The following is a 72,089-nucleotide window of genomic DNA, read 5'->3' on the forward strand; positions in this document are numbered from 1 at the left end:
CAGAATTGAAAGCCAGAAGATCCTGGACAGATGTCATGCAGACCATAAGAGACCACAGATGCCAGCCCAGGCTATTATACCTAGCAAAACTCTCAATTAACCCAGATGGAGAAACCAAGATATTCCATGACAAAACCAAATTTAAACAATGTCATTATACTAATCCAACACTAAAGAGGATTCTAGAAGCAAAACTCCAACACAAGATGGGTAAGTACATCCAAGAAAACACAAGAAGTTAATCAGCTCACAACAAACTCTAAGAACAGAAAAGAATCACACAAAGTCATAATACCTCTTCCAACAACAAAAATAGCAGGAAGTAAAAATCATTGGTCTTTAATATCTCTTACCATCAATGGACTCAATTCTGAAATAAAGACATAGGATAAAGGACTGGATATGAAAACAGGATACAACATTTTGCTGCATACAAGAAACACACTTCCATGACAAAGAGAGACATTACCTCAGAGTAAAAGGCTGGAAAAAAGTTTTCCAAGAAAATAGTCCCAGGAAACAAGCTAGAATAGCCATTGTAATATCCAGGAACATAGAGTTTAAACTGAAATTAATCAAAAGAGATTGGAAAGGAAAATTCATAATTATCAAAGGAAAAATCCACCAATATGAAGCCTGATCATCAATGTGAAAAATGAAAGGTCCCTATATTTGTTAAAAAAAAAACAAAACAAAACTTTACTAAGGCTCAAAAAACATTTTGAACCTCACCCAATAATAGTGGGAGACTTCAACAGCGCCATCTCTCCAATAGACAGGTCATTGAAACAGAAACTAAACAGAGACACAGTAAAATTAATAGAGATTATGCACCAAATGGATTTAACAGATACATACAGAACAATTCACCCTAAAACAAAAGAATATACCTTCTTCTCAACACCTTATGTTACCTTCTCAAAAATTGACCATATAACTGGACACAAAACAAACCTCAACAAATACAAGAATGGGTAAGAGCACTGACTGCTCTTCTGAAGGTCCTGAGTTCAAATCCTAGCAACCATATAGTGGCTTACAAACACCCATAACGAGATCTGACTCCCTCTTCTGGTGTGTAAGAAGACAGCTACAGTGTACTTATGTATAATAATAAATAAATCTTTGGGCCAGAGTGAGCAGTGCTGACCTGAGCGAGCAGGGTTGACTGGAGAGAGCAGAGGTCCTAAACTTCAATTCACAACAACCACATGAAGGTTCACAACTATATGTACAGCTACAGTGTACACACATACATAAACTAAACACACTACTCAATGATAACTTGGTCAGAAAAGAAATAAAGAAAGAAATTAGAGACTTTTTAGAATTTAATGAAAATTAAGGCACAACATATCCAAACTTATGGGACACAATGAAAGCAGTGGAAAACCCATAGCTCTGAATGCCTCCAAAAAGAAACGGGAAAGATCATACACTAGTAGCTTAACAGCACATTTGAAAGCTTTACAAGGAAAAGAAGCAAATACAGGCAAGAGGAGTAGATGGCAGGAAATAATCAAACTCAGGGCTGAAATTAACCAAATAGCTGAAATCAACCAAATAGAATAATAGAAACAAAGAGAACTATACAAAGAATCAACAAAACAAGGAGCTGCTTCTTTGAGAAAGTCAATAATATAGATAAACCCTTAGCTAAACTAACTAGAAGGCACAGAGACAATATCCAAATTAGCAAAATTAAGAATGAAAAGAGAGATGTAACAACAGACTGAGGAAATCCAAAAATAATCAGATCCTACTACAAAAGTCTATATTCAACAAAGCTGGAAAATCTAGACGAAATGGAAGATTTTCTAGAGAGATACCAGGTACCAAAGTTAAATCAGGATCAGATAAACCATCTAAACAGTCCCATAACCCCTAAAGAAATAGAAGCAGTCATTAGAAGTCTCCAACCAATAAAAGCCCAGGACAACATTGGTTTAGTGCAGAATTCTATCAGACCTTCAAAGAAGACCTAATACCAATACTCCTTAAACTATTTCACAAAATTGAAACAGAAGAAACACTACCCAATTCGTTCTATGAAGCCACAGTTACTCTGATACATAAACCAGAAAAAGACCCACCAAAGAAAGACAACTTCAAACCAATTTCCCTTCTGAATATCATATAAAAATACTCAATAAAATTCTTGCCCAATGAATCCAAGAACACATCAAAACAATCAATCACCATTATCAAGTAGGCTTCATCCCAAGAATGCACAATATAGGAAAACCCATCAATGTAGTTCACTATATAAACAAAGTTCAAAGAAAAAAAAAACCACACATGATCATCTCATTAGATGCCTTTGACAAAACACAACACCCCTTCATGTTAAAAGTATTGGAGAGATCAGGAATTCAAGGTCCATACCCAAATAAAACAAAATCAGTATACAGCAAACCAATAGCTAACATAAAACTAAGTGGAGAGAAACTCAAAGCAATCCCATTAAAACCAGGGACAAGACAAGGCTGCCCACTCTCTCCCTGACTATTCAATATAGCACTCCAATCCTAGTAAAAGGATAAATAGGCTGAGAAAGAAATTAGGGAAACAACACCCTCCACAATATTCACAAATAATATAAAATATCTTAATGTGACTCTAACCAAGCAACTGAAAGATCTGTATGACAAGAACTTTAAGTCCCTGAAGAAATAAGTCATAGAAGACCTCAGAAGATGGAAATATTTCCCATACTCATGGATTGGCAGGATTAATATAGTAAAAATGGTTCTCTTGTGAAAGCAATCTCCATCAAAATTCCAACCCAATCCTCTATAGAGTTAGAAAGAGCACTTCTCAAATTCATTTGGAATGACAAAAACCCAGGATAGTGAAATATATTCTCAACAATAAAAGTACATCTGGGAGAATCACCATCTCTGACCTTAAGCTGTATTACATGGAAATAGTGATAAAAACTGTAGTATTGGTACAGACAGGCAGGTAGATCAATGGAATAGAATTGAAGACCTAGAAATGTAGCCACACACCTTGTGGGGTGTCACACAGGGTGAAGTAAAGGAGGTGGGAGAGATGACCTGAGTCCAGCCAGAACTCCTCGGCTCTAGACTGGTGGACAAGGGGGATTGCTACACACTCTCTACATCCCCCAGGTGGGCATCTGGTTGTGGGAAGCCACAGAACCCCAGTCTGCAGGGGTAGAGAGGGAACAGTCTGGGATCCCTGGGCCTCGGGGAGTCCAGAGATGACAGGTTCTAGCTCTTGGGCATTGCAGGATGTCGCTGGACACTGCAGAAGAGCTGAGAATGGGTGGGGGCCTTGGGAGCAGTTTGGTCTGCCCCAGGCCAAAGGGAAAAGGGGCAGGAGGAGAAGGCACTGGGTGGTTCCCACACTCCCAGCAGGAGGTTAGACATGAGGCTTGTTAAAGGGAAGCCTGATCCATTGCTCCTGCATGGTGGATCTCGATGAGCAGAGATGGGTCATGGTTTTAGAGCTTTACTGTAGAAAGGGAGAGGGAGAGGGAGAGGGGAGGGGGAGGGAGAGGAGAGGGAGAGAGAGGGGGAAGGAGAGGGATAGGGAGAGAGAAAGGGAGAGAGATGGGGAGGGAGAGGGACAGGGAGAGAGAGGGAAAGCAGTAGAGAGTAGAGGCCAGCCATGGGCATGTGGAGAAAAGAGCGAAGGGAGGGGGAGAATGGGGAGCAAAAGGTGAGAGTAGGAGAACAAGTGCTTAAGAGAGAGAGAGGAGAGGCTGAGCAAACCCTTTTATAGTGGGCTGGGCTACCCTGCTGTTGCCAGGTAACTGTGGGGAGGAGCATACCTGGCTATTGCCAGGTTTACTGTAGGGATGGAGTCTAGCCAGAATACCAGGAGCTTGGAACAATATCTACCAAACTTGCAGCTGCCCCTGCTTCAAGTCTCAACAAAGAGGGGCTGGTGGGCAGGTATGAGTAGTTACCACTGCTTTTACTCAGTCTTCATGTTCTTATCTATTTAATTAGGATAGTTTTGGATACAGCCTCCCTGAGCTCTCTAACAGTGCCTCTGTAAAAGTAGAAACCTCATGAAGTTACTTTTACACAGGACCTATAGTCAAGGGTTCAAGTCTAAGGTTGTGTGGCATTAGGCTATGCACAGACCGTCTGGTTTCCAGTTGAATTGAGAGCTGAACCCCAGGACCCAGTGGTGATAATTCACCTACGTGGCATGGTAGGCATTCCCTCATATCTCCTGGACTCAAGACTCCTGTAGAAGTTACCACCCTCACAGCCCCCACAGGAGAAGCGTGGTTAGTAGTCATGTAGACAATGTCCCAAGCTTTTGACCTTCAGGCTAGACTCCTCCCAGTAACCTAGCAACAGTAAAGATAACAGCCCACCATAAGAGGGGCTGCTTGGCCTCACCTCACTTTCTCCTTACTCTCTTACTCTCTTCTCACTCTCTTCCTCTCTCTTCCTCTTCCTCTCTCCCTCTTACTCTAGCCTTTCTTCTCTCTCTCCTTTTCTCCCTTCTCACCTCTTGGCTATGGCCAGTCTCTCTCTCTCTCTTTTACCTTCTCTTTTTCTCCCTGCTTTTCTAAAATAAAGCTCTAAAGCCATAAGCTGTCTCTGTTCATCAAGGCCCACTGTGCTTGGACAATGGGATAGGCTTTCTCCTAATGAGCCATTTCTAATCTCCCGATGGAAGGCCTTCATGTTCTCCAGTCAAGGCCCAGACTAAGGACTCTTGCCTTTGTGGGAACCTCTCTCCTTAAGCCCTCTCTCCCATAACCCTAGAGCCGAGGGTGTTGCTCTGGGGACCCTGGTATCTACGGCTGCCCCTTGTCCACCGCCCATCGAGTAGGGTCAGTGGCTTAGATGCTCACCCAGGGCTGAGTGGAAAGTGTCTGGCAGCTCTCCCGTGTCCGTGTGCCCAGAGCATAGGAGGAACTCTGGCCGGACATGGGCTATCTTCCCTTCCCCCTCCTTTTCCCACCCTCTTAGTTCCCACATAAGGTTGCAAATTTTCAGAGAACTAAAAAGCCTGCCAGACTTCAAGGGTAAAGAATTCCTAAATAGCATGCTATCTGTAACACTCATTCCTTGCCACCCAATTTGCTTTTTTTTTTTTTTTAATAATTTTAATTCTGTAACTTTTATTTTATTTTATTGAAAATATTGTTTTTGTTTGTTTTTTCCCTGGATATTTTCTTTATTTACATTTCAAATGCTTTCCCCTTTCCAGGTCTCCCCTTTGGAAACCTCCTATACCATCCCCCCTCCCTCTGCCTCTATGAGGGTGCTCCACCACCCAGCCAGGCATTCCCCTACACTGGGGCACTGAACACCCTCAGGTCCTAGGACCTCTTCTCCCACTGATGCCCAGCAAGGCCATCCTCTGCCACATATGTGGCCAGCACCATGGGTCGCTCCATGTGTATTATTTTGGTGGTGGTCCAGTCTATGGGAGCTCCAGGGAGTCTGGCCTGTTGACACTGTTGCTCCCTCCATGGAGCTGCAAACCCTCTCAGCTTCTTTAGTCCCTTCTCCAACTCCTCCATGGGGGACCCCTGAGCTCAGTCCAATGGTTGGCTGAGAGCTTCCTCCTCTGTATTTGTTTCTCCTCTGAATTTGTCTGTATCTGTCAGGCTCTGGCAGAGCCTCTCAAGAGACAACCATATCAGGCTTCTATCAGCAAGCACTTCCCAACATCCACAATAATGTCTGGTTTGGTGGCTGTATATGGGATGGATCCTCAGGTGGGGCAGTCTCTGGATGGCCTTTCCTTCACCCTCTGCTCCACATTTTGTCTCCATATTTCCTCCTGTGAGTATTTGGTTCACCCTTCTAAAAAGCTCTGAAGCATCCACATTTTGGTCTTCCTTCTTCTAAGGCTTCATATGGTCTGTGAATTGTATCTTGGGTATTCCCAACTTTTGGGCTAATATCCACTTATCAGTGAGTATATACCATGTTTGTTCCATTGTGACTGAGTCACCTCACTCAGGATGATATTCTCAAGTTCCACCCATTTGCCTGTGAATTTCATGAAGTCATTGTTTTTGATGGCGGGGTATAACTTGTGTGAATCTAACCAAACAAGTGAAAGGTCTGTATGACAAGAACTTCAAGTCTCTGAAGAAAGAAATCTAAAAAGACCTCAGAAGATGGAAAGAATCCCATGCTCCTGGATTAGCAGGATTAATATAGCAAAAATGTCCATCTTGCTGAAAGCGATCTACAGATTCAATGCAATCCCCATCAAAATTCCAACTCAATTCTTTATAAGAGTTAGAAAGAGTAATTCTCAAATTAATCTGTAATAATAATAATAATAAAAACAAAAGCAAAAACAGGGTAGCAACAGTGATAAAAACTGCATGGCATTGGTATAGTGACAGACAGGTAGATCAATGGAATTGAACTGAAGATCCAAAAATGAACTCACACACCTATGGTCACTTGATCTTTGACAAAGGAGCTAAAACCACCCAGTGCAAAAAAAGAAAGCATTTTCAACAAATGGTGCTGGCTCAACTGGTGGTCAACATGTAGGAGAATGCAAATTGATCCATTCTTATCTCTCTGTACAAAGCTCAAGTCCAAGTGGATCAGTGACCTCCACATAAAACCAGATACACTGAATCCAATAGAAGAGAAAGTGGGGAAGAGCCTCGAGCACATGGGCACAGGGGAAAATTTCCTGAACAGAACACCAATGGCTTATGCTCTAAGATCAAGAATCGACAAATGGGACCTCATAAAATTGCAAAGCTTCTGTAAGGCAAAGGACACTGCTAATAGGACAAAATGGCAACCAAAAGATTGGGAAAAGATCTTTACCAATCCTACATCCAATAGAGGACTAATATCCAATATATGCAAAAAAACTCTAGAAGGTAGACTCCAGAGAATCTAATAACCCTATTAAAAAACAAAAAACAAAAAAAATGAGGACTAGGGTTAAACAGAATTCTCAAGTGAGGAAACTCGAAGGGCTCAGAAACACATAAAGAAATGTTTAATGTCCTTAGTCATCTGGGAAATGCAAATCAAAACGACCCTGAGATTCCATCTCATATCAGTCAGAATGGCTAAAATCAAAAACTCAGGTGACAGCAGATGCTGATGAGGATGTGGAGAAAGAGGAGCACTCCTTCATTGCTGGTGGGATTGCAAGCTGGTACAACCACTCTGGAAATCAGTTTCGTGGTTCCTCAGAAAATTGGACATAGTATTACCTGAGGACCCAGCTATTCCACTCGTGGGCATACATCAAGAAGGTATTCCGAGCCAGAAGCTGGAAAGAACCCAGATGCCCCTCAACAGAGGAATGGATACAGAAAATGTGGTACATCTACACAATGGAGTACTACTCAGCTATTAAAAAGAATGAATTTATGAAATTCCTAGCCAAATGGATGAACCTGGAGGGCATCATCCTGAGTGAGGTAACACATTCACAAAGGAACTCACACAATATGTACTCACTGATAAGTGGATATTAGCCCTAAACCTAGGATACCGAAGATATAAGATACAATTTGCTAAACACATGAAAATCAAGAAGAATGAAGACTGAAGTGTGGACACTATGCCCCTCCTTAGAATTGGGAACAAAACACTCATGGAAGGAGTTACAGAGACAAAGTTTGGAGCTGAGATGAAAGGATGGACCATGTAGAGACTGCCATATCCAGGGATCCACCCCATAATCAGCATCCAAATGCTGACACCATTGCATACACTAGCAAGATTTTATTGAAAGGACCCAGATGTAGCTGTCTCTTGTGAGACTATGCCGGGGCCTAGCAAACACAGAAGTGGATGCTCACAGTCAGCTAATGGATGGATCACAGGGCTCCCAATGGAGGAGCTAGAGAAAGTAGCCAAGGAGCTAAAGGGATCTGCAACCCTATAGGTGGAACAACATTATGAACTAACCAGTACCCCGGAGCTCTTGACTCTAGCTGCATATGTATCAAAAGATGGCCTAGTCGGCCATCACTGGAAAGAGAGGCCCATTGGACATGCAAACTTTATATGCCCCAGTACAGGGGAACACCAGGGCCAAAAAGGGGGAGTGGGTGGGTAGGGGAGTGGGGGTGGGTGGGTATGGGGGACTTTTGGTATAGCATTGGAAATGTAAATGAGCGAAATACCTAATAAAAAATGGAAAAAAAGAAAGTATTCCAAAATGTAATAAAGACACATGCTCCATTGTGTTCATATCAGCCATACTTATAATAACGTGAAGGTAGAAACAATGCAGAGTTCCCTCTACAGAGGAATGGATACAGAAAACGTGGTACATTTACACAATGGAATACTACTCAGCTATTAAAAACAGTGACTTCATGAAATTGGCAGGCAAATGGATGGAACCTGAAAATATCATCCTGAGTGAGGTAACTCACATGGTATGTATTCACTGTAAGTGGATATTAGCCCAAAAGCTCAGACTACCCAAGATTCAATTCACAGACCATATGAAGCCCAAAAAGAAGAAAGACCAAAATGTAGATGCTTCAGTGCTTCTTAGAAGGTGCAACATTATTCTCACAGGATGACATATGGAGACAAAGTATGGAGCAGAGACTGAATGAAAGGCCATCCAAAGACTGCCCCACCTGAGGATCTATCCCATATATAATTGCCAAACCTGGTTGCTATTGTGGCTGCAAGGAAGTACTTGCTGACAGGAGCCTGTTAATGGCTGTCTCCTGAGACACTCTGCTAAAGCCTGACAAATATAGAGGTGGATGCTCGCAGCCAACCATTGGAGTGAGAATGGGGTCCCCACTGGAGGAGTTAGAAAAAGGGCTGAAGCAGCTGAGGGGATGTGCAGCCCCATGTGTGGAGCAACAGTGTCAACCAGCCAGATCCCCCTGTAGCACCCAGGGACTGGATCACCAACCAAAGAGCACACATGGAGGGACCCATGACTCCAGCCACTTATGTGGTAGAAGATGGCCTTGTTGGACATCAGTGGGTTCTGTGGGGGTTCATTGCCCCAGTGTAGGGGAATGCCATGGTGAGAAGGCGGGAGTGGTTGTGTGGGTTGGGGAGCACCCTCATAGAGACAGGGGAAAGGAGTCTGGGATAGAGGGTTTCTGGAGGGGAGACCTGGAAAAGGGATAACATTTGAAATGTAAATAAGAAAAACAGCTAATAAAAAAATTAAGAGAGGTTGGTATGCTGGGGAGTTGCTCAATGGTAAAAAGAACTGTCATACAAATATTAGAACCTGTGTTCTCTAATACCTACATTTAAAAACGAAAAAGACTGTCATGGTTGCACATGCTTGTAATGCCAGAACTGGGAGGTAGAAACAAGTGGACATCCTGGCCTAACTGCTGAGACATTCTGAAAAAACAAAAACAAAAACAAAAATGAAACAAAACAAAACAAGGCAAAAAACCAGGAGTGAGGGATGACACCCTAGGTTTACCTTTGCCTTCGATGCACACACATTCACATGTGCACACACAAACACACATATTCACATGTGCACACACAAACACACACATTCACACACACACACACACACACACACACACACACACACACAAATGTGTACACATGCAAAACCAAGATCCCTCAGATTCCCTGTTCAGTTCTTCCTATCTACACTTGTGTATTCAACCTTGGATCAAAAATATGTAGGGAAAAAGTTGAGTCTGTATTGAACATGTAGAGACTAAAGAAAAAAAATCTTGATTTCTTGGGTAATACAGTATAACAAATACTTATAGCATCTATAAGGTGGTGGATGTCACAAGTAATAGAGAAATCATTTAAAACATAGTAGACAGTGTAAATAGGTTCTATGCAAATACACCACTTTATAACATGGACTTAAAGCTTGAGTTGATGGCATAAATGTCATCCCAACACTTGAGAGCGTGAGGCAGAATTGCTAGCCTAGATTATATATTAAGTTCTCAAAAAGGTATGAGGATGTAGTTGAGTGTTACAATTCTTGCTTTAAAGTGGAGGAGGAAAAGGAAGAATAGCAAGAAGGAAGCAAAATGGAAAGACATTTGAGTATCTGCAAAATATGACATTGAGGAAATTTCTAGAACCAGTTGAGAGGTCCAGGGATGATTGTGTTCTATTGGTTTTGTCTGGAGGAAGCCAATTCAGACTTAGAAGGTTCCCATCGGTTCTTAGTCTTAAGAAAACATAACCTCAAGAGTCAACATGCCATGAACACATGTAGAGGAGTCCCGGATCTGGGCAAGCAGAATGGCCACAGCAGCTAGGCCAGATGTGTAGCGGTTGTGAATTATAGGGAGATTCTCCTCTGTAGCCTGGTCTTGCAGCTTGCAGAAACCAGATCATTCCTCTTCCTCAGCCACTGGGTGTGTGTGTGTGTTTCTGAATACAATTGGCGTCTGGAATGTTCTAAAGTTGCCATATACCCAGGACACTATTCTCTACAAAGAATTATAGTCAGGCATTGTCTATTGTTGGGAGTGGGTGGTGGTGGCAGGGGGAACTTGCTCAAGACATTTGTCTACAGATGAGTTCATCACAGTGTAAGTTATACAAACCCAACAATAAAGTTCAATCATCCCACATGGCTTCTCTCAATCAGATATGTATGAAGCTGTTGTATATTGTATATTTACTGTGAACCTCTAAGAAAAAACACATACTCTCAAGTAGTTATAAAAGTGTTTCTTTCACTTTTATTAGTTATTTTGCCCTTGCTGTGATAAAGACCCTGTTAAAGGCAACTTAAGGAAGGAAGGCTTTATTCTGGCTGAAAGGAGTGGCGAAGTTGATCACAGGCATCTGCAGTCAGGAAGCAGGGAGGGATCGATGCTAGTTCTCAGCTAGCTTTCTCCTTTTCATTCAATCTGAGACCCCAGCCCACTGACAGGTACCATACACTGCCACAAGTTCCACAGACTGAGGTAAAAACTTCAAAGGAAGGAGGCCTCCTGGAGCTGGTTGTGGAACTCTTGGCCAGAAAAAAATATTGAGCTGTAGTTCTCATGGCAACTTATCTGTTTTATCTTCTTCTATTCTTTTTCTTATTTATGAGATATTCCTCATAGCCTAGGCTAAGATTTTAAGTGACAAGAATGGTTAAGAAACCATCCCTTGAGATGGGATCGCTTGCCATGACATGATCTCTGGGAAAACCAGTGCTTTACTTCATAAATCATTTACAAAACCACAAAATAGTATTATAATAGATAAAATCTTTCCCAGCAATCAAATTTCATATGGCTACACGTGTGTCATCAGAAGTGGGCTTTGGTATATGGTAAAGAAAGCCTTAACTAAAAAAGAATTAAAATAGTTTAAATTTATACCTTGAAGATTCACAAAAAAATCAGGTACTAGGTGTTATATAATAATTGACCATAAAAAATATATTAACCTGCTCTTGGAAATATGCCACTAGCCTTGGATGATTTTTGAGCTTTACTGTGCCAAATGACAATGATGATATCTGTCCTATCCATGATTGCTTCACTAAACACATTTTCTAAGAGTTGTATTACTTGTTTCTTTATGTATAAAAACCCTTGCTTGAGAGCTGCAAAATACACTCAGATTCAAACTGCCTCTGTGTTTGTTTTTGTTTGTCACTGCCAAATCCTTACCCACTTAGCCTTCAAGGACCCTCATCCCAGGGATCCCCATATCTGGCTGGGGTAGCCCATGGCAATACACATTCAAGGTCTATCCTCCCATCTCTCAACTTCTAGGTAATTACACACTTATCAAGTTAACATTAACGATTGGCCAATATCACAGGTAAAACAGGTATTAGGGACCATACGTAATTCTGTATATATACTTTCATATACCAAAACCACACCAGTACCATGTCATACTACATCATTACATTACTAGGTGATAAAGCTTTTTCAGCCCCATTATAGTTCTATAAGACTTTTATTGGACGTGTGGTCCAGTAGTGACCAAACATTATTAATATGGAGCATGACAGTATCCAGTCTAGTTTGTCAGCATGCCACAGCTGAGAAACATACTAGTGGAAAGGAAAAGCTTTAGTTCACAACAGTTAAGAGGCTTCTCCAAGGTCTTTTGTCAAGGCAGCTCTGGGTTCTAACCTACTTCTGTATGATCCCAGAGTATCTCTGTCTTCTTCATTATCACCCCTGTTACAGATCCTTTGTGAAGGAAGCCAAGGTAGGAGCTAAATCAGTGGGGGAATCTGGAAGCAAGCAGTGAAACAGACTATAGGGGAATCATTCTTAAATATTTCCTCTCTACAACTGAATCTGCTCTGACATGATGTAGATCCTGGGTTCTGATCTCAGATCCTATGAAAAAGCTTTATGTTCGATTTCCTCAGAATCCTCAGCACCCTTTGTTTTTTAATTATTTTATTTAATTAAATCCCAAATGTTGCTGCTCCTCCAGGTACCCCCTCCCAGACTTCTTGCCCCCTTCCCCCTTCCCTTCACCTCTATGATGGTGCACCCCCTTCGGACTTGCCCCTTCCCAGGGGCATCAAGTCTCTACAGGCTTAGGTACATCTCCCACAGAAACTAGACAAGGCAGTCCTCTACTACATATGTGGTGGTGGTCTTGGACCAGTCCATGTATGTACGTTCTTTGGATGTTGGCTTAGACTCTGAGAGCCCAGGGGTATGGATTAGTTGACACTATTGGTCTTCCTATGGGGCTGCCATCCCCTTCAGCTCCTTCAATCCTTTCCCTAACTCTTCTATGGGGGTCCCTAACCTCAGTCCAATGATTGACTGTGAGTATCAGCATCTGTCTCAGTCAGCTGCTAGTAGAACCTCTCAGAGGACAACCATGATAGGCTCCTATCTGCCAGCACAATGCATCAATAATAGTGTCAGAGTTTGACGCCCTCCCATGAGATGTATTGGATTTGTTACTGGCTGTCCATTCCTTCAGTCTTTGCTTCATTTTTGTCCCTGCATTTCTTTTAGAGAGGAACAATTCTGAGTTAAAAGTTTTAAAGGTAGGTTGGTGTTCTAACTACTGAAGGTGGTCTCTTCAGGTTCCATCTAGTCACTGGGTACTGAACTCAGATTCTATGGGAAAGCAATGTGTTCAACTGTCTCAGACTCCTCAGCATCCTTTCTTATGTCTCTCAAAATTATCAGCCCAGTGGTGTCACTGTACACAATGGGCTGATTCCATTCACATCCACCATTACTGAAGAAAATGATCCCACGGATTTAGATAAACACAAATCTGGTGGGGGCACTTTCTCAAAGAAAGTTCTCTTCCTATGTGATTCTAGCTTGAGTTAAGAAAATAACCAATCTCCTGCACCATTTTGGGTGCGATCTCGGCAGAGGGTCCCAAGGTCCCAAGAGGACTCTCCACGCTGCAGGCACCCTAGCACACCTGGGACCTTGAGATCACTGGTGAGTGAAACTTAAAATCACTTCCAAAAAACCCAGAGGGTCTTGTGCTAGCAGCAATGGGGTCAAAAAACCAAAGGCAGGCCCTATCACACCCAGAATCTTGGGATCACTGAGACCAGTCTATGCAGGAGAGTACGTGGGCGGCAGAAGCAACAAAGCTTCTTGGACAGGGTCCCTTCCGGTCTTCATCCTCAGCCAGGAGACAAAGCTGACACCCAGACCCCTGGACACCTTCCCTGCCAAAGGAGAGATAGCCTCCAGGGAGGGCTCTGACCCCAGGAATCAGGAGGTGGATCTGAACTCCAGACTTCTGTGCACCTTCCCTGCAAGAGAGCTTGCCTGCAGAGAGTGCTCTGACCACTGGGACTCAAGTGAGAGTTGGTCTTCCAGGAGTGCTGATAGAGGCTAAAGAATCATAAGAGGAACAAGCTCCAGCAAGAGACAGCTAGAACTTCTAACACCACAGATTACCAGATGGCAAAAGGCAAACGAAAGAATTTTACTAACAGAAACGAGGACCACTGGGCATCATCAGAACCCAGAACGCTCATCACAGCGAGTCCTGGATACCCCAACACACCTGAAAAGCAAGATTCAGATTTAAAATCATATCTCATGATGCTGGTAGAGGATTTTAAGAGGGCATTAATAACACACGTAAAGAAATACAGGAGAACACTGCTAAACAGGTAGAAGCCCTTAAAGAGGAAGCATAAAAATCCCTCAAGGAATTATAGGAAAACACTGCTAAACACGTGGAAGACCTTAAAGAGGAAACACAAAAATCCCTTAAAGAATTACAGGAAAACACAACCAAAAAGGTGATGGAATTGAAAAAAACCATCTAAGATCTAAAAATGGAAGTAGAAGCAATGAAGAAAACCCAAAGGGAGACAACTCTGGAGATAGAAACCTTAGGAAAGAAATCAGGAACCATAGATGCTAGCATCAGCAACAGAATGCAACAGATGGAAGAGAGAATCTGAGGTGCAGAAGATTCCATAGAGAACATCGGCACAATAATCAATAAAAATGCAAAATGCAAAAAGATCCTAACCTAAAATATCCAGAAAATCCAAGACACAATGAGAAGACCAAACTTAAGGATAATAGGTATAGATGAGAAAGAAGATTTTCAACTTAAAGCGCCAGTAAAAATCTTCAACAAAATTATAGAAGAAAGCTCCCCTAGCCTAAAGAAAGAGATGCCCATGAACATACAAGAAGCCTACATAACTCCAAATAGACTGGACCAGAAAAGAAATTCCTCCCGAAACATACTAATTAACAATAATAATCAATACATATATAATCAATACATAACATAACAATCAATAATAAACAACAAATGCAATAAGTAAAGATAGAATATTAAAATCAGTAAGGGGAAAATGTCAAGTAACATATAAAGAAAGACCTATTAGAATTACACCAGACTTCTCACCAGAGACTATGAAAGCCAGAAGATCCTGCACAGATGTTATACAGACCCTAAGAGAAGACAAATGCCAGGCTAGACTACTATAACCAGCAAAACTCTCAATTACCATAGATGGAGAAACCAAAGTATTCCATGACAAAAACAAATTCACACAATATCTTCCCAGGAATCCAGCCCTTCAAAGGATAATAAAGAGAAAACACCAACACAAGGACAGAAATTACACCCTAGAAAAAGCAAGAAAGTAATCCTTCAACAAACCTAAAAGAAGACAGCCACAAGAACAGAACCCCAACTCTAACAATAAAAATAACAGGAAGCAACAATTACTTTCCCTTAATATCTCTTAATATCAATGGACTCAATTCCCAAATAAAAAGACCTAGACTAACAGACTGGATAAATAAACTGGACCTAACTTTTAGCTGTTTACAGGAAACCCATCTCAGGGAAAAAGACAGACAATACCTCAGAATGAAAGGCTGGGAAATTATAAATTTCCAAGCAAACGGTCCAAAGAAAAAAGCTGGAGTAGCCATTCTAATATCTAATAAAATCGACTTCCAACCCAAAGTCATCAAAAAAGACAAGGAGGGGCACTTCATACTCATCAAAGGGAAAATCTTCTAAGATGAACTCTCAATTCAGAATATCTATGGTCCAAATGAAAGGCCATCAACATTCATTAAAGAAACTATAGTAAAGCTCAAAGCACATATTGCACCTCACACAATAATACTGGGAGACTTCAACATCCCACTCTCATCAATGGACAGATCCTGGAAACAGACTAAACAGAGACTCATTGAAACTAACAGAAGTTATGAAAGAAATAGATTTAACAGATATCTACAGAACATTTTATCCTAAAACAAAAGGATATACCTTTTTCTCAGCACCTCATGACACCTTCTCCAAAATCGACCATATAATTGGTCAAAAAACAGGCCTCAACAGATATAAAAATATTGAAATTATCCCATGCATTCTATCAGATCACAACAGACAAAGGCTGGTCTTCAATAGCAACATAAATAATCGAAAGCCAACATTAATGTGGAAGCTAAGGAACACTTTATTCAATATACTTTGGTCAAGGAAGAATTAAAGAAATTAAAGACTTTTTAGAGTTTAATGAAAAAGAAGTCACAACATACCCAAACTTATGGGACACAATGAAAGCATTCCTCAGAGGAAAACTCATAGCTCTGAGTGCCTTAAAAAAACACAAACAAACAAACAAAAAACCTAGAGAGAGAAAACACTAGCAGCTTGACAGTACACCTAAAAGCTCTAGAACAAAAGGAAGCAAATTCACCCAAGAGGAGTAGACAGCAGGAAATAAATAAACTCAGGGCTGAAATCAACCAAGAGGAAACAAAAAGAACTATTCAAAGAATCAACCAAACTAGGAGCTGGATCTAAGTCAGAAATGAAAAGGGAGACATAACAACAGAACCTGAGGAAATCCAAAACATCATCAGATCCTACTACAAAAGGCTATACTCATCAAAGCTGGAAAACCTAGATGAAATGGACAAATTTCTAGACAGATACCAGGTACCAAAGTTTAATCAGGATCAGAATAATGACTTAACAGTCCCATATCCCCTAAAGAAATAGATGCAGTCATTAATAGTCCCCCAACCAAGAAAATCACAGGACAATATGGGTTTAGTGCAGAGTTCTATCAGACCTTCAAAGAAGACCTAATTCCAATTCTCCTCAAAGTATTCCACAAAATAGAAGCAGAGGGTACTCTGTCTAATTCACTCTATGAAGTCACAATTACTCTGATACCTAAACCACAGAAAGACCCAACAAAGGTAGAGAATTCAGACCAATTTCCCTTATGAATATCGATGCAAATATACTCAATAAAATTCTTGCTAACCGAATCCAAGAACACATCAAAACAATCATCTATCATGATCAAGGAGGCGTCATTCCAGGGATGCAGGGATGGTTTAATATATGGAAATCCATCAATGTAGTCCACTATATAAACAAACTCAAAGACAAAAAACACATGATCATCTCATTAGATGCTGAGAAAGCATTTGACAAAATCCAACATCCCTTCATGATAAAAATCTTGGAAAGATCAAGAATTCAAGGTCTATACCTAAACACGATAAAAGCAATATACAGCAAACCAATAGCCAACATCAAAGTAAATGGTGAGAAGCTGGTAGCAATCCCACTAGGATCAGGGACTAGACAAGGCTGCCCACTTTCTCCCTACCTATTCAATATAGTACTTGGACTCCTAGCCAGAGCAATTAGACAACAAAAGGAGGTCAAGGTGATACAAATTGGAAAGGAAGAAGTCAAAATATCACTATTTGCAGATATGATAGTATATATAAGTGAAAAAAATTCCACCAGAGAACTCCTAAACCTGATAACCAACTTCAGTGAAGTAGCTGGATATAAAATTAACTCAAACAAATCAGTGGCCTTTCTTTACACAAAGGATAAACAGGCTGAGAAAGAAATTAGGGAAACAACACCCTTCACAATAGGCACAAATAATATAAAGCACCTTGGTGTGACTCTAACTAAGGAAGTGAAAGATCTGTATGATAAGAACTTCAAGTCTCTGAAGAAAGAAATCAAGAAAGATCTCAGAAGATGGAAAGATCTCCCATGCTTATGGATTGGCAGGGTTAATAGAGTCAAAATGGCTATCCTGCCGAAAGCAATCTACAGATTCAATGAAATCCCCATAAAAATTCCAACTCAATTCTTCAACGAATTATTACGGGCAATTTGCAAATTCATCTGGAATAAAAAAAAAAACCTAGGATAGCAAAAACTCTTCTGAATGTTAAAAGAACCTCTAGTGGAATCACCATGTCTGACCTAAAGCTGTACTACAGAGCAATTGTGATAAAAACTGCATGGCACTGGTACAATGACAGACAGGTAGACCAATGGAATAGAATTAAAGACCCAGAAATGAATCCACACACCTTACAGAAGCTTTGCAATTTTATGAGGTCCCATTGCCGATTCTTGATCTTACAGCACAAGCCATTGCTGTTCTGTTTTGGAATTTTTTCCCCTGTGCCCATATCTTCGAGGTTTTTCCCCACTTTCTCCTATATAAGTTTCGGTGTCTCTGGTTTTATGTGCAGTTCCTTGATCCAGGTAGACGTAAGGCAAAAGACACTGTCAATAAGACAAAAAAAACCACCAACTGACTGGGAAAGGATCTTTACCAATCCTAAATCAGATAGGGGACTAATATCCAATACATATAAAGAACTCAAGAAGATGGACTCCAGAAATATCAAATAACCCTATTGAAAAATGGGGTACAGAGCTAAACAAAGAATTCTCAACTGAGGAATACCAAATGGCTAAGAAGCACCTGAAAAAATGTTCAACATCCTTAATCATCAGGGAAATGCAAATCAAAACAACCCTGAGATTCTACCTCACACCAGTCAGAATGGCTAAGATCAAAAATTCAGGTGACTGCAGATGCTGGCGAGGATGTGAAGAAAGAGGAACACTCTTCCATTGTTGGTGGGATTGCAAGCTGGTACAACCACTCTGGAAATCATTCTGGCGGTTCCTCAGAAAATTGGACATTGTACTATTGGAGGATCCAGCAATACCATTCCTGGGCATATACCTAGATGTTCCGAGTGGTAATAAGGACACATGCTCGACTATGTTCATAGTAGTCTTATTTATAATAGCCAGAAGCTGGAAACAACCGAGATGTCCCTCAACAGAAGAATGGATAACAGAAAATGTGGTGCATTTACACAATGGAGTACTACTCAGCTATTAAAAACAATGAATTCATGAAATTCTTTGACAAATGGATGCATCTGGAGGATATCATCCTGAGTGAATACACACACACACACACACACACACACACACACACACACACACACACACACACACACACACAGTGGATCCCTGGCTGCTAAAAGGCAAAGCAGTACCTTGTAATCACTTTACAACTTCTGAACTCATTTTATATGTTAGAACTGTATGGATGCTTAGGTCTTCTAGTTCAGACAAGCAAAGGTAAGACACTCAATTTTACGTGATTCCAGGTGACCTGAAAAGGCTGCTCCAAATGAAATGGTAGCAGTTTTCACAGAATGATAAAGACATACGGGGACACAGCACCAAGTTGTGGTTGAAATGTGTTAGAGAATATTGTAGACTCCATAGAATTCTCAGGGATACTCTCAGAGAATCTTTTTTTGTTTGTTTGTTTGTTTTTATTAGGTATTTATTTCATTTACATTTCCAATGCTATACCAAAAGTCCCCCACCTGCTCCCCCACCCACCCACTCCAACTTCTTGGCCCTGTCGTTCCCCTGTACTGAGGCAGATGAAGTTAGCACGACCAATGGGCCTCTCTTTCCACTGATGGCTGACTAGGCCATCTTTTGATACATATGCAGTTAGAGACATGAGCTCTGGGGGGTACTGGGTAGTTCATATTGTTGTTCCTCTTATAGGGTCGGAGATCCCTTTAGCTCCTTGGCTACTTTCTCTAGCTCCTCCATTGGGGGCCCTGTGATCCATCCAATAGCTGACTGTGAGCATCCACTTCTGTGTTTACTAGGCCCCAGCATACTCTCACAAGAGACAGCTATATCTGGGTCCTTTCAGCAAAATCTTGCTAGTGTATGCAATGGTGTCAGCGTTTGAATCCTGATTATGGGATGGTTCCCCGATACGGCAGTCTCTAGATGGGCCATCCTTTTTTCTCAGCTCCAAACTGTGTCTCTGTAACTCCTTCCATGGGTGCTTTGTTCCCAATTCTAAGAAGGGGCAAAGTGTCCACACTTTGGTCTTCATTCTTCTTGAGTTTCATGTGTTTAGCAAATTGTATCTTATATCTTGGGTATTCTAAGTTTCTGGGCTAATATCCACTTATCAGTGAGTACATATTGTGTGAGTTCTTTTGTGATTGTGTTACCTCACTCAGGATGATGCCCTCCAGGTTCATCCATTTGCCTAGGAATTTCATAAATTCATTCTTATTAATAGCTGAGTAGTACTCCATTGTGTAAATGTACCACATTTTCTGTATCCATTCCTCTGTTGAGGGGCATCTGGGTTCTTCCCAGCTTCTGGCTATTATAAATAAGGCTTCTATGAACATAGTGGAACATGTGTCCTTCTTACCGGTTGGAACATCTTCTGGATATATGCCCAGGAGAGGTATTGCGGGATCCTCCGGTAGTACTATGTCCAATTTTCTGAGGAACCGCCAGAATGATTTCCAGAGTGGTTGTATGAGCTTGCAATCCCACCAACAATGGAGGATTGTTCCTCTTTCTCCACATCCTCGCCAGCATCTGCAGTCACCTGAATTTTTGATCTTAGCCATTCTGACTGGTGTGAGGTGGAATCTCAGGGTTGTTTTGATTTGCATTTCCCTGATGATTAAGGATGTTGAATATTTTTTCAGGTGCTTCTCAGCCATTTGGTATTCCTCAGGTGAGCATTCTTTGTTCAGTTCTGAGCCCCATTTTTTAATGGGGTTATTTGAATTTCTGGAGTCCACCTTCTTGAGTTCTTTATATATATTGGATATTAGTCGTTTATCTGATTTAGGAGAGGTAAAGATCCTTTGCCTATGTGTTGGTAGCCTTTTTGTCTTATTGACAGTGTCTTTTTTTTTCGTTTCCATTTTTTATTAGGTATTTAGCTCATTTACATTTCCAATGCTATACCAAAAGTCCCCCATAGCCACCCACCCCTACTCCCCTACCCACCCACTCCCCTTTTTGGCCCTGGCGTTCCCCTGTACTGGGGCATATAAAGTTTGCATGTCCAATGGGCCTCTCTTTCCAGTGATGGCCGACTAGGCCATCTTTTGATACATATTCAGCTAGAGTCAAGAGCTCTTGACGGTGTCTTTTGCCTTGCAGAAACATTGCAATTTTATGAGGTCCCATTTGTCGATTCTCGATCTTACAACACAAGCCATTGCTGTTCTATTCTGGAATTTTTCCCCTGTACCCACATATTCGAGGCTTTTCCCTACTTTCTCCTCTATAAGTTTCAGTGTCTCTGGTTTTATGTGGAGTTTCTTGATCCACTTAGATTTGACCTTAGTACAAGGAGATAGGAATGGATCAATTCGAATTCTTCTACATGATAACTGCCAGTTGTGCGAGCACCATTTGTTGAAAATGCTGTCTTTTTTCCACTGGATGGTTTTTGCTCCCTTGTCAAAGATCAAGTGACCATAGGTGTGTGGGTTCATTTCTGGGTCTTCAATTCTATTCCATTGGTCTACTTGTCTGTTGCTATACCAGTACTATGCAGTTTTTTTAATCATATTCTCTCAAATAGTCTTTTATGTAAGCCATATTTGCAAAAGTAGTTTTAGGAACTACTAACACTGTGGTATGGTGGCATGTGCTAGGTATGCATAGGTAAAGTAGAATTTCCAAGCATTGATTCTTTGACATTTGATCTATTGGACTATAATAAGAAGTTTTTTTTCCATTTTTATTAGGTATTTAGCTCATTTACATTTCCAATGCTATACCAAAAGTCCCCCATACCCACCCACCCCCACTCCCCTACCCACCCACTCCCCCTTTTTGGCCCTGGCGTTCCCCTGTACTGGGGCATATAAAGTTTGCATGTCCAATGGGCCTCTCTTTCCAGTGATGGCCGACTAGGCCATCTTTTGATACATATGCAGCTAGAGTCAAGAGCTCCGGGGTACTGGTGAGTTCATAATGTTGTTCCACCTATAGGGTTGCAGATCCCTTTAGCTCCTTGGGTTCTTTCTCTAGCTCCTCCATTGGGAGCCCTGTGATCCATCCATTAGCTGACTGTGAGCATCCACTTCTGTGTTTGCTAAGCCCCGGTATAGTCTCACAAGAGACAGCTACATCTGGGTCCTTTCAATAAAATCTTGCTAGGGTATGCAATGGTGTCAGCGTTTGGATGCTGATTATGGGGTGGATCCCTGGATATGGCAGTCTCTACATGGTCCATCCTTTCATCTCAGCTCCAAACTTTGTCTCTGTAACTCCTTCCATGGGTGTTTTGTTCCCAATTCTAAGGAGGGGCATAGTGTCCACACTTCAGTCTTCATTCTTCTTGAGTTTCATGTGTTTAGCATACTATGCAGTTTTTATGACAATTGCTCAGTAGTAAATCTTTAGGTCAAGCATGGTGATTACACCAGAGGTTCTTTTATCCTTGAGAAGAGCTTTTGCTATCCTAGGTTTTTTGTTATTCCAGATGAATTTGTAGATTGCCCTTTCTAATTCGTTGAAGAATTGAGTTAGAATTTTGATGGGGATTGCATTGAATCTGTATATTGATTTTGGCAATATAGCCACTTTTACTATATTGATCCTGCCAATCCATGAGCATGAGAGATCTTTCCATCTTCTGAGATCTTCTTTCTTTCTTCAGAGACTTGAAGTTCTTATCATACAGATCTTTTACTTCCTTAGTTAGAGTCACGCCAAGGTATTTTATATTATTTGTGACTATTGAGAAGGGTGTTTCCCTAATTTCATTCTCAGCCTGTTTATTCTTTGTGTACAGAAAGGCCATTGACTTGTTTGAGTTAATTTTATATCCAGCTACTTCATTGAAGCTGTTTATCAGGCTTAGCAGTTCTCTGGTAGAATTTTTAGGCTCACTTATATATACTATCATATCATCTGCAAAAAGTGATATTTTTACTTCTTCCTTTCCAATTTGTATTCCCTTGATCTCCTTTTGTTGTCAAATTGCTCTGGCTAGGACTTCAAGTACAATGTTGAATCGGTAGGGAGAAAGTGGGCTGCCTTGTCTATTCCCTGATTTTAGTGGGATTGCTTCCAGCTTCTTGCCATTTACTTTGATGTTGGCTACTGGTTTGCTGTAGATTGCTCTTATTATGTTAGGTATGGGCCTTGAATTCCTGATCTTTCCAAGACTTTTATCATGAATGGGTGTTGGGTTTTGTCAAATGTTTTCTCAGCATCTAACGAGATGATCATGTGGTTTTTGTCTTTGAGTTTGTTTATATACTAGATTATATTGATGGATTTCCGTATATTGAACCATCCCTGCATCCCTGGGATGAAACCTACTTGGTCTGGATGGATGATTGTTTTGATGTGTTCTTGGTTTCGGTTAGTGCGAACTTTATTGAGGATTTTTGCATCGATATTCATAAGAGAAATTGGTCTGAAGTTCTCTATCTTTGTTGGGTCTTTTTGTGGTTTAGGTATCAGAGTAATTGTGGCTTCATAGAATGAGCTGGGTAGAGTACCTTCTGCTTCTATTTTGTGGAATAGTTTGTGAATAACTGGGATTAGATCTTCTTTGAAGGTCTGATAGAACTCTGCACTAAACCCATCTGGTCCTGGGCTTTTTTTGGTTGGGAGACTATTAATGACTGCTTCTATTTCTTTAGGAGATATGGGAGTGTTTAGATAATTAACCTGATCTTGATTTAACTTTGGTACCTGGTATCTGTCTAGAAACTTGTCCATTTCATCCAGGTTTTCCAGTTTTGTTGAGTATAGCCTTTTGTAGGAGGATCTGATGGTGTTTTGGATTTCCTCAGGATCTGTTGTTATGTCTCTCTTTTCATTTCTGATTTTTGTTTTTAATTAGAATGCTTTTCCTGTGCCCTCTAGTGAGTCTGGCTAAGGGTTTATCTATCTTTTTGATTTTCTCAAAGATCCAGCTCCTGGTTTGCTTGATTCTTTGAATAGTTCTTGTTTCCACTTGGTTGATTTCGCCCGTGAGTTTGATTATTTCCTGCTGTCTACTCCTCTTGGATGAATTTGCTTCCTTTTTTTCTAGAACTTTTAAGTGTGTTGTCAAGCTGCTAATGTGTGCTTTCTCTAGTTTCTTTTTGGAGGCACTTAGAGCTATGAGTTTTCCTCTTAGAAATGCTTTCATTGTGTCCCATAAGTTTGGGTATGTTGTGGCTTCATTTTCATTAAACTCTAAAGTCCTTAATTTCTTTCTGTATTCCTTCCTTGACCAAGGTATCATTGAGAAGTGTGTTGTTCAGTTCCCACGTGAATGTTGGCTTTCTATTATATATGTTGTTATTGAAGATCAGCCTTAATCCATGGTGATCTGATAGGATGCATAGGACAATTTCAATAGTTTTGTATCTGTTGAGGCTTGTTTTGTGACTAATTATGTGGTCAATTTTGGAGGAGGTACTATGAGGTGCTGAGAAGGTATATCCTTTTGTTTTAGGATAAAATGTTTTGTAGATATCTGTTAGATCCATTTGTTTCATAACTTCTGTTATTTCACTGTGTCCTTGTTTAGTTTCTGTTTCCATGATCTGTCCATTGGTGAAAGTGGTGTGTTGAAGTCTCCCACTATTATTGTGTGAGGTGCAATGTGTGCTTTGAGCTTTACTAAAGGTTCTTTAATGAATGTGGCTGCCCTTGTGTTTGGAGCATAGATATTTAGAATTGACATTTCCTCTTGGAAGATTTTTACCGTTGATGATTATGAAGTGCCCCTCTTTGTCTTTTTTGATGACTTTGGGTTGGAAGTCAATTTTATTAGATATTAAAATGGCTACTCCAGCTTGTTTCTTCAGACCATTTGCTTGGAAAATTGTTTTTTAGCCTTTCATTCTGAGGTAGTGTCTTGTCTTTTTCCCTGACATGGGTTTCTTGTAAGCAGCAAAATGTTGGGTTCTGTTTGTGTAGTCTGTTAGTCTATGTCTTTTTATTGGGGAGTTGAGTCCATTGATATTAAAGAAAAGTAATTGTTGCTTCCTATTATTTTTGTTGTTAGAGTTGGCATTCTGTTCTTGTGACTGTCTTCTTTTAGGTTAGTTGAAGGATTACTTTCTTGTCTTCTCTAGGATGTGGTTTTCGACCTTGTATTGGTTTTTTCTGTTATTATCCTTTGGAGGGCTGGGTTCCTGGAAAGATAATGTGTGAATTTGGTTCGGGTGTGGAATACTTTGGTTTCTCCACCTACAGTAATTGAAAGTTTGGGTGGGTATAATAGCCTGGGCTGGCATTTGTGTTCTCTTAGTGTCTGTATAACATGTGTCCAGGATCTTCTGGCTTTCATAGTCTCTGGTGAAAAATCTGGTTAATTCTGATAGGCTTGCTTTTATGTTACTTGACCTTTTCCCCTTACTGCTTTTAATATGCTATCTTTATTTAGTTCCTTTGTTGTTCTGATTATTATGTGTTGGGAGGAATTTCTTTTCTGGTCCAGTCTATTTGGGATTCTGTAGGCTTCTTGTATGTTCATGGGCATCTTTTTCTTTAGGTTTGGTAAGTTTTCTTCTATAATTTTGTTGAAGATATTTGTTGGCCCTTTGAGTTGAAAATATTCATTCTCACCTACTCCTATTATCCATAGGTTTGGTTTTCTCATTGTGTCCTAGATTTTCTGGATGTTTTGAGTTAGGATTTTTTTTGCATTTTGTATTTTCTTTGATTGTTGTGCCGATGTTCTCTATGGGATCTTCTGCACCTGAGATTCTCTCTCCCATCTCTTGTATTCTGTTGCTAATGCTCGTATCTATGGTTCCAGATTTCTTTCCTATGGTTTCTATCTCCAGCATTTCCTCACTTTGAGTTTTCTTTATTGTGTCTACTTCCCTTTTTAGGTCTAGTATGGTTTTATTTCCATCATCTGTTTCAATGTGTTTTCCTGTTTTCCTATAAGGGCTTGCAACTCTTTAGCAGTGTTCTCCTCTATTTCTTTAAGTGAGTTATTAAAGACCTTCTTGATGTCTTCTACCATCATCATGAGATATGCCTTTAAATCCGGGTCTAGGTTTTCGGATGTGTTGGGGTGCCCTGGACTAGCTGAGGTGGGAGTACTGGGTTCTGATGATGGTGAGTGGTCTTGGATTTTGTTAGTAAGATTCTTACGTCTGCCTTTCACCATTTGGTAAACTCTGGAGTCAGTTGTTATAGTTGTTTCTGGTTAGAGCTTGTTCCTATTGTGATTCTTTTGTTCTCTACCAGCAGACCTGGGAGACTAGCTCTCTCCTGAGTTTCAGTGGTCAGAGCACTCTCTGCAGGCAGGCTCTCCTCTTTCAGGGAAGGTGCACAGATATCTGGCGTTCAGACTTGCTTCCTGGCAGATGATGAAGGCCTGAAACAGGACGTGTCCCAGAAGCTGTTAGCTTCTGTAGTCTACAGTCTCACCTGTGCAGAACAGTCTTGGTGGAGTCCGGGAGCCAAGATGTCTCCTGCAGATGCTCAGGCAAAGCCCTCCGGGGCCGGGCAAACACCTATCCTCTGGCAGGGAAGGTGCCCGGATGTCTGGAGCCCAAAAAGGGGGCTGCCTTAGAAGCACTGTGGCTCCTGCCTGTCCCAGAAGCTGTTAGCTTCTGTAGTCCACACTCTCGCCTGTGCAGAGTAGTCTTGGTGGGGTCCGGGAACCAAGATGTCTCCCGCAGATGGTCAGCAAAAGCCCTCCCCGGCCGGGTGGACACCTATCTGTTAAATTTTTTCTTTCAGATTTCCATGAGAACACCCCTTTAGATTTGAAAAAAAAAAAAAAGTGCAAACCAAAACAACAACAAAAAACTCCTCTACTGGCTGTAACTTTAACAATCGAAAACAATCTGACTTAAATAACCTAAATGGTATCTTCCTCTCATATAAAACATTCTGGCCACCATATAAGGGCAGCAAGAAACATTTATGGCCAGTGATGAATGATATCCTAATTACAAAATCATAATTTAATTTTGTGAAAAGGCAAGACAAATGATTCAAGTCTGACTAGGGTAGAGCTTCTTGGCACAGTCACAAGACCTTTCCATTTATAAATGAACCAAGGGAATGATGAACTCAGCTCTGATAGTGTAATTTCTTCCTGAGGGCCATATACCATATAAGCAAATCACAATCTCCCACTACCAAGTACCTCAAAGTTCACATGTGGAATGCCTGGATAGACTGCCATTTTTATGAAGTCCTATCTAAAGTCAATAGAGATTTTTCTCACTTTGATGTAACACACCTATGTGATTCTTCAAGCAATGTACTTTTAATACCCAGATTCATAGCATTCTTTGTTCTGTTATTGCCGAAGAAAAAGGAAACTTCCTGAGAAAGAGGAACATGAAGTTTGGGATAATCTAGTCAGTTATAAAATTATGTTCACATATACTGGATTCTGTAACTAACTGTTGTGTTTTATATTTGAAATATCATCCTGAATTTTAGGTGTTAAATATTGGATCCCAAGCTGCTGGTGCTGTTTTGCAGTTTGTAATACCTTTAGGAAATGGAGTCTCCTTGGAGGAAATGGTTTACTGTGAAGTGCTTGAGGTTTTATAGCTGTTGGAACTTTCCATTTGCTTTGATTCTTGACCTCAGAGCAAATTATCAAGCTAGACTCTTAACACTGTTCCCAGTTCTTTCCCACCAAGATATAATAAAAATCCCTGCAAATCAAATGATGAGGTAAGCGAAGTTTGCTAAAAAAAATTTTTTTTTTCATTTTGCCATTTTAGAAACCAACCTGTGATAAAGAAATTTGAAGTCAAAGTTATGGTCAGACAATAAGAGTGAAATTGTCAGCTACATAAAGGCATTATTTAAATAAAACATGCTTTCTGCTTAGAACAGTTAACAATAGTAAATATTACAAAGCTTTCTATAAGTCAGGCTTTCTGGGTTAGAAAAGGCATAATTTACCATATATATCCTTTGATAAGTACCTATATGCCAAAGGATATAGGATACAGAAACCACAAACATAATGGAGAAAGAAATGACCTTAGAATGCTCTTTTTGCATACACGTTCATGTCACATCAACTAGAAGATGAAAGCAAAAGTATAGATTTGGAGAGTCTGCTGGGGCATCATGGGAGTGGACAGTGAACTGGACCAAAGGAGTCCAAGGTATCTTAAAGAAAAAGGAATGTAGAAGATACCTTGTGGAGTATGATGATGAGCCAGCACATTAAATCTCATCAGAGCGTCATCCATAGCCTCCAGATGCAATAGATTTGAGTGCAACATCATCTCTAAAACTTAGCAATGTATTACTTTGGTTCCATCTGCATTTGTGCTTGCATATAGCAAGGCTTCTTTGTCAATGTCCTTAAGTATGGTGCATTTATCCTGGATTTTCAATTAAATTCCATTGATCAACACATCAGTTTTTATGCCAGTATCATGCTGTCTTTATTCCTATAGCTCTGTAATAACAAATCTTTGAACAAACATAATTTTTACTCTTGATTGTTTTACTGACTTAAGGCTTCATTTCTGTAACCCAGATATTGAAGCACCCAAAGGCTTAATTACAGGGATTTTCCTTCCTCATAAATTAGTTCACCTAACAAAAGGAAGCATGTAGGCTTCAAAGTATCAACCCTTTTCAATCGGTGGTATCATTTGGATACCACCAATTGGATATTGAGTAAATGCTACCCTGCCGGAGGAAATGTTACTGGGTGATGAGGAAACCTTTGGCCCTTCTACCTGGGAACAATTCCTGAACAACTTAGAGGCTTATTACTTATTAATAAATGCTTAGGCCTTAAGCTAGGCTTGTTCCCACTAGCTCAAAATATATAATCTCATTTGCAGTGATCTAAGTTTTGCCACATGGCTGATTACTTCTCCTCAGCATCATACCTCCAGGTTCCCCTGTTTCTTGGTGGATGTACCTGTGCCCAACTCTATCCCAGAATTGTTCTCTCCCTTCTATTCTACCCCTTGCTATATGCTGTTTATTGTAACCAAGCAGAAAGTGCCTTGGGCATACAAGGAAGGACAGAGACACATCTCTATGCAGGACAAATAAAGATTATCCCTACATCTCCCCCTTTTAGTCCAATAAAGGGTCTTTCTCTACCATCAATAAGCTATATACAATAAGAACAATTATGAAAACCATCAAGTGAGAATTGTATTCACAAGATACAGTCAATATGTATTTGGCAACCTTGGAGAAAGTACTCTACTTTCTATCTACTATCAATTATCTCGGTGAATCCAATCTTCTGTGCCTATTTCGCTTTCAATCAAAACTTGCATTTGCCAACTTTTACCTTTAGACCTTAAAATATTTTTTAAACCTTAAACAACTTAAGCTGAGTTATGAGACTATAACTATCTAGTCTTCAACCCCATAAGAGACCTGAGAAGGAATGAACATTCCCTGAGGATACAGGAAGTGCAGAGCAAGCAGCTTCCAAAATTATAGAAATGCTAGAGAGAGGTTGACCCGGACAGTCATCCAAGGTTCCTCTGCAACTTTGAGACATTATCTTCAGCCTTCTGCCCCAAATATCTGATAGACTTTTCCATGAGGCAGCAATACTAAAGCACTGCCTACTTGTTTTGGTAAAGTTTAGCACTTGACTTCTCTGTATCCTATTTGTCCAGTTTGGACAGTATACTGTCAGCAGTTGAAGCAAGGAGAGTTTTTACCCCAGGAGCAGCTTGCCACACAGGAGCAAATGCCATATGAAGGTTTTTCAATGCTAATCATATTCTTTGAAGTGGAAAAGGGATGCTGCCAAGACATGACATTTCTCCCTGTCAACAATTCTTCCCTTCAGAAATGCTAGTATTTCTTGTTGACTCTATATTCAGTTTCTTTCTTTGGCATGTAGCATGAAGAAGCCAAAGGCTTGAAGAGATTGTTGACAATTGTAGGATTTTTTTTTTAACAGTATAGAATAGAGTTTTTTCAGGGCTTGGGGAGTTAAAGGAATAGAGACAGAGAAAGGCAGAGAGAGAGAGAGAGAGAGCTGCCCATGAGCATGTGGAGAGGGGGGAGGGAATAGGGAAGAGAGGGGGAGCAGGAGCAAGGGAACAGAGCAAGAGAGCATCAGATTTTTTTTAAAATCTGCAATAACTCTTGTGTAATTTGAATTTAAGTGTGTAGCCTAAAGATCTTACCAAATACTTTATAGTCTACTCCAGCTAGACACACATACACACACAAATTTTAGGAAGTGAACGGAGACATGATGAGGTTATTTTAATAGCATACTGTACTGAATGCTGAAGACCTGCAGCAGATGTAAATCCCAAGTCTTGTTATAGTTTTCAAGATTGTGAAATTATCAAAATGCATATGAATCAAGTTTTAATACACTGGGTGGATGAGGCTGTCCATTGCACCATTTCTTTCTTTGGGTTCTCAGGCATGGTTCCGACAGTGTATGAACTCTGTAACATTTAACCCTGAATAAACAGTAAACCTATGGGAAAAAAAACACTTTATATTCATAGGTTCATTTCCTGAGTACTTTCATGTCCTCAAAGACAACTGTGATATGCAAAGGCTTTAACAGGCTGAGTACATTCATAACGTTACTCTCCAGTATGTGTTCCTTTGTATTTGAAGATAACTGTGATGTTGAAAGGCTTTATACTACATTGATTACATTTGTATCATTTTCCTTCAGTGTGTTCTTTTGTATATTTGCAGATAATTGTGATATGCAATGCTTTACCACATTGATTATATCATAGTGTTTCTCTCCAATATGAATTCTTTCAAGAATGTAAAGACTACTATGACATGCAAAGGCTTTACCACGTTAACTACATTAGTGTTTCTCTGAAGTATGAATCTGAAGACTACTGTGATATGAAAAGGGTTTTCTACATTGACTATGTTCATAGGGTTTCTCTTCAGTATGAATTCTTTCATGATGCTGAAGATTATTGTTATGTGCAAAGGTTTTACCACACTGATTAGATTCATAGGGTTTCTCTTCAGTATGTGTTCTTTCATGTTTTCGAAGATATCTGAGATGTGCAAAGGCTTTACCACACTGATTACATTCATAGGGTTTCTCTCCAGTATGGACTATTTCATGCTTTTTAAGACTACTGCTATATGCAAAGGCTCTACCACACTGATTACATTCATAGGGTTTCTCTCCAGTATGGATTCTTCCATGAACTTGAAGATGAATCTGTTGTGCAAAGGCTTTACCACACTGATTACATTTATAGGGTTTCTCTCCAGTATGTGTTCTTTCATGTTTCTGGAGATAACTCTGATGTGCAAAGGCTCTACCACATTGCTTACATTCATAGGGTTTCTCTGCAGTATGGACTATCTCATGTATTTGAAGACTACTGTTATATGCAAAGGCTCTGCCGCACTGATTACATTCATAGGGTTTCTCTCCAGTATGAGCTCTTCCATGAACTTTAAGATGACTGTGATATGCAAAGGCTTTACCACATTGATTACACACATACGGTTTCTCTCCAGTATGTGTTCTTTTATGTAGTTGGAGAAGAGTCTGCTTTGAAAAAGCTTTACCACATTGATTACATTCATAGGGTTTCTCTCCAGTGTGTGTTCTTTCATGGTTTTGGAAGTTACTGTGATGTGCAAAGGCTTTACCACATTGATTACATTCATAGGGTTTCTCTCCAGTATGAATTCTTTCATGTTTCTGGAGATAACTGTGATGTGCAAAGGCTTTACCACATTGATTACATTCATAGGGTTTCTCTCCAGTATGTGTTCTTTCATGTTTCTGAAGATATCTGGGATATGCAAAGGCTTTACCACATTGATTACATTCATAGGGTTTCTCTCCAGTATGGACTATTTCATGTTTTTTAAGACTACTGCTATATGCAAAGGCTCTACCACACTGATTACATTCATAGGGTTTCTCTCCAGTATGGATTCTTCCATGAACTTGAAGATGAATCTGTTGTACAAAGGCTTTACCACATTGTTTACATTTATAGGGTTTCTCTCCAGTATGTGTTCTTTCATGTTTCTGGAGATAACTCTGATGTGCAAAGGCTCTACCACATTGCTTACATTCATAGGGTTTCTCTGCAGTATGGATTATTTCATGTATCTGAAGACTACTGCTATAAGCAAAGGCTCTGCCACACTGATTACATTCATAGGGTTTCTCTCCAGTATGAGCTCTTCCATGAACTTTAAGATGACTGTGATATGCAAAGGCTTTACCACATTGATTACATACATACGGTTTCTCTCCAGTATGGATTCTTTCATGAATTTGAAGGTAAATTTGTTGTTCAAAGGCTTTACCACATTGATTACATTCATAGGGTTTCTCTCCAGTATGAGTTTTTTCATGTTTCTGGAGAGAACTATGATGTGCAAAGGCTTTACCACATTGATTACATTCATAGGGTTTCTCTCCAGTATGAATTCTTTCATGATTTTGAAGACCACTGCTCTGTGTAAAGGCTTTACCACACTGATTACATTCATAGGGTTTCTCTCCAATATGTGTTCTTCTATGTTTTCTGAGATATCTGGGCAGTGCAAAGCCTTTACCACATTGGTTACATTCATAGGGTTTCTCTCCTGTATGTAGTCTTTTATGTCTTTGGAAATTACTACGTTTTGAAAACACTTTATCACATTGAGTGCATTTGTAGTGTTTCTGTACAATATATGTTCTTTTATGCTTATAGAGATAACTCTGATGTGAAAAGTCTATACCACTTTGCTTAGACTCATAGGTTGTATCTCTAGTATGATCTTTTTCATGTTTTTGAAGACTGCTGCAACAGGCAAAGGCTTTACAACATTGCTTACATTCATAGAGTTTCTGTCCATGATGTGTCCTTGTATGTATTTGGAGATGACTCTGTTGTGAAAAAGCTTTACCACATTCATTACATTCATATAGTCTCTCTTCAGTATGATTTTTTTCAGGATTTTGAAGAGTACTGTGATTATTACATTGATTACATTCACAGGATTCCTCTCCAGCACGAATTCTTTCATGACTTTGAAGATGACTGTGACATGCAAAAACTTTACCACATTGTCTATATTCATAGAGTTTATCTTCAGGATGACTTCTTTCTTGCCTGCAAAGATAAATGGCATGTGCAAACATTTTATGACATTGATTATACTGCTGAATCTTTTTATCTCTATGATTTAATTTTACAATTTAGTTTAATTACAGAAAAGAATTAGATCTTAAGGTTTTATCACATTGTTTACAGTCATAGGGTCCCTCTTCATTATGTATACATTTATGTTTTTGAGGATATCTGGGATGGTTAGAGTCTTTAGTACATGGTTCACACTTATAGCAAGCATCTTTTTTCCATTTGAGTGCTTTCCTATCTTTGAAGACAACTGGAAGAACTCAGATTTACTACTGTCATGGCATTCATAACAATTTCCTATACTGAGAGCCAAACTACATTTGCAAAGTGAACCAGGAAAAATAAATGAATGTCTATATTCCTCCTCACAGAACATTTATGCACTGTGAATTTGGGAAAGAATTCCCAATGAAGTTGGAAACGCAATGGTAAACTTACATCATAGTCAAAGTCTACTCGAAGTGGTTACTACTAAGTATCTCCTAATAGTTCTGGGAGTAAAAGGGGCACATTGCATCTTTCCATGTCCATTATGCTGCCATGGCTTATATCTAATGCAACATATGATATGTATATTAAAGCAAAAATAACAAAAGGCTTTCACATTGGATTCATACAAGTTTAAATTTATTGCTTATCATAATGAAGTAATGTAAGGATAGAGTTTTCTTCACAAGAACCTTCTTGATTTTCATAAACTGCCCTTCTCACTAAACTTTGGTAAATAACTATAAGTATATAAGTAATGTGAGCTTCACTATAAACTATTTGCTTATTAGATGGTTTTGGATCATCTAGTCTATGTGTATGCCCTTTGTGAAACCTGAGTGGTATCAAACAAAATGAATTTGGCAGTTCTACAAAGTAATTCTTGTGGGGCTATTATTCAAAAGGTGATAGCTTTTTAGGCATGCTTCCTTGTCTTGTTTCTCAAAGAAATGCCTTAAAAACATGGATTAGCTACCTGACACTAAGGCATATGATACTATGAGAATCTTTTATTCATAAATATACAAAAACCTGTGCTTTATGCTGTTCTTTACCTTAAAATTTCCAGGGCACATTAAAATTTCTTCAGAGGTACATACAAATGTTTAAGTTTCAGTTAACACGCGAAACTCACCTTCCATGTATTCTAGAATTTTGACAATATTCTTCAATATTGTATTCTTCCCATTTGTATCCTAAAACATATTATCAGAAAATATATCATATATTTGAAATTATACAAAAGTTAAGTTACTGTCATCAGTGAACCTTAAGACACACCAGAAATATTTACCATATTCTCCACTTTCACAATCAAAAACTACAGAAGATAAGGAAAACTTTTCCTCATATTTTAATAAGTGACAGAAAATTTAGTCTTACCTATAGCAGTGAGGTTCCTGTAGGTCTCCAGGATAACATCTTTGTAGAGCCTCTTTTGAGAAAGATCCAACAAGACCCATTCTTCCTGAGTGAAGTTTATGTGCACATCATCATAGGTCACTGCATCCTAAAATATCCCACACATGTACAACAGAAAGCATAATACTGAAAACATTAATTGTATACTAATTAACATAATTATATACTGCTTTAACAACATATTGATCTAATTATGGTGTTTTTCACACTCAATCTATGACATGGACATTCTACTGTAATCACCAAGTCATTTTAGAAGGAAACTGAAGAGAAGCTTCACCCCTGTCATTAAACAAAGAGATTAGTAATACTGAGTACATTTTAGAGAAATTGCATGAATGATTAATAAGTACAAAAGAAAATGGGCAAGCAGGCCTGTCTCATGCATTTAACTATAGTACTCAGAAAGCAGAGACAGATGGATCTCACTGAGTGGAAGGCCTGATCTATAGAATGAGATCCAAGATCTCTTGGTCAGACTCTTTCCCTGGCAAAAAAGCCCAACAAAATAAACAAACAAGAGATACAAAAACTCTGAAGGTCTCACTATTCATTTCACAGAAATGTGAAGTGTCACAACTCAAACTATGAGATTATTAAGATCTTAGTAAAGGAGAATGCACAGATATGGATGGATGATGAAATTTTAAGCACTGTATACTTAGATCATACATAAAAAAAAACTGAGCAAGATAGATGGCTCAGGAGTTAAGATTACTTGCTGGTCTTATAAAGGAAATCAGTTCAATTGTCAGTATTTATATTGGGCTCACAGATATCAATACTCCAAGGTCAGAGGTTATGAGGCCGTCTTCTGAGTACTGTAAATGCCAGACACACAACATGTTGTGTCTATGCATACAAGCCAAACACTCATACTCATTAATACAATCAAAACACATAAAAGGTAAGAAAAATGTCATGCACCTTCAATCCAATGACTTAGGAGGCTCAGATGATATTAATACCACAAATATATCACTCTGTGAGAGAGAATATACCCTCTGTCCAAGTTCAAATTTTAAGATGTAGATGAAGCTCAACACAATAGCATATGCTTGACACCTACAAAAACCTCCACTCCAGGGCTATCAGCCAATAATACAAAAACAGAAAGTCAGTTATATTGGATGGACCTTACCTTTAATCCCAGAACATGAGAGGAGGAATCAGACAGATCAAGATGAACTGAATCTCAAGAGCTAATGTCAGGACAGCCAAAGCAACACGGAGAAAACTTGTCCTCAAAAACTAAACCGAAAATAATAAAATTATATATATCTGGCTAGCAAATGGCTTATCAATGAAAAGCCAATACTTCTTCTCTATCTTATGTTATTTAGCAATACAGTGCATGTTAAAGGTATAGCACTATGTGGTAAAAGCTGGCTAATCAGATTCAACTATAAGAATGTAGGCACAATGAATTGATAATGGGGAAAGGCTATAGACATTCTAATCTCAACCCCAACAGGGAACTTCCACCCGCAAGGCTCTGCCTACTCAAGACTCCATATGCACTCCAAAGACAACAACCAATGAGAGACAAGTGTTCAAATACATTATTCTATCTGGGAGGTTTTTCATTGAATATACTACTACTGATCCAGGTTACTATGTGCTTTTGATCATCAAAACATACACGTGTTAAACTTCAAGGATCCTAATAAGAACCCCAACCAAATGTTCAGTCTCTTCTGATAGACAGACAGACAGAATTTTTTGACTATGACATCTTCTAAAATTAGGAAACCAGTTATATATTTTGAAAATACAACAACATACTACACATTCCCATTTGAAAATAGAAGAAAGATTTGACAAAGGCAAGACCGAAACCCAGCAAGGCAAACCCCAAATCCTAGAGCTCTGCCTCAGACACATGGGCTAAAGTTTTAAAAGGTTTACATGTCTCTATCCCTGAAACTTGTCATCTCTGTCACCTCTGAATCTGTTTGCATGCCTCTCTCTCTCTCCCTCTCTCCCCGCCTCTGTCTCTCCACCTCTCCCTTTGTCCCCCTCCACCTTGCTCCTTCCACTCACTATGTCATATATCTTATAGCTCAGGTATCTCAAGATCTTGTGGTCTCAAGATGCAAACCAGGCATCATATTCACCGCTTCATGCATTGAGCTTACACTCTTCTCACTGAGGCTCTGATTCTGCCAAACATAGTTGAGTACAACAGGGCTGAACTGAAACCACAGAGGAAAAATTCATGACCTTTAAACTTTGCAACTTTCTTGTTTCCAGAACCAGGACAACAGAGGTGATCCTGTCAAGTTGGGCTTCGAGATTGGGATGGACCCTGCCACACTTGGACCACAGTTGGAGCAGGTTCTGAATGAAGTTGATTCTTGGGACTAGGAATCACTTTGCCTGTTCCTTTCATAAATGTTTAGCTGAAGAGAGTCTTACCATTAGGATACTATTACTAAGCTTCCAATTCAATGGAAATTTAATGGTGCTATTTTCCTTGAATATTCCTGCCTTTGTTTTAGCATTTGAATGCCATCTGAAACTACTTTGCGGTGTTTTTCTGTACAAATCACAGACTTGTTCTATCTTTACACACCACTTGTGTTACTTTTTGTTGCAAACATGCATGAGTCATCAGTAACAACTATACACTAAAATAAATATTTTATCTAAGAAATCAGTCTCTTTTTTTCCATCAAACTCATTTCTACAGTGCATGGGCACAATAAGAAAGAGTTTGAAGGCAAACATCACACAAAAACCTGTAGTTTAATTTTTCATGGACCCTATTTGCCACTGAAATCCTATGACATCAACCTCCACTCTCTGTACTACTCTAGAAACTCCCTTTTCCTAGGTATACCAGCATAACGGATTAACCTCTGCACACAGATTCTGATAGCTTTTGCCTTCTAAAGTAGTAATATCTTCCACATTCCTCCAAATCACTGTACTTCACAGCAACAAAATCACTTATGAGGTAGGGGTTTTTGTTCTATGTTGCTTCTCTGTTCCTATGATTAAATCCTCTACCCCAAAGCAACTCAGGTAATGAATAGGTTTTTTTTTTGGGGGGGGGGGGCGGGGCTGATACTGCCAGATCACAATCCACCGTTGTGGAAACTTAGGATATAAATTCAAGGTAGAAACTGAAGGCAAAACCCAGAAGAGACGTTGTTTCCTGGTCATCTCTAGTCCTTGCTCACTGTCTCATGCTCACTCTTATTCAGACCAGCCATAGTTGCTTAGGGATACTGACACCTGCTGAGAGCTTTTGGTGCTGCTTCTAGGAATTTGGCATTTGTCACTGGACTCAGACAAGGATGTAGGCTCAGTAAGAATATTAGAAACAGTGATCGTGGGGCTTTGCTTACTGCTTTGCTGAATTATTCCCTGTGTGGTCTCTTGCCTTACTACTTTACTTGTCACCTTGTGTCATCTCTTGGCTTACTACTCTGCTTGATTACTCTCTTGTGTGATCTCCTTGTTTACTACTACTTCACTTGATGGCTTTGTCTTTGATCTAAGAACTGACCATGTTTCTTGGATATACCTAGAATGATATAAAAGCAGACTGGAGAAAAATAAAGCTGTTTCAGTCTCGGTTCTGGCGGGGTCATGTTATAATTTTGCCTAATTGTTTTTCTTCCTTTTCAATTCTCCCTCCCTCCCTTGTAACCCTGTTAACTGACTGAGCTAGCTTGGTCAGACACCTTAAGTGGAAGATCCTTCCCATACCAATCATCAATCAACAAAATGTCTCAAAGACATAGCAACCAGCCATTCTCATCTGGACATGCCCTCAACTGATATTTCCTAAGATAACTCTACGTTATATCTTATTGACAGTTGAAGCTAATCAGGACACAGAAAAAATAATGTGTATATATATATATATATATATGTGTGTGTGTGTGTGTGTGTGTGTGTGTGTGTGTGTGTGTGTGTGTATCTCTCCTCTCTTCCACACTCTCCCAGCATGGAGCTTCTCTGTTCTCCTTCCTCCTCCTCCAGGTCCTAAAACTGAGAATCCTAAACCTGCTATGTCTGTTCTCCCCAGTTATTGGCTGCTGGCATTTTTACTTAAAGAAAGAGTATATATACTCTCTCTCTCTCTCTCTCTCTCTATATATATATATATACACACACACACACACACACACACACACAGTTTTTAAAAACACTTAAAAAATCTAAGACCAATGTGTTAACCATTTGCTGAAATAAATATTTAATAAATAAATTTCATCAGCAGGTTCGTTCCCTGCCTCAATGGTTTGTGTTCCTGAATGAAAGTCACATTAATATGCCTTAGGCAGCACAAGAGCTGGACAGTACTGCCTAATCTTCATTACCTCCAGGTGATAACTCTGACTTACTACTTACTAAATTCGATGTTCTATCATGGCTGCTCTGGACCTAGAGGGCTGGCCAACTGGGTTGCACTTTCCCGGCTCCTTCACATGGTGGCCATGCCTCTCAGTCCTGTACTGTTCTTGAGCATGGCCACCATCTCTCCTCTCCTCCACACTCTCCCAGCATGGAGCTTCTCTGTTCTCCTTCCTCCTCCTCCAGGTCCTAAAACTGAGAATCCGAAACCCGCTATGTCTGTTCTCCCCAGTTATTGGCTGCTGGCATTTTTACTTAAAGAAAGAGTATATCATTGGCATTGTACACCTAAAGCAAACTGTTTTGTTATAATTGCTTTATAAGTCATAAAGACTATAGACAAATTTATCAACATTTTCATGTGTATGTTTGTGTGTGTCAGCTGTGTGTTCACAGGTGACACATCAGAGAAAAAGAGTGTAAGATCCCTTGGATCTGGAGGAGTAGGTAGTTATTAGCTTCCCAATTCAGATGTTGAAATCTGAACTCAGGTCACTCCCAACAAGAATAAGTGCTGAGAAACTTACCCAAACCCTACAGTATATTATATCCAATAAACTAAATGTCTTTCATAAGTGAATAACAATAACAAACCTAAATAAAGAAAGAAGTAAATAAACAATCCTTGGTTATATTTTATTAATGACATCATGATTAAGATGTAGCATATTTACCACATAAATTGAATACAATACAAAGAAATTCCAAACAACTTGTAGTAAGAAAGCTGATGTCAAAGCTACATGCAAAGTAGAAAACATAATGCTCAATATGCTTATAAAGAAATAGTATACACATTGTATCAATGTGATTTCTATACTTATGACAGAGATACAACAATCAAGAATTATACAATATTTGTGAAAGAATAAAAGGATGGAGAGAAAAAGCCATGAACAAAAGCAGAAAAATACAGTCAAGTTTTAATTAAAAGAACTAAGGAAACTCATGCAGGAAAAATGACTTTGATCAATATTACTCAACTTCTGATGATTCTTCGTTAAATAAAGGTTAGCCATCCCCTTGAAGACTTCACCAACTCTCTTCCTAACCACAGTCTTCAGCTGCTAGAAAACCAGACAGCCTACCCACCCTAACCCCATACCTCTGCCCCCTGTTCCACCACCTCAGGGCCCTTAACTTGGACAGACAGTACTTGCTGAACCTGAGTCCTGAAATGTCCAGACTCTAACACAGGTGGGAGATACCCTTTTGGACTAGAGGCCACACAGAACTCCTGTCCTCAACTTGGGTCAAAACCTCATGCTCAAATATAGACCACATAGGTCAGAGAACAAGAGAAACAGATAAAATACCTATCCAACACTGAAAAAAATCCTTAAATGAACACCTAAATCAATAATCACCCAAAAACCCAGATGCCTAAATATCAGTGTAACAATACAATTAACAGCCAGAGAAATATGTCACCAGCCATTGTTGCACATAATTTTTAAAATGCATGCTTCCTCCTTTTCCCAGAGCTGTGGTCCCAGCTTAGCTCAGAGACCATGCTTCCTCCAGCCTGGCACTGGCTATCTCTTCCTCCCAGCTAGCTTTGCCAAGCCACCCAGTCTTCTCCTGCCCACCTTAAGAAAAACTCAGCAGGGCATGGTGGGCATGCCTTTAATCCCAGCACTTGGGAGGCAGAGGCAGGTGAATTTCTGAGTTGGAGGCCAGCCTGGTCTATAGAGTGAGTTCCAGGACAGCCAAGGATACACAGAGAAACCCTGTCTCAAAAAATTCAAAGGAAAAAAAAGAAAAAAAAAACCCACTCTAGACTGCTTTATTATTTTAAAACTTACCAGATAACACAATTGCTAGGGGAAGGAACTGATACTAAAATCTGGTTCCCTAATTGGTTCTTGGTTTGGTCACTAAAGAAGGCAGAAGCCAATTGCTGGGTGTGGGGAGCGGGTGTGGCGGCAGTCCCAAAGGCGCCAGGGACTGCAGCTAAGTCATATGACTTGCACCTGACTTCCTCATATAAGACACAAACATCTTGAGTGCTGCGCAGGTGTACCAGGATACAGGTGAATCCAATTTGGTGGAGATTTGTCCCTGCTGCCCTGATTAGCTGAAGCCTCTTGACTGGCGAGGGGGTGTGGCCTGCGGTGCGTGGATGAGAGAGAGTATAAAAGGAGTGAGAGGCCCAGGGTTCGGGGGGAGATATAAACAAGGGAGAGATATAAACAGGGGAGATATAAACAAGAAGAAACAGGACTGAATAAACGTGTGCAGAAGGATCCTGCTGTGGCGTCGTTCTTGCTGGCGAGTTGGGGGCGCGCTCGAGAAGTGGTGCCGAAACCCGGGACAAGAAACATCTTCAGGCACGAGCGAAGACCCCCTGCTACAGGGAGGATTCAGAACTGCATCACGGGGAAGGAGTGGTTAATAAAGGTTCCTGTAAAACAGACTGTTGAGAAGGATCCGGCGTGGATTCAGAACTCTTCAGCTGGGGAACGGTATTGATGAAGAGAAAGAAGAAAGATGAAGACTGAATAAACTGCTGTTAGAAGGACTGGTGGTCGCATCATTCTTGCTGGTTGAGAGCGGACGCGACAATTGGTGGCCCGTACGGGGAACCGACTCCCCCACCGAGTTCAGAACTTTCAGCAGTCAGTGGTTGCCGGCAGGGTAAGTTCACGGTGAGTGAAACTTGCGACCCCAGGAGTTTGGGAAGGACCTCGGATAAAATAGAGGTGAGCATAAAGTTGCCAGGAAGTAGGCACGAAGTAACCCAGGAGTTTGGGAAGGACCTTGGATAAAATAGAGGCAAGTATAAAGTTGCCAGGAAGCAGGCACAAGGTAACGATAGGTTCCTGGCTTTGGGACAAGATAAGGTTCATGGCTTTGGGACAAGTTAAGGTTCCTGGCTTTGGGACAAGTTAAGGTTCCCGGTTTGGGGACAAGTTAAGGAACTATGATAACCTCAGTGTAGTGATCAATAGATCCTCGCTGTGTAGTTATGCTTTTTTCTCCCATTGACCCTTTGTGGGTAGGTCTGATAGTTTTGGTCTTGTTTGTTCTGATATATGGACTCTGTTACTGTTTGAAACTGTGTGTAGAGGCAGTCAAGACAGGTCAGAAAATCCTTACAGAGCAACAAGAAAGTATGTCGGAAGAGAAGGGCTTAAAAAGAAAAAGGAAAAAGAAAGGAGACACAGTGTTATCAGGTGGACAGAAAGGACAAAATAAAAGAGCCGAGGTGGAGGAGGAAGGCGAATTAGCTTTTGTGCCGCCTCCCTATGCCTCCTCAGCAGCCACCTGTAGGTGGACCTTCTGTCCGGAGATTTGGAGAGGATCGACCAGATCTGGTATTGACGTGGGCGAGAGGGTCTGTTTGTGTGTTTCCACAGGACCAGATGGAACCTCTTTGGGTGCTGGAGAGATTGGTGAGACGCTGCAAGAATGAGGCTCCTGATCCAGTTGCCACTGTGGATGTGGTGGATGGTCCCACAAATACAAAGGATGGAGCCAAGATGAGAGATCCTTTCGGTATTCCAGAAGCTGATACCAGCTCGACATGACATTCAAATTTTTCCACGCTTTTTGATCCCTAAATTCCCCTTAAAGAGATAGCCCCGCTGGCCATCTATCCCTTGCTTCAGGGAAGATGAGCAGGGATGAGAGAGCCCTGGGATGTATGCTTGTTATAGTGTGTGTGTGTTTTGTGTTTGGCACATGTGTTAGGTGCAGAGTGTGCGGCCCGCACTTTCGCCATGGTAGCGTAGGCTTTTGCTGCAGTGGAGGCGGGACAATCTCCTCAGATTCGGTTTGCCGCTCTAAAAGAAATTATGCTGTGTTATGCCGTGGGTTGCGAGGCTAAGCACTGCACAGAGGATAGCTTGCTGTTGGCATCCTGTGGAAGGTATGTCTGATTGCATGAAGGTTCAGTGTCCTAGTTCCCTTCCCCCAGGAAAAACGACACGGGAGCTGGCCAAGACCTCTCTGGGTGATGAGCCTAAGGGATGGTTTTGTGTAGGGCCCCTATGCTTGCACACTGGGGATCAGACCTCTACCTTCACCCATGAGGCTTGCTTGCAGCAATTAAGATCTGGCCATAGGTTAATTAACATCCTGGCCTTTTGATGCACCTGCCGCAAGCAAAACACAATCTCCCCAGGTGTGGCTTGGCATGATAGAGAGGTAGTCAGTGATAAGACTCCCTGGGCATGTCACCAACCTAAGACAGGGATCAAACCAATGCTGTTTGTCACCCAAGGACGGGTAAGGGGCATGGCTGCGGGGGGCTATCTACAGACATTCTCTCTGCCAAAAAAGAAAAAAGGGGGAATTGTGGGGAGCGGGTGTGGCGGCAGTCCCAAAGGCGCCAGGGACTGCAGCTAAGTCATATGACTTGCACCTGACTTCCTCATATAAGACACAAACATCTTGAGTGCTGCGCAGGTGTACCAGGATACAGGTGAATCCAATTTGGTGGAGATTTGTCCCTGCTGCCCTGATTAGCTGAAGCCTCGTGACTGGCGAGGGGGTGTGGCCTGCGGTGCGTGGATGAGAGAGAGTATAAAAGGAGTGAGAGGCCCAGGGTTCGGGGGGAGATATAAACAAGGGAGAGATATAAACAGGGGAGATATAAACAAGAAGAAACAGGACTGAATAAACGTGTGCAGAAGGATCCTGCTGTGGCGTCGTTCTTGCTGGCGAGTTGGGGGCGCGCTCGAGAGCTGGGTGAAGTAAAGGTGGGACTTCCAGGTCTGAGGAGGAAGAGAAGGAGGAAGAGAAGGGATGCAGGAAAAGAGAAGGCTTTGGAGTGGGAGGCATGCAACAGATGGCACACAACATGGAAGGTGAGAATCCACTATTAATTTAGGAATTCTTGGATGGAGCAAACACAGTGATATAAGTGTAGGAAGAGATAAAATTGGTTTCTCAGTGAGCAGAGAGAGTGAGTCACATGGTGGCTCAGCATGCAAGAAACTTAAAGGAACATAGGGGAAGCCTGAGGTCAAAGATGCTGGGATCCCCTGTTGTGAAAAGAGACAGGATGGCTGTTCTAAGGCAGAGAGCCAGACAGTAAAAGCTGCCTGCTTCCTACAAGCAAGTAATCATAGGATAGAATTTTAAAGTTTGGTTTAATTGCTTTTAAAGACAAAAGAGAATACAGATTTTTGAGAGAACAGATTTTTGCAAGCATCATCAAAAGCACACAAAAAACCAAAGAGAGATTTCATATGTTAAAGATTAGATACACTGGTCAAGAAATATATTAAATCTAAAATAATTCCTGACCCCCCCCCCAAAAAAAAATCCAGAAAATCTGGGACACCATGAAAAGTCTAAACCTAAGGATAATAGGAACAGAGGAAGAATACCAACCCAAAGGCACAGAAAAATATTTTAAACAAAATTTTCATAACCAAAGAAAGAGAAGCCTATAAATGTATATATAAGAAGCATACAGAACACCAAACAGATTGAACCAGAAAAGATATTTCCTCACCACATAATAATCAAAACACTAACACAGAGAACAAAGAAAGAATATTGAAAGCTTCAAGAGGACAGGAGAGGTGGAGCAGCTGGGACAGGATCCTTCCTGTCTCCATCTGAACCCAGGAGCTGAGGCTGTTCCACAGCGCTCTGTGATGGGCCCTGCCAGGGTGAGCTGTTCTCCCAGAAGTGCTGACACTGACTTACAAGCCCACAGGAGGGGCAAGCTCAAGCCAGAGACAGTAAGACAAACTAGCACCAGAGATAGCCAGATGAAGAAAGGAAAGTGCAAGAACTTTACCAACAAAAACCAAAGCTACATGGCATCATCAGAACATAGTTTTCCCACAACAGTAAGTCCTGGATAACCCAACACACACAAAAAGCAAGATTTGGATTTAAAATCACATCTCATGATGCTGATTGAGGAATTTAAAAAGGATAAATACCTCCCTTAATGAAATACAGGAGAATACTGGTAAACAGCTAAAAGCCCTTAATGACAAAACACAAAAATCCCTTAAAGAATTACAGGTAAACACAACCAAAAGGTGAAAGAATTGAGCAAAACCATCCAGAATCTAGAAATGGAAAAAGAAACAATAAAGAAATCACAAAGGGAGACAACCCTGGAGTTAGAAAATCTAGGAAGTTATAGGAGTTATAAATGTGAGAATCACCAACAAAATACAAGAGACAGAAGAGAGAATCTCATGTGCAGAAGATCCCATAGAGAACACTGAAACAACAGTCAAAGAAAATGCAAAATGCAAAAGGCTCCTAAGCCAAAACATCCAGGAAATCCAGGACACAATGAGAAGACCAAACCTAAAGATAATAGATATAGAAGAGAGTGAAGATTCCCATCTTCAGTAATATCTTCAGCCAGTAAATATCTTCAACAAAATTATAGAAGAAAACTTCCCTAACCTAAAGAAAGAGATGCACATAAACATAGAAGAAGCCTACAGAACTCCAAATAGATTGGACCAGAAAAGAAATTCTTCCTGTCACTTAATAATCAAAACACCAAATACACTAAACAAAGAAAGAATATTAAAAGCATTAAGGGAAAAAGTTCAAGTAACATATAAAGGCAAATCTATCCGAATTATACCAGACTTCTCATCAGAGACTACGAAAGCCAGAAGATCCTGAGCAGATGTCACACAGACCCTAAGAGAACACAAATGCCATTCCAGGTTACTATATCCAGCAAAACTCTCAATTAGCATAGATGGAGAAACCAAGGTATTCCATGACAAAAACAAATATACACAATATCTTTCCACAAATCCAGCCCCTCAAAGGGTAATAAATGGAAAACTCCAACACAAAAGGATAAACTACTTCCTAGAAATAGCAAGAAAATAATCTTCTTTTAATAAACCAAAAAGAAGATAGCCACATAAACATAACTCCACCTATAACAACAAAAATAACGTGAAGCAACAATCACCTTTCCTTAATATCTCTTAATATCAATGGACTCAATTCCTCAAAAAAACACATAGACTAACAGACTGGATAAGTAAACAAGACCCAACATTTTGCTGCATACAGGAAGCCCAGCTCAGTGACAAAGACAGACACTACCTCAGAATAAAAGGCTGGAAAACAATTTTTCTAAGCAAATGGTCCCGAGGAACAAGCTGGAGTAGCCATTCTAATATCAAATAAAATTGAATTTCAACCTAAAGTTATCTAAAAAGATAAGGGGGGGGGGAACACTTCATACCCATCAAAGGTAAAATCTACCAAGAGGAACTCTCAATTCTGAACATCTATGCTCCAAATGCAAGGGGATGAACATTCATAAAAGAAACTTTGCTGCTGGGCAATGGTGACACATGCCATTAACTGGGAGGCAGAGGCAGGCAAATCTCTGAGTTCAAGGCCAGCCTGGTCTACAGAGTGAGTTCCAGGACAGCCAGAGCTACACAGAGAAATTCTGTATCGAAAAACCAAAAAAAAAAAAAAAAAAAAAAAAAAAAAATCAAACAAAAAAACCAAAAAACCCCCCAAAAACCCAAAAACCCAACCAAACAAAACAAACCAACAACAAACAAAACAAAACAAAAAAAGAAAAGAAAAGAAAAGAAAGAACCTTTGCTAAAGTTCAAAGCAGATATTGCACCTCACACAATAATAGTGGGAAACCTCAACACCCAGCTATACCACTACTGGGCATATACCCAAAAGATGCTCCAACATGTAATAAGGACACATGCTTCACTATGTTCATAGCAGCCTTATTTGTAATAGCCAGAAGCTAGAAAGAACCCTTAACAGAGGAATGGATACAGAAAATGTGGTACATTTACACAATGGAGTACTACTCACCTTTTAAAAACGATGAACTCATGAAGTTCTTAGGCAAATGGATGGAATTAGAAAATACCATCCTGAGTGAGGTCACCCAATCACAAAAAACCACACATGATATGCACTCACTGATAAGTGGATATTAGCCCAGAAGTTCAGAATACCCAAGATACAATTCACAGGTCAAATGAAGCTCAAGAAAAAGGAAGACCACAGAGTGGATACTTCCGTCCTTCTTAGAAGGGGGTTCAAAATACCCATGGGAGGAGATACAGAGACAAAGTTTGGAGCAGAAAATGAAGGAAAGGCCATCCAGTGACTGTCCCACCTGAGGACTCATCCCATATACAGTTACCAAACCCAGTCACTATTGTGGATGCCAGTAAGTGCTTCCTGACAGGAACCTGATATAGTTGTCCACTGAGAGGCTCTGCCAGTGCCTAACAAATACAGAACAGAGGTGGATGCTCACAGCCATTGGACTGAGTACAGGGTCCCCAATGGAGGAGTTAGAGAAAGGTCCCAAGGAGCTGAAGGCGTTTGTAGCCCCATAGGAGGAACTATAATATTGACCAACCAGTAGCCCCCAGAGCTCCCAGGGACTGAAAACCACCAACCAAAGAATACATATGGAGGGACTCAAGGCTTCAGCCACATATGTAGCAGAAGGATGGCCTTGTGAGACATCAATGAGAAGAGAGGTCCTTGGTCTTGTGAAGGCTCAATTCTCTAGTGTAGGGGAATGCCAGGACAGGGAAGTGGGAGTGGGTGGGTTAGTAATCAGGAGAAGGTGGGATAGCTTAGGGTGGGGTTCGGAGGGGAAATGAGGAAAGTTGATAAAATTGAAATGTAAATAAAGAAAATATTTAATCATTAAAAAAAAAAGCTTCAAGGGGAAGAGACCAAGTATGACTTCGTAACTGAGACTCTATAGCACAAATAGGCTTGGACAGATATACTACAGACTCTAAGGAGACCACAGATGCCAGCCAAGATTACTACACCAAGCAAAACTTTTAATCAAGCGTTTTAACAGAGACAAAAAGATATTCCACAATAATGTCTAATTTAAACAACATCTATCTACAAATCCAGTCCTATAGAAGGTGTTATGAAAACTCCAAACCAACGAAGTTAACCCCATCCATGAAAACACAGAGAATAAATAATCTCACATCAGCAAAACCTAAATAAGGAAAGCACACACACACCCATACCCACACACACCCCACAGCTACCACTTCCAACAATAAAAACAGGAATTGACAACCACGTGTCATTGATATCTCTCAACATATATGGCCTCAATTTCCCAATAAAAGACTCAGACTAGCAGAATGAATGTGAAACCAGGATCCATCCTTCTGCTGTACACAAGAAATACCCTTCAACATCAAAGATAGACATTAGCTAAGAATAAAAGATTGGCCTTGAACTCAGAAATATGCCTGCCTCAGCCTCCTGAGTTCTGGGACTAAAAGCATGAGTCACCACCAAGATTTTAGGATTTTTAAAAACTGTGTGTGTGTATTTCTCTGTGACTATGTTGTGTGTGTGTGTGTGTGTGTGTGTGTGTGTGTGTGTGTGTGTGTGTATGTGTGAGTGTGTGTGAGAGTGTGTGAGAGTGTACCCAGTGAGGTAAGAACAGATTATCAGTCCTCTGGAGGTGGAGTTGCAAACAGTTGTGAGCCACATGATATGGGTCCTGGGAACTGAAATCTGGTCCTTTGGAAGATCATCAAGTGCTCTTAACCACTAAGCCATCTCTCCAGGCCTAGGATTCTAATCAAGTTGCTGAATGATGGCCTCATGATGGCTTTTCTACCAGTTTCTAAACTATTTGTAAAATTTGTAAGACAAACCTGAAAGTGGAATGCAACATTCTGAACTTCTAGAAACCAGACCTTCAGTTTTCTAATCTGTCTTCCCACCACACACCAAAAGAGCAATACGCATGTGTGCACACAGGATAGTGGTTTTACAAGCACGGCATCATCCCATAGCCAGGGTCATAGAGCCTCCTTCTCCATAGGCAATCAACACTCAGGGAGGCACAGATGCCAAGGGCCACTGCTCAGGTTGGCACATGGACCAACAGAACCACAGTTTGGATCACTGTCCATCCCAGGCTCACAAGCACTGACATCTCAGCTTGATTTCCCCTGAACTGGGGAGAGTGGTCCCCAGACTCACCATTGTACGGATGATATTCCCCAACACAGCTCCCCACAGCAGTACCAAAGGAGAATACTGGAAGGAACCCACAAGCTACCTTCCACTGGTGTTTCTTTCTGGCAGGCCTTCTCAGAATCTCTCATTAACTAGAGACACCTAGCTAGGCAGCATCTCCCCTACTGGGTGAGTAGAGATCAAATGATTCAGACAACACAGACCTTCCTAGTTCTATCCTTTCACCCTAAAGGATGACAAAGGCCCAGTCTGGAAAATTTGTATTTTAGTATAAAAATCATCTAGTCTCCCAGAGCACTTCCTGTTACTCTCCCAAGACATGGGGACTCTTGTGTGCACTTTCCATTTCATACTCAATGTGCAATAGAGCCATCCTTGGCCAGACAGCTGGGAAGTTCTGCAGACACATTTAGATCAAATTCAAACAATAACAATGATTCAATGAAAAAGAGGCCAAGGATCCTTAGGATTCATATAGTAAAACTGACCATCTTATCAAAAGCAATCTACAGATTCATTACAAGTCCCATCAAAATTTCAACACAATTCTTTACAGATTTTAAAAGAACAATTCTCAACTTCATATGGAAAAACAACAAACAAGCAAGCAAACAAAAAACAAGAAAAGCCGAAACAATCCTGAACAATGAAAGAACTTCTGGAGGTATAATAATCTTTGACTTCAAGCTGTACTACACAGCAATAGGAATAAACAGTGCATGGTACTGGTATAGAAACACTCAGGTTGATCAATAGAATCGAATCAAAGACCCAGATAGAAACCCACATACCTACTGACACTTGATTTCTGAATAATAATAATAATAACAACAACAACAATAAAGCCAAAACCACAAAATGGAAAAGGGAAAGCAATTTGAACAACTTGTGCTAACTGGAAGTCTGCATGTAGAAGAATTCAAATGGATCCATACTTATCCCCTTCACAAAACTCAAGTCTAAGTGGATGAAAGACCTCAACATAAAACCAGATACATGAAATAGAACAGAAAGTAGGGAATAACCTTGAACTCATTGGTCTAGGAGACAACTTCCTGAACAGAATACCAATGGTTCAGGCACTAAGATCAACAATTAAGAAATGGGACCTCAAGGAACTGAAAAGCTCCTGTAAATCAAAGGACACCCTCAATGAGACAAAATGACTGCCTAAAAAGTGGGAAAAGATCTTCACCAACCCATAATTTGACAGAGGGCTAATATCCAAGACATATAAGGAACTCAGGAAGTTAGACACCAACAACCCAAATAAATCAATTTTAAAAAATGGGGTAGCTGGGCGGTGGTGGCGCACGCCTTTAATTCCAGCACTTGGGAGGCAGAGGCAGAGGCAGAGGCAGAGGCAGGCGGATTTCTGAGATAGAGGCCAGCCTGGTCTATAGAGTGAGTTCCAGGACAGCCAGGGCCAAACAGAGAAACCCTGTCTCGAAAAACCGGAAAAAAAAAAAGGGCTAAAGAGCTAACAGAGAATTCTCAACAGATGAATCTCAAATAGCTGAGAAACACTGAAAGAAACGTTCAAAGTCCTTAATCATCAAACAAAACAAAACAAAACAAAACAAAAATGCAAACCAGAATGGCTCAGATCAAAAACTCAACAGACAGCTCATACTCATGAGGATGTGCAGCAAAGGGAGCAATGCCTCCATTTCTGGTGGTAGTGTAAACTTTTAAAACCACTCTGGAAATCAATTTGGCGATTAGATAGTTGGGAATAGTTCTACTTCTATACTTGGCCATACCATTCCTGGGCATATGCCCAAAAGATGCTGCACTATACCACAAAAACACTTGCTCAACTATGTTCATAGCAGCTTTATTCACAGTAGCTATAAACTGGAATCAACATTTTTGCCCCTCAACTGAACAATGGATAAAGAAAATGTGGTACATTTACACCATATTAAATACAAGGATATCATTGAATTTGCAGGCAAATGCATGACACTAGGAAATATCATCCTGAGTGAAGTAATTCAAACCCAAACAGACAAGCATGGTATGTCCCCAGTTATAAGTGGATAGTAGTCCTAAAGTAAAGGATAATTACACTAAAATCCACAGAACCAAAGAAGCAAAATACCAAGGAGGGTCAAAGGAGAATGGTTCAATCCTTCTCAAAACGGGAAATAAAATAGATATCGAAGGTGGAGGGGAGGAAGTAGGTAGAAAAGGGAAGGTGCAGAAGGGGCATCATGAGTAGGAGAGCAGAGGAAAGAGAACAGAAATCCATGGGAGAAGCATAGGGAAGCATTTTTAGGACATGCTAAAGACCTGGTGGTAGGAACTGAATGTTTTGGGGCGACTCTAGCTAAGACACCTTGCAGTGGGGGATATGAACCTGAAGAGGCCACTTCCTGTAGCAAGGTAGTACTCCCAGAGGAGGGATAGGGACACCAAACAATCCATAAAAATCTTTGTCTCAAATGAGGGGAAACCGGGAAACGGGATAATATTTGAAATGAAAATAGATAAAATATCCAATAAAAAGAAAAGAGGAAAAGAATGTGTCCTGCCTACAAGAAATGCAGGGACATAGAGCAGAGAAAGATGGATTGGCCAACCAATGACTGGCCATAACTGAGATCCACCCCATGGTCCAGTCCCTGACACTATTAATGATATTCTCTTATGCTTGCAGACAGGATCCTAGCACAACTGTCCTCAGAGAGGCTTCACGGAACAGCTGACCAAAGCGTATGCAGATACCCACAGCCAAACATTAGATGGAGCTGGAGGGTTTTTGTGGAAGAGTTGTGGGAAGGATTGAAGGACCCAAAGAGGACAGGGACTCCAAAGAAGGCCATCAGAGTCAACTAATCTGGAATCTTTGGGGCTTCCAGAGACTGAACCACCAACCAAAGAGGGATCATAGGCTAGACCTAGACACCCTGCAGCAGTGTAGTGTGGTCTTCATACAGGTCTCCCAACAAGTAAAGGGGAGCTGTTCCTAATGCCTATAGATCCTGTTCCCCTAGCTGGGCTGACTTGTCTGGCCTCAGTAGGAGAGGATATGCCTAGTCCTGCAGTGACTTGACAAGGGGGGATGAGGGGAGGGATAGGACATAAGACCCAAGGGAGACCCCCCTTCTTAGAGAAGAAGGGGATGGGGGGATCTTTGTGATGCAGAACTGGCAAAGAGGTCTGATACTGGGATGCAAAGTGAATGAAAAAATAAATTAATAAAAACAAATGAAAATTAAATTTAAAAAAATTTTTCCCAAAAGACAAAAAGAGTCCATGAAATCGAATACAAAGAGGAATATATGGGAGGGAGGAAACAGAATTTAGAAATGATGTAATTATAATTTCAAAAATTATAGTTTAAATGAAAACCAACTTTATGGCATTATGTGCTCCAACAACTAACAAACTATGTAAAAGCACATCAAGGATTACCATCAGAGATACTTTAGTAGAGATGAGTAAAGAGAATTAGAAAGACAAAAGCCTGAGACTGTCTCATCCTTGACCTTGGGAGGGCTTTATTTTCAAAGCCCCTAGAGACATGCCAGCCCTAGACTTGATAGGCTATTACAGTCTGTACTGAAGGCCAGACAGAGCACATAGGTCTTGCCACAATCAAACAATCTTTTAATCAATTTTTAAATCAATTTTCTAGCTTGGATATTGTTTTCTTTGGGATTTTCATTTGCTTTGTTTCAAGGTTTTAATTAATGTTATTGCTTTTGTTTGCCATTGACTGTTTTGCTAAAGCTATACACTGTACATAAATGCTGTGTATGAGTCCTTGTTGAGTGAAATGACTATTTTCATGAATAAAAAAGAAAAAAAAAAACCCAAATCCACCAACCAACCAACAAACCCTCTGCATTGAGACAGCTCTTTAATTTAAGAATTTAGGAATTTTTATTTTAATCAGGTGGAGAGCAAGGCAATTGCTCTGTGGAGCTACAGATGAGGATCAAGACCATCTGAGGCAATATAATAGAGCCTCAGAAACATTTTTTTTTTTTGGTTAGGTTGCACCTGTTCTAGAATGAATATGCCTTCCCTAGGAGAAATAACTACATGAACTTAAGGCATTAATGAAGGAAAAATTCTTAAGAATAGCATGCACCTAGCTCTGGAGAATGCTCAAAGAGGAACCAGCCTAGAACAGAGTTTGCATTCTATACATGCTGGGTCAGGCCCCAGGTTATACTTTGAACAATTTAAATAGGGACAGGAGACTGCAAGTCTAACCACTGAGGCAGATGGAAGATTTATACAGCAAAGATACCCCCAGGACTATTTCTTAAGTACACCAGTATCCTGGAACAGCAGATCATTCTGGAGTGACCAGGTCCAGTTGTAGATGAGAAATACTGTGAAAGTAAAAGGAAGACAAGGTAAAAGCTGGGGTGGGGAAGTCTTGCCCAAGCTAAGTCAGGCAACCCCTTAAGAAGAACATCTTGTATACTACTTCCAGGAGGAAAATGGAAGGAAATGGGGGCTGCTTCTATGAAGACAACAGAAACAGTCATACAATGGTACAAACACAGAAGGAGGTTAATCAGACAGTGCCGCTGCACAAGGGAATCTCAAGACCTTTACTCACAAAGCCCACAGTGGCCATGGGACTGACTGATAACCACAGTTCATTGGTGGGAAGACTTGGGTTCTCAAGAACAGAAGAAACCCTGCTCCAAGGCCCTGGCCCCAGACCATGACCAACTCTCAAGCATATGCCTGTTTTTGGAGAAGGTGCTTCATTTATTCTCTATACCTCAGAGCCATAGGGAAAGCTCCCAAGGCTGTTACTGGATCTGCCAAGCACGTTCCTGGCTTGAGAAGGAGCTATGCTACGTTCCTTCTCCATATGAGAACCTCAGGGAACGCCTTGCTTGATCAGGCCAGCCCTCAATACAAAGGTGTTTGTTTGTTTTTTGTTTTTTTTTGTTTTTTTCAAATAGCTGTCACGCAAGGTCTTCTTGCCTTTCTGGCAAGAACTATGCCAATTGGACCTTTATGTAACACTAGGCCTTAATGTTGGTTGTGACACTGTAATGTCCCTTTGAGCAGCTTGTGAGACACATGCCCTTTAATATAGGCATTAGACTAGTGGTGGGTTGTGAATCAGAGTTGTCTCCTCTATTATGATTGGAGCCAAATGTCTAGACAATCCTGATGAACAAACATGTATCATAGCACCATGTCTAACAAACCTGGTTAGCATACTGTGTATTTGGGGCGGGGGGGGGGGTGTTAGAGAGGTAGCCCTCCCTTAGCTAAATTCTACTTTGTGTGACTTCTTAAGCATTGGTAAATCCTTTACGTCTCAAATTCTACTCTTCAACATCACAGCTTAGTCAAGTGCTACTCCATACATGAGATTCCATTTACAACACTCACAAAATTAACTCCAAATGGGTCGTACTCCTAAAAGTTCAATAGGAAGTGCACAAATTCTAGAAGTGCTAGAGAAACTAGAATTTTCCTGAATTTGGCAACCAGCCAGCCGCTGATGCTCCAAAAGCATAGTGAAGCTATCTATGTACAACACAGCCCCTACACACAACCCCTGTTCCCAAGGCTGTGCACAGATGCAGCCCACAGAGTGAAATTATTCAGGGGCCTCCACAGGGAGCCTGGCAGTTCCAAATTACAAATACCACAAAGGACCTCACCGCGCTACGTCTGGCCACTAGCTCCGACTCAGACCGAGGGAGGGCCCACCACACGGCTTCCCGACGCTCAGCAGCCCACTCGTCCCCAGACAGTCGCCCCTGGCTCACCATAGCTTGGCCTCCAAGCTTGCGCGAGTACTTTTCTCGGCTCTCAGCAGAGGCACAGAACCGCCAGCTCCTACACCACTTCAGAAAAGAGCCGAGAGCACGGCGCCCGGAAGAGCCCGCCTCACCTTCTGAGTGGCAGTCCGCCTGGAGGTCCTGATTGGCTAGAGACGCTTGAGTGACAAGAGCCAGAGAATACTGGAGCACAAATCGGTGTTTCCTGGCACTGGTTTCACTCCAGGCACAGACCTTTCCCAGATCTGCAGAGATTTCTTTCAACAGCACTTGTCTCCTGCCTCCAATAGCGGACCCTCCCGTCTTTCTACAAAGGCTAGGCACTTCTTCTGCCTGGACCCGAAGAAGCTAGTTTGCTCAGCACACTACATAATGTGCTGTGGAGTGACTCCCCTGCCCCACAGGTAGAAGGGAGTCCACATTATTAATAATGAAGGAGTATTTTTACGAAACAAGACGCTTGTTCTGTAGCTTCACGCTGAGGTCAGATGAACTGCAGCTACATTTAACCTGGGAGGCAAGGGTACTTGAGAGAAAAGCTGGAACCCGATCACAAACACAATGATAGATGTTTTTCCTACCAGAAGGCTGGATTGTGGTCCATTTCTATAGGAATTTTCTTCCTGAAATTCAGTTCAATCTCTTAACAAATTGAAGCATAGTGAAGTGTATAGTCTACTTGGTAACTTGAACACTTAGAGAGAATGTCTTTTATGGACATTATTGTTACCTAGCATTCTTCCTGAGTGTTAACATAAAGACAACACAGCTGTATCTATCAAAGTTTTCTAGGTGAACAGAACCGATAAAATGAATCTCTACGTATGTAAAATGGGGCTTTCCTAGAATGACTCAGAGGCGGTGGTCCAGCTAGTCTAACGAGGTTAGTCTACCAACTAAAATTGGAAGAATCTAGTGGTTCAGTACAGAGCTCAGCACTGAGGCCAGATATCTCAGCTGTTCTTCAGTAAACAGCACAAGGTCGAAACCTAAGCTCTAAAGCAAAGGAATTAGCTTGCCAGCCAGAGACAGAGTAAGCTGACAAAATGAGAGAGCTTCCTTCTTCAGTGTCTTTTATATGTGTAGGCTGACACCAGATGGTGTGGCCCAAATCAAAGTTGGATCTTGTCACGTCAAAAGCTCCAAACTGAAGAAAGGTCTTCCCACTTTAAAAAATTCAATTAAGAAAAACCCCTCGTTGACTCCTGGGGAGCCTGCCTTGTCCCAGGTCTCAGGCAAATCCAAGGGGGTGACCTTAGCTGAGACTCATAGCAGTGGGGATATGGACCTGAAAAGGTCACCTCCTGTAACCAGGCAGGAACCTCATTGGAGCAGTAGGGACACCCATCCACCCACAAAACTTTTGACCCAAACTTTATCCTGTCTACAAAAAATGCAGAGATGGAGGATGGAGCAGAGACTGAGGGAATGGCCAACCAATTACATGCCCAACTTGAGAGACCCACCCAATGGGCAAGCTCAGGTCCAGGACACTATTAATGACACTATGTTGTGCTTGCAGACAGGTCCTAGCATAAGTGTTCTCTGAGAGGCTTCACCCAGCAGCTGACTAAAGCAGATGCAGAGATCCACAGCCAAACATTGGATAAAATTCAGGAACTCTCATGGAAGGGCTAGGGAAAGAATCGGAGGCCTCAATGGGTAAGGAACTCCCTGGAAAACCAACAGAGTCATCTAACCTGGGCCCATGGAGGCTCTCAGAAATTGAACCACCAACCACAGAGCATATACCAGCTGGGCCAAGACACCCAACATATATGTAGCAGATGTGGATTCCCCAACAACTGGAGTGGAGACTATCCCTGAAGCTGTTGCCTGTATGTGGAATATGCTTCCCTAATTGGGCTGCCTTGTCTGGCCTCTTTTGGGAGGGGTTATTTGTCAGGGTACTAGAATACTTTGGGGACAGGGGTGGGGGTTGGGGTGTGCTCCACCATTTCAGAAAAGAAGGAGGGGGAATGGAGGAGGGACTGTGGGAGGAGTTACACAGACAGAGGCTGCAATTGGGATGTCAAGTAAATGAAAAATTAATTAAAAATAATAAATTATACACTAACAACAATAGATATTACAAAATCAAAAAGAAAAGAAAAACCCCTCACAGACATTCCCAACTGTGTGGAATTCCAGATGGAGACATTTTGACCACCAAGTTTAGCCATCACAACAGCCAAGCCTGAAGAGCTGAGTCAGGTTTCTTACCTGAAACAGACAATTACAGCATGGTATCATTTCCAAAGTGATGTTTAAAAAAAAAAAAAGGCAAGGAGATTTATTTCAGGAGTTTAGACACATTCACGCAGCACTCAGCCTACTCCCACACATGCTCAGTTAACAAATCCATTTTTTAACCTGGTCATAAAGTAAAAGCAGAGACATTTGGGGGAATTGTTAGGTTGAAGTACTGAGGAACATATAAATCATAAAATGATAGAAAAAATGCCTCTGGCATGTTTATCATATACCATAAGATCTTTGTTGAAAATCAAGTGTTAATCCCACCAGGTAACAATGAGCCCACTACCACAATTTGAGACAAAATTGAAGCAAGTTAGTTTCACTGAGGTACAGACAAAAGAAGGCCAACTACTGCCTATCAAGTGGGATTTAAGAGAGCAGTCCCAAATTTATTTCTTGGGCTCCTTTTAAGGAGTAAAATCACAAATAGTTGCAAAACAGTTCTACAAAAGTGAGAAAAATGGGGCAGTAAAGAAATACAGAAAAATGGATTGTTTTCATTGTAGGTCAGGATGGTTTAAAAAACCAGTCAAGGCTCCAGGAAACAGACTTAAAATCAGCAACTTAGCTCTTACAATAAAGGGAAAGTTATTTTTAAAATACAAATACTACTGCCTTCAAAATGGAGTCAGGCAGATTCCTCACAAGTAATGGACACTGTGAAAGTAGATTATTTGTAGTCAGTTTGTTATTAGTTAATCATGATGCCTGATCTAAAAGATAGGTATACCAATGCCATAATTCTCACACATAGGAAGGACAAAAAGCACAAATATAGAAAACATCTAGGGAAAGTCACCTGTTAGCCAAGCATTTTAACATGTTATTAATCCAACCCAGGAGTTGGGAGGCAAAGGCAATCTGATATTCCTGAATTTAAGGACACTCTGGTCTATTGAGTAATGTTCATAATAAACTGAACTAAAACAGACACTGAGAGGCCAAACCTACTCAATCTTGAGACCAGCCTCTATCTTAAAGAAGGGGGGGGGGGAGGGGAAGCCTGAGAACTTGACCTGCAGCAGAACCCAAGCTACGTCCGTCCTCCCATTGTGTGGCCCAAGCTCCAGCTTGTAAATAAAGACCCTAATGCGATCCCATCAGAATCGGCTCCTTCGTGGTCTTTTGGAATTCACGAACGCTTTCTGGCACATTTTGTTGAGTTGGATGGGAACTCTAAGGTCACCAGGAGCCAACCTGCTGGGTCTTAATACCGGTAATGTTGTCTGAGTCTGAGTGTGTCTATCCATGTGTTTATGTAATCTCTGTCTATGTGCCTTCGTGATACCGCAATAATTCTGTCCTGAATAATTCTGTAATTCTGTTCTGAAGAGGCCTAAAAATCTGTATTTGGTGGCAAGAAATGAAAGCCAAGGCAGAATCCCACTGCAGCAGCTATATGTCATAGCTCAAGCTCCTGGAATAGGGAATGCTCAGGGTGTTATTTTCTAGGAAGGAAGGAACCGATGGACGTGAAACCTCCTACTAGTCGTGGAACCCTGCTGCGAGCTATTTTCACTGCTGGCTAGGTGCTCTGTGTGTGTGTCACTTTAAGGAACTGCGGTCCACTCTGCTTTCTGTTTCTTGTTATGGGGTAAATTTGACTTGGACGGACCGACCACGTTGAGATTAGAAGACCCACCCTCTTGATTTAACCCCCACCCCCACCCCCCTGGCCCGGTGCTTTACGGGTATCCCGCGGCTGTGGGCGTGGCCAGCTGAGTGCACCGGGCGGGAGTGGGGACCCATCCAAGCGGAACCTTCAGCCACCACGGCCCTCCAGGCAGGGGCCCACAGACAGCCCGGGGAACTGGGACTAGAGGTCGGACAGCGAGCGGGTGCGGCTCCACTGCGCGCTGCAGAGGTGCGGGGCCCAGTCACTCCGTGCTCGGCAAAACCGTGCTGTGGCTCCCGCACGCCCACCACCCACACTGAGGGGGCTCTGCGCCCCACGGGGGACCCTAACTCCCTTCTCAGCGCCGCCCTCTGAGCCCTCCCCGACGGCAGCAGGGTACAAGGAACCTGACCCGGCCCGGTGGTAGGCCTGGCGGCGCGCGGAGCACACAGGCATTCCTGGCTGGCCCTTTGAAAGGTCTAAGCCTGGGGCCTCCGGTATCCCTGAGATTTCCCTGAGTGGGAAGATGAGCTCCCAGAGAGCAGGGCTCCAAGTGTGGACTGGGCAGGAGGGGCCCCTAGTGGGCAGATGTCTCCCACACCGAAGCTTGGAACAGTCTCCTGGTCACTCATTTTGCTCAGTAAATGGCTACCCTTCCTGCTTCCTGTCTAAACAGATGTAGTCTCTGAGTTGTACAGAGAAGGTCTCCATTGACACCATCGTGCCACACTCAGCTCATTGAGAAGCAACAACCACTCCTTTCCGTGTTCCATAGGGCACTCAGTGCAGCCACCTACACCTACAAGACAACAGATGGGAGGCAACCCAGGAGAGCTTCAGACTAAATTCTTCCCTGCTCTGAACACCCCCACACCCTCTGCCCAAAGATTAAAATATAGATAAGATTGGACTTTGGAACCTGAATCTGTTGTCCTGCCCTTGCATGCAGCTGGGCTGATCCGTGATCAAAGAAACCAACCTCATCACTACTGGCTCTTTGCTACTATGACCTTTTTTACTGGAACTCCCCCCTTTTCAAACAGTCCTCGAGATTTAATTAGTCTCTTAGAGACAGTCCTTTTCAGCCACCAGCCCACTTGAGATGATTGCAAAGAGCTCTTGTAGGTTCTCTTCACCACAGAGGCCAGGAAACTGGTTCCTGGTCCTACAGAGGAACCGGCCCAGATTAAGACTTCAACACTGCTAAAGGTCAGAAGAGTCTCTAAGTCTTTTCTCCAGGCTCTGATTAGCAGGTCTCAAAGCAGCTGTAAGACAGCCACTAATTTGGCCAAAGATAAGCAAAAACAGCCGTAGCTCTAGCCTTTATTAACCAGGCAGCACCAGGTATTAGGAAACTCAAAAGGTTTCAAGGACTAAAAGAGTCTAAAAGATAACGGCAGAAAAAGTGTTTAATAAAGATAGACAGTACCCCGGAGCTCTTGACTCTAGCTGCATATGTATCAAAAGATGGCCTAGTCGGCCATCACTGGAAAGAGAGGCCCATTGGACATGCAAACTTTATATGCCCCAGTACAGGGGAACACCAGGGCCAAAAAGGGGGAGTGGGCGGGTAGGGGAGTGGGGGTGGGTGGGTATGGGGGACTTTTGGTATAGCATTGGAAATGTAAATGAGCTAAATACCTAATAAAAAATGGAAAAAAAATAAAGATAGAAAAACTGAAAGAAAAAAAAAAGACAGGTAAAAGAGCAGAAAAAAACAGACTCACGATCTGGCAAAGATCCTGCTGGCAGCCACGGCAAAACCAAAGGATTGTGGGAGACATCTAAAACAAATGGTTTCTAGAAATTAATGTGTTTATGCAAACCCTGGCACTGGGCCAGGGACCTACCTGTGTAAGAGATGTCTAAAATAAATCGCTTCTACAAAAAGAGATAAGGGGACCCTACAGACCGAGACCAACCCCACTTAGAAAAGTACCAATGTATTTGTGGTAAAGAGGAGGCCATTGGGCCAGGGAAAGCCGCAAGAAAAAGCCTATTCAAACCATGGCCTTAAAAGTTGCCCAGGGTAAGCCTAAAAATAAAAGAGAAACACACCAGCTTCTTTGGTTTATGTTGTTGTTTTAAATATTTTTGTTGAATATTTTCTTTATTACATTACATTTCAAATGTTATCCACTTTCCCAGTGTCCCCATCTGAAAGAACCTAGTGGGGAAACCTCCACTCAACTTCCGATTCGGCATGCACCCAAGAATCACGAACAAACAGACCGTCTTGATGTAAAAACACGAGGTAGTTTAATGGCGGAGCTCCGGATCAAAACGTATCTCACGCAGGAGACAGTGGTTTTGACTGTTTAATGGTGGAGCTCCGGGTTGAAACATATCTCACGCAGAAGACAGTGGTTTTGACCACGAGGCTTGGAAGCTAGGGGTTTTTATAGGAAAGGAGTGGGGCTGTGGGAGGAATTGGCTCAGTAAACATCAGCAGACTGTTAACATTTAACTTGGGTCAGAAGGGCTGGGAAATAGGGAGGCGCCAGGCCAGTCCGGCATGTCATTCTCTTTATCTTTATGACTAAGCAGCCTCAGGGATGTCTTAACAACGGGCCTGCCCGGGCATGTCCTGGCCTGTTCTGCTATGTTCTCAGCCCCAGGTTTCAAAGCTCACAAACAACTCTTTGGGCTATTTGACATAAATTACATGAATCACAGGTCTCAAGTTTTATTTTCTTTCACATCCTCCTCTCTCTCCCCCTCCCCCTGCTTCTATGAGGGTGTTCACCCACCCACCCACCCACTCCACCTCCCCTCCTTGGCATTCACCTATACTGGGGCATCGGGCCTTCTCAGGACCAAGGGCCTCTCCTCCCATTGATGACCGACAAGGCCATCTTCTACTACATTTGCTGCTGGAGCCATGAGTCCCTCCATGTGTATTCTTTGGTTGGTGGTTTAGTCCCTGGGAGCTCTGGGAGTTCTGGTTGGTTGATACTGTTGTTCTTCCTATGGGGTTGCAAACCCCTTCAGCTCTTTCAGTCCTTTCTCTATCTCCTCCATTGGGGACCCCAAGCTCAGTCCAATGGTTGGCTGCGAGCATCTGTCTCTGCACTTGTCAGGCTCTAGTAGAGCCTCTCAGGAGACAGCCATATCAGGCTCCTGTCAGAAAGAACTTCTTGGCATCCACAATAGGGTCTGGGTTTGGTGACTGTACATGGGATGGATCCCTAGGTGGGACAGTCTCTGGATGGCCTTTCCTTCAGTCTCTGCACCACACTTTGTCTCCCTATTTCCTCCCATGAGTACTTTGTTCCCCATCTAAGAAGAACTGAAGCATCCACACTTTAGTCTTCCTTCTTCTTGAGCTTCATGTGGCCTGTGAATTGTATCTTGGGTATTCCAAGCTTTTGGGCTAATATCCACTTATCAGTGAGTACATACCATGTGTGTTCTTTTGTGACTGGGTGACCTCACTCAAGATGATATTTTCTAGTTCCATCCATTTGCCTAAGAATTTCATGAATTCATTGTTTTTAATAGCTGAATAGTACTCCATTATGTAAATGTACCACTCCTCTGTTGAAGGACATCTGGGAGATTCCACCTTACACCAGACATAATGGCTAAGATCAAAAACTCAGGTGACAGCAGATGCTGGCAAGGATGTGAAGAAAGAGGAACAGCCCTCCATTGTTGGTAGGATTGCAAATCACTCTGGTGGTTCCTCAGAAAATTGAACATAGTATTACCTGAAGACCCAGGTATACCACTCCTGAGCATATACCCAAAAGATTTTCCAACATGTAGTAAGGACACATGCTCCACTATGTTCATAGCACCCATATTTATAAATAGCCAGAAACTGGAAACAACCCAGATGTCCTTCAACAGAGGAATGGATACAGCTTCCTTGTTGATAATAGAGCCTAACATCTGTTTTGCTAAAACCTAAAGATAAAGTCTCTTCAACAGTCTATGAATGACCTCCTAGTGACAGCAGAAACCAAACAATGTCTAAAAGATACCCAGAACCTCTTGAAGGAAAATTTGGACTATTAAACCTCTGCTAAGAAGGCCCTACTCTGATAACCATAGGTGACCTCCCTAGAGTTGGGTGATACATATTAAGAGATCTGAGGTGGCTCTCTGAGGCCAGAAAAAAAAAATTCTATACCAGCTTTGGGGTTGCTAGAAGTGACTAAGCCCTTTCACCTCTTCAAAGACTAGAGATCTGGGCCCTGATGCCAACCAGTGGCCTACCTGTCAAAGAAATTAGACCCAGTTGCCAGCCCCCAAAGACACCACAAAGACTAGACAATGACAACCCTAACCCCCTCTAAAATACTATGGTCTAGTCCCTTCCAGTCACCAATACATCCAATCCTGAATTAACTGAGTCAGAAAGGCATATCTCTCTAACTAACTGTTTTCATAAGATTAGATATAGTACCAGTCCCTTCATAACAAAGCCTAGAAACTTCAGGAAGTCCCATGATTGGGCCTTATAGTTACCAAAGAAAGAGGGGGATGAGAGGTCAAACCAATTTATTCTTGGGACCAGACTCCATCTTTTTTTTTTTTTAATTTTATTTTAGAGACAGGGTTTCTCTGTGTAGCCCTGGCTGTCCTGGAACTCACTCTGTAGACTAGGCTGGCCTTGAACTCAGAAATCCGCCTACCTCTGCCTCCCGAGTGCTGGGATTAAAGGCATGTGAAAAAAAAAAGCCTGAGAACTTGACCTGCAGCCGAACTCAAGCTGCACCCTCCCTATCTGCTGTCAGAGACAGCAGTGTGGCCCAAGATCCAGACTGTAAATAAAGACCCTAATGAAATTGAATCAGAATTGGTTTCTTGGTGGTCTTTTGGGATTCACAAATGTTTTCTAGCACAACAACCCTCCCCAAAGCAAATACAGTTTTAGAAAGATCTTGCTAGTGAATCAAAAATCTCTGTAGAGTTGCACCTGAACTGCCTGTCTTCTCTCTCTCTTTTCATTAGTTTATTTATTTATTCACTTTACACCTGAAATATAACATCCTCCTCTTCCCAGACCTCTGCTCATACAACCCCTCTAACCATGTTCCCAACCTTTTCTTCTCTGCCTCTACCCCTGTGTAGCTGCCAGCAGCCACAGGTTACTGGGTTCCTGAAAGGAAAGCTGGGGTTGGATGGGAAAGGCAGCAAGAGAAATAATGAGCCAAGACAAAAGTTCTCTGATCAAGGCTCAAATGTAATTCTAGGGTCTGATATTTAAAGGGGGATAATCCATCCCCTACTATTCCAGGATCATCTCGTGGTCGCTTTGTCAGGATCTATCAGGAAAACAAACTTAGCTGCTCAGCAAATAGCTTCTTGCAGGAAGCTTCAGACTTTACTTAGATCAGAAGACTCCACCCTAGGTGAGCTAGCATCTGTGGCAAACAAAGTCTGAGCCAGCCTGCTCAAGGCTGGGGGGAAGGCACAGTTCCTCCATTTTTATTTATAAAAATTAGCTGGACTAGGGCATAACATTTACTTATGCTCCATGGTCCTGCCTGGGAATTATGGTGGCTGCGGCTGCAGCTGCAGCTGTCTTAGGAGTGGTTCTATTGGACTCTTTGTGACCCGTCCTGGAGAACATGTGCAGCTTGTTTGTATTTTATTTAATTTTTTTTTTTTTTTTTTTGCACAAACACAGACTTTTAGTGTTATCATGAACAAACATGACCTCTTGGCACATGCCTCTGTCTTAGGTTGATAAGAGCCATAGTCCAGTGGCCGGTTCTTGACTGCTGGCCCTCATAGCATGTTGGGCAACGGGCTACACACAGATAGCCGGGTCTCCAGTTGAGCTTAGGTCTTGAACCCCGGTGGGACCCAGTGGGTGGTAATTTCCACCTACATGAGATAGAAGGCATTTGATCATGTCTCCTGGACCCCTGACTCCTGTTGAAGCTACCACCCCCACAGCCCTCACAGGAAAGGCACATGGCTATCAGTCACAAATAAGGTTTCCCCCAAACTCAGTCCAAGGCAATGAGAGGTACCTACTGTTGAACCCTGAATCACCCCCAGAACTGTATATAAACTGTATATAAATCCATCCAGGCAATTTAAGGTACCCAAGAACTATTCCTTTGTCTGAGTCTTATGTTCCAAGAGCTATATATAACACTTGGGAAGAGATCTTCTCTCCCAAAGAGCCACCTGAGGTCCCCGCCGCACTCCTCACTGAATAGTCAGCTTTTCATTGGCCCAGCCCAAACAGACTTAGTTCAGAGAGGCTAGGAACTACCAACTGACCTGGAAGGCATGGCAAAGACTTCGTCTTCCTGCCTACACTCGCTTTCCTTCACTGGAATCCTCGCACCCAGCCTGGACAGAGATCTCCGTGGAAAACCTCTGGCACCCAGGCCCACAATTGCACACCTTTTTCCAATTTAGAACAAAGCCACGGTATGCACTCAATGAATCTCTTCATAGTGGTGAATAACTGCCATCTGAGCTTTGCTAAAGGCAAGCCTGTATGGAGGTAACCAACCTGCTTGAAATACAAAGTCAAAAGTTAAGCAACATGATTAAGGTGTTCTGTGGGGATGTCTCAAGCACTCAATTCAGTTGCAAATTAGCAATGATCAGACCCAGGGTCTGGCCTCCCAGTGTGGGGAAAGTGGCTTTATGAATCAACAGAACAACTGTCACTTCTCAGGTAAATAGTGGAGGCTATGCTTCAAGTTAACTCTGCTGGCTAATAAAGATTTTTAGCCATCATCATAAATGGAATCATAAATTGGAGAATATTGGATTTATTTCTAGACCAGTCCATGATTGAGTCAGAATAACTGGTCACATTAAAGGAAAGAGAAGAGGCATTATAACTCCTCCTTTTGATTAATTTTTCTAAGTCCGTTTCCACAGTCTCTATGTTCTCTGTCCCATCAAGGTTCAAAAGCTTGAAGCAAGGCAGCTTAACTTGTCTAATCTGGGACATAGGCAAGCAAAGGTGGGTCAAGAACACACACCCAATACAGCTTTCCTGTCACCATTGTCAGGGCACTCAGCAAGCTCACAGGTCAGCATTATCCTTTTATGTCAGCATGCCACATCAATCACTCTGGCAGCTAGCATGCTCCTGCAACATTCTGTGGAAAAACCACAAACATGTCGTCTTCCCCATATTAAATACCTGATCAGGATCATGCCATATGCTAATAAGTGGATCCTTTCATCTCACCTAGGCATGAGTATGACTACTTGTAGGATGCTATAGACACTCAGCATAGAGTCCTTGCCATCCACATGTTAAAATTTTAAAAATAAAAAGCATGATTTAAATAATGTGCACGGGGATATAATTCTCCCCTTTTTTGTTTCTTAAGAAGATATTGTTTTAAAGTTCCACAATACCTTGTCCTTGAGAATTATAAAAAAATCCCAGTAACATGGGTAACATTAAATTGTTCACAAAACATGTCAAAAGCTTGACTGTAATAGCCAGTTCCATTATCTGTTTTAATCTGATTTGGAACGCCAAACATTAAAAAAAATTAACATAGGCAATGACTAATTACATTTTTAGTTGCTTTTCCTGTTAAAGCAGATGCAGATAGAAAGCCTGAAAAGATATTAATAGTCACACATGCATTTTTATTTCCCTAAAATCAGAAATATGAGTATCCATTAAGTATAAGTCCTCAAGAATTAACATCATTATCTGGAACAGGTAGAAACTGAGGACACCGAGAACAAGTCTTTACAATTTGACATGCACATTCTCTAAAAATACCAAATTATTATCTCAAGCCATTACTATTTTGATGATGTAAAGGATGAGATTGTATGGCCAATTGTTCTGTGTAAGGACTATAATCTACCTGGGATACAAATTTGCTGTGGTATTGTCTTAAGAGGTCTTGTCTAGGCAATCCAGGATGAGTTCTTAAATGTCCAAAGATAGTCCTTAAAAAAAACAGTACTTTCTCTTAACATGAGTTGTATATGCATAAACAATTGCAAAATTTGAGAATCAGCAGCTGTCTCTAAAAGGAACAATTTCAAGCAATTGTAAGCCCTGATACATATATATGAGTATGTGTTTGTGTGTGTGTGTGTATATATATATATATATATATATATATATATATATATATCACCGTATATTGATATATACAGTATACACATATATGTATATATGATATATACAGTATATATACACATATATGTATATATATGATACATACAATATATAAACACAGTATATTGTGTGTATATGTATACATATACAGCATATATATGTATATATATATGTGTGTGTGTATATATATGTATATATATATGTATATATATATATATATACATCAGTATATATCAGGCTATCAGTATACAAATTAAAGTTTGATTTTTCAACACTTCAAAACACTGGCTACAGCACACAATTCAATTATCTGTGCTGAATGAGGAGGAAACTCAAAAGAATAAACATGTGATCCAATCACATATATTTCTTTTCCATAGAAGGGCTGTTTTTAAATACAGTAGGCGTATTCTTTATAGGATGCATGCATAAATTTACAGGAAATACAATTAAAAAATTAGCCCAAAGAAATCAGTAGCCCTAATTTATACAAAAGATAAAAGGGTCAAGAAACAAAACCCTTCACAATAGCCACAGATAATATAAAATATCTCAATATAACTCTAACCAAGCTACTGAAAGACATGTCTACCAAAAATTTCAAAAATTTCAATTCCCTGAAAAAGAAATTGAAGAAAACATCTGAAGATGGAAAGATCTCCTGTGCTCATGGAAGGACAGGATTAACATGGTGAAAATGGTCATCTTACCAAGACCATCTTCAGATTCAATACATTTTCCATCAAAATTCCAACACAATTACTTACAGAACATGAAACAGCAATTCTTAGCTTCCTATCACAAACAAAAAATGTAGGATACCATATATATGTATGTGTATGTATATATATAAAATAATTCCTGGATGTATGATCATCCCTGATCTAAAGATGTACCACAGAGCAATCATGATAAAATACATATGGAACCAAATCAAAGACCAAGAAGACTCACACACCCACCAACACTTGATTTTTACATAAAATGAATAAAATGGAAAAAAGAAAGAAAATATCTTCAACAAATAGTGCAGGTATAACAGATCATCACCCTGCACAAAACTCGAGTTCACATGCACCAAAGACCTCAAGACTAAACCAGATACACTAAATTTACTAGAAGAGAAGGTGGGAAATATCCTTCATATATTGGTAGAGTAGACAATTTCCTGAACAGAACACCAAGGTCTCAGGCTCTAAGATCAACAATTGAAACATAGGGACTCATGAAACTGAAAAACTTCTGCAAGACAAAGGACATTGTCAATAGGAAAAAATGGAAGCCTATATATTGGGAAAAGATGCTCACCAACCCTACACTTGACAGGGAACTAAAGTCCAAACAATATAAAGAACCAAAGAAGTTAGAAACTCATAAAACAATTTAAAAGTGGGGTAAAGAGCTAAGCAGAGAATTCTCAACAGATGAATCTCAGAAGGTCGAGAAACATCTAAATGTTCAAAGTCTTCAGTGAAATGAAAATCAGAAGGACTCAAAGATCCATCTTATACTAGTCAGAATGGCTAAAATCAAAATCTCAAATCCAGGACACAATGAAAAGACCAAACTTAAGGATAATAGGTATAGAAGAATGTGAAGATTTCCAACTTAAAGGGCCAGTAAATATCTTCAACAAAATTATAGGAGAAAACTTCCCCAACCTAAAGAAAGAGATGCCCATGAACATACAAGAAGCCTACAGAACTCCAAATAGATTGGACCAGAAAAGAAATTCCTCCGGACACATACTAATCAGAACAACAAATAGACTAAATAAAGACAGAATATTAAAAGCAGTAAGGGAAAAAGGTCAAGTAACATATATAAAGGCAGGCCTATTAGAATTACTCCAGACTTCTCACCAGAGACTATGAAAGCCAGAAGATCCTGGACAGATTTTATACAGACACTAAGAGAACACAAATGCCAGCCCAGGTTACTATACCCAACAAAACACTCAATTGCCATAGATGGAGAAACCAAAGTATTCCATGACAAAACCAAATTCACACAATATCTTTCCACGAATCCAGCCCTTCAAAGGATAATAACGGGAAAACACCAATACAAGGACAGAAACTATGCCCTAGGAAAAGCTAGAAATTAATCCTTCAACAAACCTAAAAGAAGAGAGCCACAAGAACAGAACCCCAACTCTAACAATAAAAAAAAAAAGGAAGCAACAATTACTTTTCCTTAATATCTCTTAATATCAATGAACTCAATTCCCCAATAAAAAGACATAGACTAGCAGACTGCCTACACAAACAGGACCCAACATTTTGCTGCTTACTGGAAATCCATCACAGGGAAAAAAGACAGACACTACCTCAGAGTACAAGGCTGGAAAACAATTTTCCAAGCAAGCGATCTGAAGAAACAAGCTGGAGTAGCCATTCTAATATCGAATAAAATCGACTTCCAACCCAAAGTTATCAAAAAAGACAAGGAGGGCACTTCATACTCATCAAAGGTAAAATCTTCCAAGATGAGCCCTCAATTATGAATATCTATGCTCCAAATGCAAAAGCAGCCACATTCATTACAGAAACTTTAGTAAAGTACACAGCACACATTGCACCGCACACAATAATAGTGGGAGACTTCATCACCCCACTCTCATCAATGGACAGATCCTGGAAACAGAGACTAAACAAAGACACATTGAAACTAACAGAAGTTATGAAAGAAATGAATTTAACAGATATCTACAGAACATTTTATACTAAAACAAAAGGATATACCTTCATCTCAGCACCTCATGGAACCTCCTCCAAAACTGACTATATAATTGTTCACAAAACAAGCCTCAACAGATACAAAAATATTGAAATTGTCCCATGCATCCTATCAGATCACCACGGACGGAGGCTGATCTTCAATAACAACATAAATAATACAAAGCCAACATTGACATGGAAACTGAATAACACTCTCCTCAATGAAAACTTGGGTAAGGAAGAAATAAAGAAAGAAATTAAAGACTTTTTAGAGTTTAATGAAAATGAAGCCACAACAAACCGAAATTTATGGGACCCAATGAAAGCATTCCTGAGAAGAAAACTCATAGCTTTGAGTGCCTCCAAAAAGAAACTAGAGAGAGCATACACTATCAGCTTGACAGCACACCTAAAAGCTCTAGAACAAAAGGAAGCAAATTCACCCAAGAGGGTAGAGGGCAGGAAATAATCAAACTCAGGGGAGAAATCAACCAAGAGGAAACAAAATAACAATTCAAGGAATCAAGCAAACCAGGAGCTGGTTCTTTGAGAAAATCAGCAAGATAGATAAACCCTTAGTCAGATTCACTAGAGGGCACAGGGACAGCATCCCAATTAACAAAATCAGAAAATAAATGAAAAGGGAGACATAACAACAGATTCTGAGGAAATCCAAAATACCATCAGATCCTTCTACAAAAGGCTATACTCAACAAAACTGGAAAACCTGGATGAAATGGACAAATTTCTAGACAGATACCAGGTAGCAAAGTTAAATCAGGATCAGATTAATGACCTAAACAGTCCTATATCCCCTAAAGAAATAGAAGCAGTCATAGTCTCCCAACCAAAAAAAAACAAAAAAAACAAAAAAACAAAAAAACAAAAAGCCAAACCCAGGACCAGATGGGTTTAGTGCAGAATTCTATCAGACCTTCAAAGAAGACCTATTCCAGTTCTTCTCAAACCATTCCACAAAAATAGCAACAGAAGGTACTCTACCCAACTCATTCTAAGAAGCCACAATTACTCTGATACCTATACCACATAAAGACCCAAGAAAGATGCAGAATTTTGAGCCAATTTCCCTTATGAATATCAATGCAAAAATACTCAATAAAATCCTCAAAAAGTGAATCCAAGAAACATTAAATTGATCATCCATTATGACCAAGTAGGTTTCATCCCAGAGATGCAGGAATGGTTTAATATATGGAAATCCATCAACGTAATCCATTATATAAACAAACTCAAAGACAAAAACAACATGATCATCTCCATAGACACGGAGAAAGCATTCGACAAGATCCAACACCCATTCATGATAAAAGTCTTGGAAAGATCAGGAATTCAAGGCCCATATCTAAACATGATATAAGCAATCTAGAGCAAACCAGTAGCCAACATCAAAGTAAATGGTGAGAAGCTGGGAGCAATCCCACTAAAATCAGGGACTAGACAAGGCTGCCCACGTTCTCCCTACCTATTCAACATTGTACTTGAAGTCCTAGCCAGAGCAATTTGACAACAAAAGGACGTCAGGGTGATACAAATTGGAAAAGAAGAAGTCAAAATATCACTTTTTGCAGATGATATGATAGTATATATAAGTGACCCTAAAAATTCTACCAGAGAACTCCTAAAACTGGTAAACAGCTTCAATGAAGTAGCTGGATATAAAATTAACTCAAACAAGTTAATGGCCTTTCTCTACACAAAGAATAAACAGGCTGAGAAAGAAATTAGGGGAACAACACCCTTCTCAATAGTCACAAATAATATAAAATACCTTGGCGTGACTCTAACTAAGGAAGTGCAAGATCTGTATGATAAGAACTTCAAGTCTCTGAAGAAAGAAATTAAAGAATATCTCAGAAGATGGAAAGATCTCCCATGCTCATGGATGGGCAGGATCAACATTGTAAAAATGGCTATCTTGCCAAAAGCAATCTACAGATTCAATGCAATCCCCATCAAAATTCCAACTCAATTCTTCAACGAATTAGAAAGGGCAATCTGCAGATTCATCTGGAATAACAAAAAACCTAGGATAGCAAAAAAATCTTCTCAAGGATAAAAGAACCTCTAGTGGAATCACCATGCCTGACCTAAAGCTTTACTACAGAGCAATTGTCATAAAAACTGCTTGGTACTGGTATAGAGACAGACAGGTAGACCAATGGAATAGAATTGAAGACCCAGAAAACCCACACACCTATGGTCACTTGATCTTTGACAAGGGAGCAAAAACCATCCAGTGGGAAAAAGACAGCATTTTCAACAAATGGTGCTGGCACAACTGGCGGTTAACATGTAGAAGAATGCGAATTGATCCATTCCTATCTCCTTGTACTAAGGTCAAATCTAAGTGGATCAAGGAACTCCATGTAAAACCAGAGACACTGAAACGTATAGAGGTGAAAGTGGGGAAAAGCCTCAAAGATATGGGCACAGGGGAAAAATTCCTGAATAGAACAGCAACGGCTTGTGCTGTAAGATCAAGAATTGACAAATGGGACCTCATGAAACTGCAAAGCTTCTGTAAGGCAAAAGGCACTGTCAATAAGACAAAAAGGCCACCAACAGATTGGGAAAGGATCTTTACCTATCCTAAATCAGGTAGGGAACTAATATCTAATATGTATAAAGAACTCAAGAAGGTGGACTCCAGAAAATCAAATAACCCCATTAAAAAATAGGGCTCAGAGCTAAACAAAAAATTCTCACCTGAGGAATACCAAATGGCTGAGAAGCACCTGAAAAAATGTTCAGCATCCTTAATCATCAGGGAAATGCAAATCAAAACAACCCTGATATTCCATCTCACACCAGTCAGAATGGCTAAGATCAAAAATTCAGGTGGCAGCAGATGCTGGCGAGGATGTGGAGAAAGAGGAACACTCCTCTATTGTTGGTGGGATTGCAAGCTTGTACAACCACTCTGGAAATCAGTCTGGCAGTTCCTCAGAAAATTTGACATAGTACTATTGGAGGATCCAGCAATATCTCTCCTGGGCATATACCCAGAAGATGTTCCAACTGGCAATAAGAACATATGTTCCACTATGTTCATAGTAGCCTTATTTATAATAGCCAGAAGCTGGTAGAACCCAGATGTCTCTCAACAGAGGAATAGATACAGAAAATGTGGTACATTTACACAATGGAGTACTACTCACTTATTAAAAACAATGAATTTATGAAATTCCTAGGCAAATGGATAGATCTGAAGGGCATCATCCTGAGTGAGGTAACCCAATCACAAAAGAAC

At 40.9% G+C, this 72,089-nt stretch overlaps 1 protein-coding gene across 3 annotated transcripts; it reads right to left on the reverse strand.

Moving 5' to 3' along the window:
• Positions 1 to 27,225: 27,225 nt before the first annotated feature.
• Positions 27,226 to 54,242, reverse strand: Gm10033 (predicted gene 10033). Of its 3 annotated transcripts, NR_038043.2 has the most exons (5): positions 54,139 to 54,242; positions 35,184 to 35,293; positions 34,004 to 34,130; positions 33,756 to 33,816; positions 27,310 to 32,605 (listed from the first exon to the last, which is right to left on the reverse strand). NR_038043.2 is itself a non-coding variant. In NM_001374600.1 (4 exons), exons 1-4 carry the CDS (start codon positions 54,139 to 54,141, stop codon positions 30,328 to 30,330), a joined length of 2,469 nt encoding a protein of 822 aa, NP_001361529.1. In that variant the 5' UTR covers positions 54,142 to 54,237; the 3' UTR covers positions 27,226 to 30,327. The 3 variants fall into 3 exon arrangements, 2 of the variants coding, with proteins under 2 accessions (NP_001361529.1, NP_001361528.1); NM_001374600.1 differs by lacking the exon at positions 35,184 to 35,293 and having other exon boundaries at positions 27,226 to 32,605; positions 54,139 to 54,237; NM_001374599.1 differs by lacking the exon at positions 35,184 to 35,293 and having other exon boundaries at positions 27,226 to 32,605; positions 54,031 to 54,237.
• Positions 54,243 to 72,089: the final 17,847 nt, after the last annotated feature.

Source organism: Mus musculus, chromosome 8 (genome assembly GCF_000001635.26).
Source record: "Mus musculus strain C57BL/6J chromosome 8, GRCm38.p6 C57BL/6J".
NCBI lineage: Eukaryota > Metazoa > Chordata > Mammalia > Rodentia > Muridae > Mus > Mus musculus.

Bases quoted from the DNA above. Each gene is read 5' to 3' on its own strand.
- Gm10033 (NM_001374599.1), bottom strand. From the start codon at position 54,141: ATGGTGAGCCAGGGGCGACTGTCTGGGGACGAGTGGGCTGCTGAGCGT. The intron at 34,131-54,030 runs GTGAGGTCCTTT...GGGATATTTTAG, and splicing joins TAGTGGCCAGACGTAGCGCG to GATGCAGTGACCTATGATGA. The intron at 32,606-33,755 runs GTGAGTTTCGCG...TTATCTTTGCAG, and splicing joins AATTCTAGAATACATGGAAG to GCAAGAAAGAAGTCATCCTG.